Source organism: Pongo abelii, chromosome 3 (genome assembly GCF_028885655.2).
Source record: "Pongo abelii isolate AG06213 chromosome 3, NHGRI_mPonAbe1-v2.0_pri, whole genome shotgun sequence".
Taxonomy (NCBI): Eukaryota; Metazoa; Chordata; class Mammalia; order Primates; family Hominidae; genus Pongo; species Pongo abelii.
In genome coordinates, this window is record NC_071988.2 from 166,296,331 (window position 1) to 166,368,419 (window position 72,089).

A 72,089-nucleotide genomic window follows, 5' to 3' on the forward strand; every position below is an offset into this window, starting at 1 on the left:
ATGGTGAGAGAGGGGATTCCTGTCTCATGACAGTTTTCAAAGGGAATGCTTCCAGTTTTTGTCCATTCAGTATGATATTGGCTGTGGGTTTCTCATAGACAGCTCTTATTATTTTGAGATATGTCCCATCAATACCTAATTCATTGAGAGTTTTTAGCATGAAGCATTGCTGAATTTTGTCAAAGGCCTTTTCTGCATCTATTGAGATAATCATGTGGTTTTTGTCTTTGGTTCTGTTTATATTCTGGATTACGTTTATTGATTTGCATATGTTGAACCAGCCTTGCATCCAGGGATGAAGCCCACTTGATCATGGTGGATAAGCTTTTTGATGTGCTGCTGGATTAGGTTTGCCAGTATTTTGTTGAGGATATTTGCATTGAGGTTCTTCAGGGATATTGGTCTAAAATTCTCTTTTTCTGTTGTGTCTCTGCCAGGCTTTGGTATCAGGATGATGCTGGCCTCATAAAATGAGTTAGGGAGGATTCCCTCTTTTTCTATTGATTGGAATAGTTTCAGAAGGAATAGTACCAGCTCCTCCTTGTACCTCTTACAGAATTCGGCTGTGAATCCATCTGTTCCTGGACTTTTTTTGGTTGGTAAGGTATTAATTATTGCCTCAATTTCAGAGTCTGTTATTGGTCTATTCAGAGATTCAACTTCTTCCTGGTTTAGTCTTGGGAGAGTGTATGTGTCGAGGAATTTATCCATTTCTTCTAGATTTTCTTGTTTATTTGCATAGAGGTGTTTGTAGTATTCTCTGATGGGAGTTTGTATTTCTGTGGGATCATTGGTGACATCTCCTTTATCATTTTTTATTGCTTCTGTTTGATTCTTCTCTCTTTTCTTCTTTATTAGTCTTGCTAGCAGTCTATCAATTTTGTTGATCTTCTCAAAAAACCAGCTCCTGAATTCATTGATTTTTTTGAAGGGTTTTTTTGTGTCTCTATTTCCTTCAGTTCTGCTCTGATCTTAGTTATTTCTTGCCTTCTGCTAGCTTTTGAATGTGTTTGTTCTTGCTTCTCTAGTTCTTTGAATTGTGATGTTAGGGTGTCAATTTTAGATCTTTTCTGCTTTCTCTTGTGGGCATTTAGTGCCATAAATTTCCTTCTACACACTGCTTCGAATGTGTCCCAGAGATTCTGATATGTTGTGTCTTTGTTCTCGTTGGTTTCAGAGAACATCTTTATTTCTGCCTTCATTTCGTTATGTATCCAGTAGTCATGCAGGAGCAGATTGTTCAGTTTCCATGTAATTGAGTGGTTTTGAGTGAGTTTCTTAATCCTGAGTTCTAGTTTGATTGCACTGTGGTCTGAGAGACAGTTTGTTATAATTTCTGTTCTTTTACATTTGCTGAGGAGTGCTTTACTTCCAACTATGTGGTCAATTTTGGAATAAGAGTGGTGTGGTGCTGAAAAGAATGTATATTCTATTGATTTGGGGTGGAGAGTTCTGTAGGCGTCTATTAGGTCTGCTTGATGCAGAGCTGAGTTCAATTCCTGGATATCCTTGTTAACTTTCTGTCTCGTTGATCTGTCTAATGTTGACAGTGGGGTGTTAAAGTCTCCCATTATTATTGTGCGGGATTCTAAGTCTCTTTGTAGGTCTCTAAGGACTTACTTTATGAATCTGGGTGCTCCTGTATTGGGTGCATATATATTTAAGATAGTTAGCTCTTCTTGTTGAATTGATCCCTTTTCCATTATGTAATGGCCTTCTTTGTCTCTTTTGATCTTTGTTGGTTTAAAGTCTGTTTTATCCAAGACTGCGATTGCAACCCTTGCCTTTTTCTGTTTTCCATTTGCTTGGTAGATCTTCCTCCATTCCTTTATTTTGAGCCTATGTGTTTCTCTGCACATGAGATGGGTTTCCTGAATACAGCACACTGATGGGTCATGACTCTTTATCCAATTTGCCAGTCTGTGTCTTTTAATTGGAGCATTTAGTCCATTTACATTTAAAGTTAATATTGTTATGTGTGAATTTGATCCTGTCATTTTGATGTTAGCTGGTTATTTTGCTTGTTAGTTGATGTAGTCTCTTCCTAGTCTCGATGGTCTTTACATTTTGGCATGATTTTGCAGTGGCTGGTACCAGTTGTGCCTTTCCGTGTTTAGTGCTTCCTTCAGGAGCTCTTTTAGGGCAGGCCTGGTGGTGACAAAGTCTCTCAGCATTTGCTTCTCTGTAAAGGATTTTATTTCTCTTTCACTTATGAAGCTTGGTTTGGCTGGATATGAAATTCTGGGTTGAAAATTCTTTTCTTTAGGAATGTTGAATATTGGCCCTCACTCTCCTCTGGCTTGTAGAGCTTCTGCCGAGAGATCAGCTGTTAGTCTGATGGGCTTCCCTTTGTGGGTATCCCGACCTTTCTCTCTGGCTGCCCTTAAGATTTTTAACTTCATTTCAATTTTGGTGAATCTGACAGTTATGTGTCTTGGAGTTGCTCTTCTCGAGGAGTATCTTTGTGGCATTCTCTGTATTTCCTGAAATTGAATGTTGGCCTGCCTTGCTAGATTGCGGAAGTTCTCCTGGATAATACCCTGCAGAGTGTTTTCCAACTTGGTTCCATTCTCCCCGTCACTTTCAGGTACATCAATCAGATGTAGATTTGGTCTTTTCACATAGTCCCATATTTCTTGGAGGCTTTGTTTGTTTCTTTTTATTCTTTCTTCTCTAAACTTCTCTTCTCACTTCATTTCATTCATTTGATCTTCCATCACTGATACCCTTTCTTCCACTTGATTGAATCAGCTACTGAGGCTTGTGCATTCATCACATAGTTCTCATGCCTTGGTTTTCAGCTCCATCAGGTCCTTTAAGGACTTCGCTGCATTTTTATTCTAGTTAGCCATTCATCTAATTTTTTTTCAAGGTTTTTAACTTCTTTGCCATGGGTTCGAACTCCCTCCTTTAGCTCGGAGTAGTTTGATTATCTGAAGCCTTCTTCTCTCAACTCATCAAAGTCATTCTCCGTCCAGCTTTGTTCTGTTGCTGGTGAGGAGCTGCATTCCTTTGGAGGAGGAGAGGCGCTCTGATCTTTAGAGTTTCCAGCAGCTGAAACTGGATCCCTTCCTTACATCTTATACAGAAATTAATTCAAGATGGATTAAAGACTTAAATGTTAGACCTGAAACCATAAAAACCCTAGAAGAAAACCTAGGCAATACCATTCAGGACATAGGCATGGGCAAGTACTTCATGTCTGTAACACCAAAAGCAATGGCAACAAAAGCCAAAATTGACAAATGGGATCTAATTAAACTAAAGAGCTTCTGCACAGCAAAAGAAACTACCATCAGAGTGAACAGGTGACCTACAGAATGGGAAAAAATTTTGGCAATCTACTCATCTGACAAAGGGCTAATATCCAGAATCTACAATGAACTCCAACAAATTTACAAGAAGAAAACACACAACCCCATCAACAAGTGGGCGAAGGATATGAACAGGCACTTCTCAAAAGAAGACATTTATGCAGCCAAAAGACACATGAAAAAATGCTCATCATCACTGGCCATCAGAGAAATGCAAATCAAAACCACAATGAGATACCATCTCACACCAGTTAGAATGGTGATCATTAAAAAGTCAGGAAACAGCAGGTGCTGGAGAGGATGTGGAGAAATAGGAACACTTTTACACTGTTGGTGGGACCGTAAACTAGTTCAACCATTGTGGAAGTCAGTGTGGCGATTCCTCAGGGATCTAGAACTAGAAATGCCATTTGACCCAGCAATCCCATTACTGGGTATATACCCAAAGGACTATAAATCATGCTGCTATAAAGACACATGCACACGTATGTTTATTGCGGCACTATTCACAATAGCAAAGACTTGGAACCAAGCCAAATGTCCAACAATGATAGACTGGATTAAGAAAATGTGGCACATATACACCATGGAATACTATGCAGCCATAAAAAATGATGAGTTCATGTCCTTTGTAGGGACATGGATGAAGCTGGAAGCCATCATTCTCAGCAAACTATCACAAGGACAAAAAACCAAACACCACATGTTCTCACTCATAGGTGGGAATTGAACAATGAGAACACATGGACACCGGAAGGGGAACATCACACACCAGGGCCTGTTTTGGGGTTGGGGGAGGGGGGAGGGATAGCATTAGGATATATACCTAATATTAAATGACGAGTTAACGGGTGCAGCACACCAACATGGCACATGTATACATATGTAACTAACCTGCACATTGTGCACATGTACCCTAAAACTTAAAGTATAATAAAAAAAAAAGTATAGTTTATGAGCATTGAAAAAAAAAAGACTGAGAAGGGAAGAGATTATAAAGGGGAAGCAAATATAATACAAAGCTTAAGAGCACAAGGCTTTGCAGATAATCACACATAAGAATTAAGCTAGCTATGTGTCCCTGAATAATTACTTTCCTAATCAGTTTCCTAATCAGTAATAAGGAGAAATTATACCAATGCCACTGTACTGTTCATGGATTCTATAAAAAAATTGTGAAATGTGAAAAAAAAGAAAGATAACACATTCTAGTGGAAGAAACATAAATTTTAATAATAATAATTGAAATGCAATGTAAGGCTATGGGATCATAAATGTAGAAATGAATAGAGAGAAACCACAGGTGTCAAGGTTGAGTTTATAAATATTATGGGAATGTGTACAGGGGAGAGCTGAATAGTAATTTCTCTGCTGTTTGGAACCCATATTAGATATATATGACTAAATGAAATGCCTTCTTCATCAATCTAAATTACAGATGTATAAACCGAAGAATTCTAATCTCCCAAACTGAGTGTTTCATAGAGTACTTAATATCTAATTTTAGGAGACTAAGGTACCAACTTAATTTCTTACTTTTGTAAGAATCACTTTGTAATCCTGAGGGAAAAATATTGCAGCATTAAATTTGATGGAATCAAACTCTACATTGAAACAGCATATTTATCTTTAACCCTAATATATGAGGGCCTGAAAGACTGACCCATTGACCTTTGAAACTCTGCCCTTCCTTCTTTAGAAATCCTGCCAATACATGGAATTTTCACTTTCCTCTAATTACTCTAAACACACACTCATTTTGCATAAATGTTGATGTGTCATTGGCAAAATGCACTTGTTGTGCTATTTCTATTTATTATCCTTATATCCAACCTTGTCCCAAAATAGGCATGCATAAGATGCCACATATATCCTCTAGCACTTCAGGAATTAAGAGCATATGCTCAATAAAAATGGAATTCCCATGACTTCAGACTGTTATCCAGGAAAGATGTCCATTGTAATGTGGCTATGAGTTCTTTCTCAGTGTCAGCTTTTGTTCGAAGCCTGATTAAATATATCAATATAAAACTCAGTTGTACAACTCAGAGCTTTTAAAGGCTCAGTATATTAACCCATTCCAAAATCTCTAGAGAACAATGACCCTGCAAAAAGTCAAGTCACAGAGACAGGTGAAAGAATAAGCATTTCTATTGAAGTTAAAAAAAAAAACAATGAGTTTTCATTATAGGCCCGGTACTGGGAACACAGAGATGAATATGGCATAGGCCCTGCCCACATTTGTCACAAAACCAAAGTTTGGAGGAGGTCAATTGGCCTGCTTTATGTTAATCAGTTTTTAGCATATATTTTTTAAGTACCTCCTTAATTCAAAAGTAACTAAGGCAATCCATGCTTGTAATCCCAGGGTCTCAGGAGGCTGAGGCAGGAGGATCACTTAAGACCCACCTGAACAACCTAGTGAGACCCTGTCTCTACAGAAAAAAATTTAAAAATAAATAAGATAAAAAATATTTTTTTAAAAAAAGAAGGAAAATCTTTGTCAAATAAAGACATCAACAGCATCTGACTCAAGACCAAGGGCCAGATTCCTTCCCGCAGAATCCCCAGGGAGCTTTTTCATACTATTAGATGAAACATATTTAGCCAATATGTGGGTTTCAGCCAAGGTTTCATAAAAAGACGAGTCCATTAAATGTAACATCAAATTAGTCACTTATAGGGTAATAGAATGATCATCCGCAAAACAATGACACTTTTAGGGAACAACCATCTGCTAAAAAAAAAAAGAAGAAGAAGAAGAAGAAAGAAAGAAAATTTAAAGGGTCATTTTATTTCGACTGAAAAGCTGAATTGTAAAAATTATGGTTGGCAAAGTGATATCTACTCAATCAAAATAAAACATAAAATGATCCTTACTAGGCCAACAGCAGCTGTCCAATCATAATAAACAAAATTCCTCAGCTGATGTCTTTTTCTGGACCCACGTTTTCTTCACCTTTTATTTTTTCCTCAAAAAATTAAATGGAAAGACCCAGGGATAGGGGTGAAGAAAGAATGACATTTGGGCCCGGTTCTTATGCATGTGTTGGATTATCTGAGACACACAGATAAAACTGGGTGTAAGCCTTAAAATATAGCAGAGTGTCAATTTCAAAGTAAATAACGATAATGGTATTTTCAAGATCAGGTCTTTATTCATGCTCTGTGCCAAAGCATTTAAATACCCTGTGCTACTCATAACATAATGTGGGTGGTAAAAGAAAAAAAAGCCAGCCCTACTTCGACATGTTATTCCTAAAGAGTCTATTCATGTCAGTGCTGCTAAGATACAATTAATTTATATAACCCCAATATCCCAATGCTTAAATACAAGTACATGAAGCAAAACATTCCCTTATTTTGAAAAGAGAAGAATGAATATAAACTCTGCTTCATACAATTGCCCACAGCTATTTTAGATAAATAATGCAATAATTTTAATTAACAAATTATTCTAGTAAACCTTTTTATCAGACACTTAGCTCTTTTTTAAGTCTGAGTTTGAGCCCACACATGCTTTTTTCCCATGGGACTTAACAATTGCAGTGCTGGCAGTTTTGTAGAATTTGAGATGATCCAGGCCTGGCCCTCCTTAATTCAGTCTAGATGGTGACGCTTATCATATAGCTAAATGATTAGTTTCAGGTATATTTGTTAGGCCACACATGTCATCTGTGTTGCTCTACTCTGCTTTGGAGATAATTTTTTATTTAAAATTAACCTTTGGGTCATTAAAATCTAGTTAGCTGAAAACATCAAAAACTTGCACTTTTTATCTAATGTAGTTGATATATAAGGCTCATCTATTTCTTTTGAAGAACCCTAAATAACAATGAATCAAGTTATTTATTTTCAATAGCTCTTTTCCAAGTGAAAAATAAACTCCGTTAGAATAAAATTTTCAAAACAATTCAATATCTAACCCTTCAGACAAATGGCACATTTGACGTTCGGTTTGGAACATTTTTCAAACCAAAGTATAGTTTAGTTACACCTGTAAATAACAGGAAAGAACTCTAGTCTTGGCTTAGAACTGGATTGCATTTTAAATTTTAGAGTTGCCTCAATAATTTGAGTTTATTGATTAAAAACTGAACCCTCTCAACAATGTATAAGAGACTCTTTAAGAAAAAAGCTTTTCTCAGAAAACAGATATTCTTTGTTATTTGTTTCTGAAAGAAGGCTTATGAATTTAAAAAGCACACATGACTGTGTGTGTGTGTCTATACTTGACAGTGAGAGAGAGAGAACACCCATGAGTGTCCAAAACCTATATTTAAATATCACCAATTACAGAGGCATTCCCTACACTTAACATTCATGCATAACCTTTGTGTACACATTCAGGTGGGGCCAACAGAGTATTTGTGGAAAACAAAGCAGTACTGCTGGGAACTGCTTCGCCGTGTGATAGTGTGGTCATGCTACTTGGGTGGACCACATCCAAGAGAAATCAGATAGGGACAGTATGTGAGATGGTATCATAAAGAAGTCAGAACTGTAATTTCCTTAAGGCTCCAACCTGTGGGGGTGAGAGAGGAGAAAGATAGCTCTAATTTTACAAGTTACTACCAAGAGTAAAAGGTTTTATTTCTTGTAAATGTTTGTTTTATTCTGAAATCCATCCTTCTTTCTTGTTTCTGATAAAGTGCATCTTGCCACTGACACCAACTTAAGCAGAAGCACTTAGGTAGCACAGTATATACAAAGGAGAAGTCAGTGTTCACAGCAGTGTGAGGGGTTGCCACATGTCTTGATTAGTTGCCATGTGTCTTGATTAAAACAGAAAGAATGGAAAAGCTACTAGTGAAGGCTCCAAGCAGCAGGATTATGTTCTTTCTTATATCCCACCCACTAACCTGGTGTGTGTGTGGAGGTGTAAGAGTGGCGATAGTGCATGCACTGAGCTGTCCGGTGGAAGAATGCTAAACACTCCTTCTCCATGAAATCTCAGGGGAATGCTATGGTTTGGATCCAGTTTTGATATTTGTCCTTTCCAAATCGCACATTGAAATTTGTTCTCTAGTGTTGGAGGTGGGGCCTGGTGGGAGGTGTTTGGATCATGGGGTGGATCCCTCTTCAGTGGCTTGGTGCCCTCCTGGAGGGAATGAGTGAGTTCTTGCTCTGTGAGTTCCCTTGAGAACTGATTGTTGAAAAGACTCTAGAACCTCCCTCCTCTGTTTCTACTGATTGTTGAAAAGACTCTAGAACCTCCCTCCTCTGTTTCTCTTGCTTCTCTCTTGCCATGTGATCTCCACACTCTTGTTCCCTTTCCTCTTCTGCCATGAGTAGAAGGAGACTGCAGCCTTCATCAGAAGCAGATGCTGATACCATACTTCTTGTACAGCTTGCAGGACCATGAGCCAAGTAAACCTCTTTTCTTCATAAATTACCCAGCCTCAAGTATCTCTTGTAGCAATGCAAATGGAGTAAGACAGGGAATAAATCCTAAAGGCCAAGAGTTGGGCAAATGAAATGCCGTGGTATGGTAGGCGTACTCACGGAGAAGGCAGGAGTACTCAGGTTTTAGTTTTTACCAGTTAATAGCTGTATTAACATACACAAGGGAATTTGTGGCATTTAGCCACTATTTCCTCTTCCCTACCATAGAGATGATGGTGCCTACTTCATGGGGGTCATTGTAGGAACTGAGTGGCATAGTGGCACTTAGTAGGCATTCAGTGGATGTTGCCTCCACTCTCCTGCTTACTAAAAGAAAATTATTAAGAAATCTAAAAATGGGGACAGGTGTAGGGGCTCGTGCCTATAATCCCAGAACTTTGGGAGGCCCAGGTGGGCAGATTGCTTGAGCTCAGGAGTTCGAGACCAGCCTGGACAACATAGCGAAACCCCATCTCTACAAAAACTACACAACTTAGCCAGGTGTGGTGACACACGCCTGTAGTCCCAGTCACTCAGGTGGCTGAGGCAGGATTGCTTGAGCCAGGGAGATTGAGGCTACAGTGAGTTGAGATTGCGCCACTGTGCTCCAGCCTCAGTGACAGAGTCAGATCCTGTCTCAAAAACAAATAAATAAAAGAAATAAATAAAAGAAATCTAAAAATGATCACCTCCTAGCATAATACAACTTTACTAAAGAACTTCTCAGGTACTTTTCATAGAAAATGTATCGCTTCCATAAACTATTGTTTTAACATCATAAGAATTTAGTTCATTCTCACTTTACAAAGTTTAGTGGCTTCATGTGGATATGTTTGTTCATCCCCACATTTGTTCTATAAAGACAGGAGCAATGTCCCTGCTGTCCTATTTGCAACCCAGCTCCAAGCTTGGCACATAACACAGGCTTTTGTGAAGTGTTACAGTGAATAAAATAAATGAAATGAATGTATAACCTACATCCACTCCCAACAAGGGGAAAGGCCAAAAGCAAGGCCTCTAAATTCTGTGTACCCCTATTCCCTACTCTTCTTATTTCGAAACAAAAGACTGAGACAAATGTAAGCCAACATGAAGAAAGGAAAGCTCATCTCTGCCACATTTCTGGAAAGCGCTGTTCCCGGTGCTCACCTATTGTCTCGCAGGCAGGTAACTGTGTAGCCATGAATCCTCCACTTTTCCACTTTATCTTAAAAATAAAGGTATATGCTGGGCATAGTGGCTCATGCCTGTAATCTTAGCACTATGAGAGGCCAAGGGAGACAGATTACTTGAGGTCAGGAGTTCAAGACCTGCCTGGCCAACATGGTGAAACCCCATCTCTACTTAAAAAAAAATGCAAAAATTAGCGGGGCGTGGTGGCACATGGCTGTAGTCCCAGCTCCTCAAGAGGCTGAGACATGAGAGTTGCCTGAACCCAAGAGGCAGAAGTTGCAGTGAGCTGAGATTGCACCACTGTACACCAGCATGTCTGACAGAGCAAGACTCTGTCTCCAAAAAAATAAACAAATAAATAAAGGTATAGTGGAAAGAGTACCAGAGCTAGAAATTTGAAGATCCAGATATTTGTTCCAGTTTTATCCACCACATGAACACTTGGATAAATCATGTTAACGCTGTCAGTCTTATTTTATCTCATTTGTGAAATAGGAATAATTATTTCCTGCATTAAATGCATACCTTATGAGTTCACTGTGAGAGAGGATGAGAAAAGATATGCAAAAAAACCTGAAACATTGCACAGTTCTGTACAAAGGTAGCAAAACTGTCATAATTAACATGTGCTTAGAAGTGAGGACAATGGGGGCTGCTGCTGCAAGGGCAGACATGAGCATGCCTAGTCTAGTTTATAATCCCAGTAGAGCTGTTCTAAGAAGAAAGGTCATTTTGATACAGGAGGTAGAAAGACATTATTTAGACAGACAGAGGGCAAAAGAGTCCTCAGCAGAGCTTCTTTTCTAACAAAAAGCAGCCCCCAAATCATCTCTTTTCAAGTAAAGAGCAGCCTGAAAATTTGAGCTGCAAATGTAAATAAGGAAGTTAGAAGCTTGCACGGGGGAATGCTGGCAGCTGAGCCAATAGGAAACGGCTACCTGGGGGCCAGGTGTGACCAACATGGAGGCTCCATCCTCCCTTTTTTTTGTTACCACAGGGGTGTACAATAAGAAAGAAATGGGCAACATGGCGCAGCTCAGACAGAGAACCCGCCTGCATAATAAAAGATTAGGGTAGGGGATACCACAGATCGCACCCTATGCAAATAGCACACCTGGCCTAACCAGTCTTTCGTGCCCTATGTAGAAAAGACACCATCTCCTCACCAGCTCATCTATAAAACCCCCTGCATTTCACCATGGATTTGGCAACCCATCTTTACATGACCCTTCTGTGCAGCAGAGAGCTATTCTCTTTCTTTCGCCTATTAAATGTCCACTGTCAACCTCACTCTTTGTGTGTTTGTGTCCTTGTTCTCCACAGCTGTGAGACAACAAATGTCAGGTGTCACTCCAGAAAATGAGGTCATTTCAATGTGATGAGGAAAAGCTATGTGTGTGTGTGTGTGTGTGTGTGTGCATGTGTGCATGTGCATGTTCATGCATGTGTGTGTGTGTGTGTGTGTGTGTGTACTGGGGGAATGGGAAAGGGAGGCACCATGGTTAATTGGGCACTTACTATATGCTAGAACCTACCAATGTGAACATGCTCTTTAACAGTGAGCCCCATTTATTTGCTGACTCTGTTCCCCACCTGCAACTCCTCTTCAGTAGAATCTCAGGCTCAAATCATCAGAAGAAACCAGTCAGAATTAAGAAAAAGTTCTAAGCCAGATTAGCACATTATAGCTGGATATGAAAAATAATAGTTATAATTTGCTTGACAATTCTTGATGTTACTTTAAAAACAGATTGTTTTTTAAGGTATTTTAAAATATCTGCCCCCGACTATCTTGTTTGGATTGTTGTTTTATACTTTCTATGAAGAAAAGGTGTGCTAAGGGAAATTTTAAGCCCAACACCTGTCTAAAGAGACAAGAAATTCTAACCCCTTTGTGCAAAACTAGCAGTCTCATTCTATTGATTTATTCTTCAATAGCACAACTTAGAGGCATGTTGAGCCAGTTAACATGGATTCACAAGTGCTAATTTTGTGCTTATCTTGACAATTCCTCTTTCATCAACACTGGTAGTGTGAGAATTTACACCATAGAAACTGGCAAGTTAACAAATCAGGGGGATTTTTCCTCCTAAAAGCCAGTTGTTAAATATTTACCAGCACACCAACTTTCATGATTCTCTTGTCAAGTTGCTTAATTTCTCTATGTCTGACATTTCTTCTTTCACAATCACATTTCCAAGTCTCCTTTTCCTAATTACTTTAAGATTTCTATTTTCTAAATTGGCTGATTCAAAATATTGGTCTAGAAAACAGATTGAATCATTTTTGCTTTCCATAAATCTTCTTTGGTCTTTCTTCTTACTTCTCCTCCTGTATTTGAAATTTTTCCTCAACTATAATAGCTAGCCTCCTCTTCTTACACACTATCTCCATCCAGCCTCTCCTTCCTGAGCCTTTCCCTTAAAACTGGCACAGTAAAACTAAACACCCAAAACAGAATCACATTTTAAATCCTTTTGGTTTTCATACATATAACCAGTGCTTAAAAATTATTTGGGAATTACAAGTAAATGAAAGGATGTGCTTTTATCTGCTTTATATTTTACATGCATCCACATTTTGTCATCTTTCTCATCTAGGAATTCTGAGGGAAGAGACTGTCTTGTGGATTGGCTAAAACACAGTAATAAACCTTATTAGTCATTCCCATTTAAGCCCTCCTCCTTAGCAATGGTAGACCTATTTGGGAAATTGATGTCAGTTGAAATCTCCTCATTATAAGTGTGATTGGACATTTTCACCAATTGGCAAACTTGATTCAGCTTCATAACTCCCTAGCTGTTACTTAGATTAGTTACATAGACTCCATGAGCCTCAGTTGTCTATAAAATTGGAAGAATAAAAGTAATGTCCATTTCACAGAACTATTGGGAAGGTTAGTGATAATAGTCATACAGCCGCTGGTACAGTGCTATAATCATTATTATTGTTCATCTGGAAAATGTTGTTACACGGAAGCTATGTTATTTTGCAGCCTACTGAAGAATATCATCACTTTCTTGATAAATTTTTCTTTTTCTTTATCATTAAAATGTACTTTGAAATGATCAAAAATTGATTTGATTTTATTACACAATTATACATGTGAATTTTTAAAAACATTTTTGAAAATGTGATTTTAAAAAGGCAAGACAAAGCTTATTCCCCAAATAGTGTTAAATATGCCTTCGGGCTTTTAAAAATGCAGATAGTTATAAAAATGAAATCATATTATACATACTCTTTTGTAACCCACTTTTTCCACTCATCATACCATGAACCTCCATTTCATCAACAAATGCAATTGTGCAGCAAGATGTTAACATCCACAATGTGTTCTGATTTATGGCTGTCACATCATCCATCAGAGAGAAAGTCCAAACATGCAGCTTTTAGGAAAATGTCTGGGATCCCTTCCCCAGGTGGCTGATGGAGAAAGTCATTGGCCAGACAGTGCTACCACTTCTGAAAAGCTAAGTGGAAAGTGATTAGTGTTGGATACTTGTCAGATCTTAATAAGGCAGGGGGCAAGGGGCACAGGGCAGAAGAGAGTGAGATGAACTAATAGGATATAGCCCGTTGGCTCTAACACAGAGTCGAAATTTCCTTAAGAGGCTCTTAGAGAAAAGAATCAAATGTGGGGATTTGGTTCCACCTTCCCCACCCCCTGCACTCCCATAATGGGGAGGAACACATTTCATAGCTCCGCCCTAAGTGTAATGGCCATCTCCAGCAGATTAACAGCACAAGGGCTATTTTTGTTGCCATTTGGTCTGTTCATCATCTTTTTTTTCTTCTGGGTTTCTGAAAGGATGGAGGAAATCTGCAGGTGATTACATTTTTAGGGTAGGCCTCTGGGCTGGTGCTAATTTAGGGCAGAAACTAAACACCACAAAGCTGCAAGAAATGTAGCTCAGCTCTATTCATCCAATTCTCTAAACCATTTTTCCTTACAGTTTGTTTCAAGACATAAAAGAAACAATTTGAAATGTTCAATGTGGTTGAGAAGAAGTAGGTAAAAGTTTTCCTAATTTGAAAATTAATGTTAGAATGATCAGATGTTTCAAAACTGCTGTGTTTGAGTCTGTGTGTGGGAGTTTTAATGAATTTGGTCTTTTATGCAGCAGCAAAACATGAGTTATAAGAAGGAATTTATTTTTTAATCAGCACATCAAAAGATAGAAAGCTATTATTACTCAGAAAAGGAAAGGAAATGGGGCAACTGGCTTATTTTGTAGTTGTTTTTCACATCCTTTTGGATGCAAGCACAAAATTGCCAATGGTGTCTCTTAGCAAAATTGAGTTGAGGCACTTAGTTGGAAAAACCAGCCATAATATTACCCTTTCTTAAATTCCCCCAAATCACTCATTGGCACCATCTTGGACAACTGCCTTGACTTCCAACCCATGTCTTTGCTCGCTCGTTCCCTTTTGCTATTTGGCTCGAGAGCACTCACGAAAGCAAGCAGAGAAAATACTTGTTACTCTGAGCATGATTCACTTCCATTGCAGAGTCCTGTTTTTGAATTGCTGGTCCTCCTTCTGTGTGGTCATCCCTCCCTGCTTTGCAGCAGAATAACTGCTTTAGGACCAAAGGGGTTTCTATTCTTTCTCAAGAGTTACGATTTCCTCCCATCAAGAGTGGTTAATGAAAAAACCTCGGATTGGTTGTATTTGTTGTGCTTCAACATTAAGCTGCTATTTAAAGGGTTTAAAATTAGGTTGGTTTCTGTTGCAACCTTTCCTGTAGCCAGTTAATCACAGGATTCTTTGCCACACTGAGGCCAGAATGGGGATGGCACATGCAACAAGTAAGGAAACCACTGATTACAGGCCAGGGAGCTAATGTGCTTACACAACATGAATTGTTTAAAACACTTTGAACATTGTTTTATTTGTTGTTAACCATCCTTTACTCAAGAATTGTTTCTCTAGGACACAGCACTGGGCCTCGCATATTTCTTAATGAGTAAATGGATTCCTAGTTTTCCCTGGAAAGGCTGACCAAAGTAATAACAGGCTTTTGCTTGGACAAATCAAAACTGAAGTTTGGGTTGGGGAAGCTCTATACTCATTGCTGTACTTAAAATGTAGGGCTTTCTGTTGTTCTTCCTGGCTGGGCTACTGTGACCCACTGATGATATTACAGTTCAGAAGAAACTCAATAAGCATTTTAAAAATTAACAAAACCTGTAAAAATGATATTTTACCGAAAAATTTGCCAATTGCGTTTGCATAAAGTACAGTCAGATTTAAATTCCAACTATAAATATGCAACTTGACTTTTATTAACTCCAAATGTAGAGAGAATAGAAAAAATTGATTTTTACCTCAACTTCAGGTCTGCTAATCTCTACCCCTTACACATACTCCACCACCATCACCATCAGCACCATTATCACCATCACCTGCCTCCACTCAGATCTAGCTTACTTTCCTGATTATCTTCCCTACCTGCCATCTCCTCTCAACTCACATTGCCCTGTGATTGTATCAGTAAGAAATTCTTTTTGTTTTAGAACCTTAAAATGCACATAAAATATTCAGTGTCATTCATAGGACAGAGCATCAAGAACTCAAGAGTTCTGACTTGCTTCTCTATTCTGGCTTGCTGTATACCTTTAGGCATGTCACTAAATCTCTGTGTCTCAGTTTGCATCCCTATAAAGTAGGGGTAATTTACCTGACCTATTTCATAGTGGTGTTGTGTTGAATAGCTAATTAGTGATTATAAAGTACATTGAAAACACAGTGTACTAGATAAATACTCATAAATAATAATGACGTTATAGAATTGGAAGGCTGCATTAAACCACTTTTATGTATAAAGAAATTAAAACGCAGTAAGGTTTTTCAAATCATATCCAATGTTAAAGATGATAGAAAGCAAATTCTTGCTTACCTCCGTAACATTTTCATCATCATACCTCATTGACAACCAAAGGGGTAAGAAGCCTAATGTGCCTAAAGTGTAGCAACAAGACCAAGTGAGAGCAGTAGTGATATTAATCATTGATCTTCTGTTTTATTTTTATGTTTTATGGTTGAAGAAAAAAGGTTAATAAAGATATCAAGCCAATCAAGAACTTTCTATGGCTGTGGCAAAGCTGTCACAAAACCTAAAGCTAATTCACATATTTAGTACACCAAGAATATTTTAATACTGCGTGAACACTGACATTAAGTTCTGTTCCGTTGAATTGTAGGTTTCACCATGTCCCATAAAATGAGTTTAAGGCTTGGCATGGTGACTCATACCCATAATCCCAGCACTTTGGGAGGCCGAAGTAGGCAGATCACTTGAGGTCAGGAGTTCGAGACCAGCCTGGCCAACATGGTGAGACCCCATCTCTACAAAATATACAAAGGTTAGCCGGGAGCGGTGGCATGTGCCCATAATCTCAGCTAATCTTTGAGGCAGGAGAACTGCTTGAACCTGGGAGGCAGAAGTTGCAGTGAGCCAAGATAGTGCCACTACACTCCAGCCTGAGAGACAGAGAGAGACTCCGTGTCAAAAAATAAAAAACAAAAATAAGAGCTTAACCCCACTTCTGTTCCCTCAAGCAGTATCCAGTGCTATAGTCATTTCAATGTTTTTGAAGGAGGTTTACCCTCGAAAAATGAATAGAGCCAGACATACCTAATCCGTTCATTCACCAACTTTGCTGATGATTGCCAGAAAATGTTGTCATAACCACTCTGATGCATGACCCACTGTCTGGTGTGAGGACTATATTAATGACAGATATGATCTTAATTCTATGGCAAGATGCAAAGAGAAAAAGAAAAAAATTTTAAAAGAGCAAGACATTTCCAAATTATGCAAAGTTTAAGCAAAGATACAAAATTACTCTGATTCATAAAAACGTGAGATTTAAGCAGAATTAGATGTTCTTATAAGGCAAAAAATGTGGATACATTTAAAACAGAAATTAGGACCAATGGACTGGAAAATTAAAGACTATAAGCCAATTGTAATACTATTAGGTTGGCTCAAAAGTAATTGTGGTTTTTGCCATTGCTTTTAATGGCAAAACTGCAAGTACATTTGCACCAACTTAAGAACATAAATATATTAATAAATGTTATGCTATATAATTTAAATATGTTATAGAATTTCATTCTCACAACTTTTTGAGAAATTTATCCATCCATTTAAACATATTTATTTAATCTTCTGGTTTCCAGTGGAAGACAGCAGATGACAAGAATCATTATTTCTGCTATAGCAACTTTAAAACACCAGGTACACTGTGAAAAGATGTATTTTAAAAGACCTTGGAAAATCAATGAATCAAAAAGAATTTAACAAGCCATAAAGGGAAGAACCTTTCTGAGAGGAGCAGTCTGTGACTGACCATTTTCTTCTGAATTGGAAAGATTTGCCAATTCTAGACATGGGCTGATGACTGGGCTTGGCCCTCACAGAGGGGCTTCACTGGGAAAATAAGAAATCAGCAAAGCTTTTCCTGATTATATGTAAACTTACACAGTTAATTTTCTCCACAGTATGCTTGCTGAGTTTTGAAACTAGGAAACTTCTGTAATGCAAACTAAAATATCCTCTAGTACCATCGTACTTAAGAGACAAAGTCCCATTTGAGGATGGGATTTGCTTCAAACACAGGGCTGGACTCTTCCTCAAGACATTTGCCAAAGTTGGAAGCAGTGGAAGCAGGAGGCCAAAGACCAAAGTCCCAAACCTCTGAAGGGCAGACTGAATCTCAGTCTCTTAAGGCTAAGATGATGGAAACTTTGGATAAAAAGACCTGGAAGAACATGCCTAAGAAACAGAGGTGAACTGATTCAAAGTAAGTAGTATATATCCAGTTCTGACTCACCTTAATGAATTTGGAAATGAAAAGACCAGCCCCTAACACTATCTTTCTAACATGGAACCCTCCTGGAAGACGATATTATCTGGAACCTCTAAAGATTCTTGTGTATAATATTTGACATACAATTTAAAATTTCTAGATTTGTGAAGAGACTGGAAAATGTGGCTGATAATCAAGGAAATAAAATATAATGGTAGGAGATCTTAGATGATTCAGATTAAAATTAGGATATAAGGGCTTTGAAATAATCAGTTCTAATATATCAAAGAAATTAAAGGAAAATAGATGAAAAGATGGAGAATTTCAACAGAACATTGGAATTTATTATAAAGAACAAAATTGACAATCTATAACTACAAATTTAATATCTGAAAATAAGAACTTGAATAATGGCAGACTGACCTACAAAAGATGCATAATTGAACTAAAAGACAGATAAATAGAAAATATACAAATTGAAACACAAAGAAAAAAAATTTTTTAATAGAGCTGAGTATAAGAAGAAATGTTGTATCCAGTGTAAATGTTGAATTTACATGTAATTGGAATCCTAGAAGGAGATAAAAATGGAAAAGGAGAAAATGAGACAGAAGCAATACCTGAAAAGATAATACCCAAGATGTAAAGCTGATTAAAAAGAAAAAAAATCAACCTGCAGATTCAAGAGGCCTAAGAAGTCCCAAGCAGGAGAAATACAAAGAAAACTATACCTAGGCACATCATGGTCTAACAGCTGAAAACCAACAATAAGAAAATATTAAAAAATAGCCAGGGCCAACCACAGTGGCTCATGCCTCTAATCCCAACACTTCAGGAGGCTGAGGTGGGTGGATCACTTGAGGTCAGGAGTTCGAGACCAGCCTGATCAACATGGTGAAACTCCATCTCTACTAAAAATACAAAATTAGCCAGGTGTGGTGGCAGGCACCTGTAATCCCAGCTACTTGGGAGGCTGAGGCAGGAAAATTGCTTGAACCCATGAAGCGGAGGTTGCAGTGAGCCAAGATTGTGCCATTGCACTCCAGCCCGGGCAACAACAGCGAAACTCCATCTCAAAAAAAAAAAAAAAAAAAAACAGCCAGAAGAAAAACAGCAACAACACACACAACCTTTAAGGGAACAACAATGACATTGGCAACTGACTTTGCAACACAAACTAGAGAATCCAGAAGAAAAAAGAGTAACATCTTGTGTAGGGAGACCCCCTGAAACTATTGCTATGGAATAAAAGATGAAATGCTCCTGATTATTGTAAATACAAAATTGCATTCAGGATTGTGTAAAGACAATGCCAGGTTGGACTGCCAGAATGAGCCAACAGCGCATGATGTACTTCCCCCTGCAGAGAGCCTATGAACGGACACGCAGTCAGGGAGGTTTCACATCACCAAGATTCCTATCCCAGTAAAGCAGATGTTCATAGCTCTGGGAATGGAATGTGACCCTTGTGGACAGCCTATAAACAGACGCATGGGGGGTGGGCACCTGTCCATATGGCCATAAGATAGGGCTATAAACTCCCTCATCTTGGCACGGCTCTTCTAGGCCTCTTTAGGGTTAAGGCATACTCCCTTCTGATAATTTCTGGTCTAACTGATTGTCTAGCTTCACGTCCTGTTTCTATGGATTGTTTGTAACCAGTTTTGCTGCAACTGTTACTGCTGATTAATATCTTGCTAATCATAGGTTATGGAAAGACTGTTTCTGTTTTAAGGCTCTGTTAGAAATTACTGATGCACACACTATATTGCAAATTCTTACCTCTGTATACTGTACTTCTGCATACAGATGTTATGTTAAAGAATTACTTCATCCCCATATGACCATCTCACCTCATAATCAAATGACCCTAAATCCCTCACTAACTTACCCCCACCCTCACTAAACTTAATAATAAAAGCTGGTATATCCAGTGTATTGTTGGCACCACGGGACCAGAAGGCGGTGACCCCCCTGGACCCAGCTTTCACTATCTCTTGTGTGTCTGTTATTTCTCAACCTACCGATCTGCCTGGGAACAAAGAGAGAGCCCCATTGCATTGCGGGCTGCCGGCCAGATCCTGCAATAATGTTGAAGCTACTGGAAAAAAAATTTCAGCTATCCCAAGGCATTGACATACAATTTAAAAGGCAATGCAGGGCATCATTTGGTGAGGCAGCTCACAAGAGACAGCCAAACTGGCTTTTATGCAGATTCACACTCATAATAATTAGCCCACTCCTTCAATAACTCATTAATCCATGAATGGATTCATCCATTCATGAATCAGAGCCCTCTTGACCCAATCACCTTCTAAAGATCCCACCTCTCAACACCAATGCACTGGGACCAAGTTTCCAACACACTTTGGGGATGCATTCAAAACACAGTACATATGATAGAAGTAAAATATGTGACAACAATTACACAAAGGACAAGAGGGAAATAAATGGAGTTCAAGTATGGTAGTGGTCTTGCATTATTTAGGAAGTGATAAAGTTACTAATTTTAGATAGACTATTAAATCAAAAATGCATAGTTTAATATTTATGATAGCCACTGAAAAATTAATAAAAGAATCTATAACAAATAGGCCAATAAAGAAATAAAAATGGGGTAAGGAAAAATTTTTATTAATCTAAAAGTAGAGAAGAAAGGAGGAATGAAGGAATAAAGAAAAGATGGGGCAAACAAAAAAGTACTTAAATAGATATCTGAATTCCACTGTGTTATTTATCACATTAACTGAACAACAAACTGAAAAATCTAGGAAGAATACAAAAACTACTAGTCTGTGTAAAAGGAATAGGTCTCAATTATATGCTATTAACAGAAGGGACAATTTTACTCTAAGGATACAAAAAGAAAAGATTGCAGATAAAAGAATGAAAGCATATTCTTTTATTTTTTTGAGATGGAGTCTCATTCTGTCACCCAGGCTGGAGTGCAGTGGTGCGATCTCAGCTCACTGCAACCTCCACCTCCCAGGTTGAAACAATTCCCCTGCCTCAGCCTCTGAGTAGCTGGGATGTAATACCTGTAGGTACCTGTCACCACACCTAGCTAATTTTTGTATTTTTAGTAGAGACGGAGTTTTGCCATCTTGGCCAGGCTGGTCTTGAACTCCTGACCTCAGGTGATCTGCCTGCCTCTCCCTCCCAAAGTGCTAGGATTACAGGTGTGAGCCACCATGCCTGGCCAAATGAAAACATATTCTATTAAAAAATTAGCACAAAGAAAGTTAGTGTAGCTGTGTTACTATATGACATAGTAGACATTAAGGCAAGATGTATTATGACAGAAAAAGTCAAGCATTTCATATTGATTAAATGTTCAACTGAACAGAAAATTGTAGTGACCCTAAACTTGTATATACAAAAGAACGTAACTTCAAAATATATAAAGCAAAAGTTGACAGTGTTGAAGAGGTATCAAACATATATATGTATTTAGCAACTGATGAAGTGCTGAGAATAGAATGTTGGACAGGGAAACAAGGCCTAGCACTGAAGGAGTCTACTGTGTAACATAATAATGTATTAACAGGTAAACATTTCCTATCACATTTGAATAAAAGTACTGTTCTAAACACTATCATCATTCTAATTTTAAACAGAAGTTGAAGAAGTCTAATTGAGACATAATGTCACTTGACTAACAATTGGCAAAGTCAGGATAAGAAGTAAGATCTTTCTGACTTAAGATGAGTTTTAATCATATCAACATTCATATTCCAGAGACAATTCTCTTTTCAATTGGGAACGTATATAGAATGGTCAGCATTTGATTTATTTAAATAAGGGCTTTAAAAAAGTAACTACTATCTGTTGTCACCATGATTTTGGTACAAAAATATGAAGGATATAATTTCAGGTGAAAATATAGCAATCCTTCCCCCAAAAATGATATTTGTCCACATTTTACTGACATGTATAAATAAATAAATAATTTCTCCCCTTACTTTATCACAGACCAGTGAAAAGTTTATCACAGATCAACACTAATTCATTTTCTGGCTTTAGGGAACTGACCTAATGAACTATTAAAGGGTAAAATGCAATCAAAATTACATCATAATACCTCGGCTAATGATAATGTAGCCAGATACAACATAAGGCAACTTAAAAACACAAAGAAATACAGATTGAGGCCTGCTACCTAATGGAAAGAAAGACAAACAATTTCCAAGCATTTATTCATTATTCAACATATCGAGTTCCTACTTGGTTAGGAGAACAACGTTTAATAAGACTGACCTTGTCTCTGCCTTCATGGAGCTTATTAGGTTTCGTAGTCTACAATCTTCAGGGTCTACTATCTAGTGGAAATCAGGTAAACTATTGGAACAGAACTTTGCCGTTTATATTACTCTGGCCACTTGAGCAACTTCTTGCACTCTCAAAAGAACTGAGCCATGAATATCACCAAAATAATCATGCTAGTTGAGCCATGGATTCCAACACCATGCAAAGCAAAAGTCTCTATATATTTGATATATTTTCTATGTGTATATGTGTGCATGTGTGTGTATGTCATTTGCTCCTGTTTCAACTGTCATCTCCCTTCTCTAACTTGCCATTCCAGCCTTTCTGATTGATTCAAATGTCACCTTCATCAAATAGTAAATTCCTATATAGACTTGAGTTTACTCTTAAACTCCCTTATTTGAGTTGTGTCAACACCAAATTGCACTAATTCCCATAACCATATAATATATTTAAAAATTACTCAGTGTAAGTTCTCTCTTAGTGATATTCTTTTCCAAATTTCCTTTGAAATACACATGTATTCATTATTCTGTTGGGTTTCTTGCTGGAGTTGCCATTAGTTTTAAAAAGTAATTCATAAAGTCTTAGCAATGTTCTTCCTGAAAATTTTTGTTACAGGTACAGAGGGTTATTTTTTATTAACTTTTTGCAGACATTTTATTATTTTTTAAAGATACTAATATAATATTAAGCTGAAATTCCATTAAGATAATTCTTCCTTGGACCAGGCTGAAGCAGTTCAAATACAGGCGCCCAGTGACTAAGGGCTTTTGTTTTCTTTGAGAGAAAGGTCCAAACTGGGGAGGGCTTCATGTCTTTTCTCACACTCATGACTGATCCCCTCCACCAAATCTGCACACAAAAGAGGCTCTCTCTGGTACCCTGTCCCGACCCTAATCCTTCTCATGACCATCCATAAAAGATCTAAGGAAAATAACCTGTCAATGAATATGAACCCCCACACCCGACCTTTAGAAATGCATTAATATTTTAGCTGATTTCTTCCTTTTCATTTGCATTTTCCTTCTGTGCTCTGCCAAGCATAGGTAAGTCAATCATGGCATCCTTTCTTTGCAGGGGGTGGGTGGTTGCTAAGGTGCCCCTGTTTAGATTTCGGACTGCCTAATTGTTCCACAACCTCAATTCTCTGATGGCCTCAAGAGAAGTTGCAATTTTGTGGTTTATCTGGCTTTTTCTCATTGTCAGGATAGAGGTAGTGTTCCTTCCAGCTTTCTACATTCCAGGCAACAAAAGACCTCTGCCTCACTGTTTTAATGGATATAATCTGTCATTGCCTCATAAGTAACACAGAGATATTTACATTTAGGCTATATTTGCTGATACAGTTGTCCCTTGGTATCTGTGGGGGATTGGTTCCAGGACCTCTGCAGTTATCAAAATCTGTGGATGTCCAAATTCCTCAGTAGTACAGTTGGTCTTCTATATGCATAGGTTCTGCATCTGTGGATTCAACCAACAGAGGATCGAAAATATTTGGAAAAAAGAAAATTACACAAAGTTTCTAAAAGCAAAACTTGAATTTGCCACACATTGTGTACTACATTGAATCCACATGAATGAAGTGATATCTAGGGATTGTATTAGGTATAGGTACTCTAGAGATGATTATGGGAGGATGTGTGTAGGTTATATGCAAATATTATATCATTTTATATACAGATTTGAGCATACTCAGGTTTTGAAATCCACATCATTTCTGAAACCTATCACCCACGGACACTGACAGATGACTCTATTTGCATATAAATAACATACACACATCCTCCCCTATACTTTAAATCATCTCATTACGATACTTAATACATTGTAAGTGTTACGTAAATAATTGTTATATTGTGTTGTTTTTTATTTGTATTATTTTTTATTGCTGTATTATTTTTATTATACTAATATTATTTTAAAATATTTTTATCCATATTTGGTTGAATCGTGGTGGCAGAACCCGTGGATACAGAGAACTGCTTGCCATTTAGCACACTACTCTGTTCGATGTACTAAGGTAACCTTATTTTTAAATCAATGTCACTTATCTATTAAAATAAATCTTATGTAGAGCCACAGTATACAAAAGAAACCGAAGAGAAGCTGTCTAACTGAACAAAGTTGAGTGATCAGACCCACCCTCTCTACTCTTGTGATGACCCCAGTGCTCCTTACATCTCAAAGAACACGGTGTGAAACATTCTGTATCACTGAAATGTACCTTAGAAACTTGTCAAGAGGAACTGAGAACTGAGCTTGAGCATAGTCATTTCCAAATTTTTCTTGACTCCTCACATCTATGTATGTATATGTAAAAACAAGAAATATTTTTAAACATAGGATATTTTTTAAAATATAGTAGAAGTTCTTATTCTGTCTTCCCACCTCTCATTGGATTATCTCCCACATTCTCTGGAGGACAATCACCACCAACTTTTAACAAGTGTTTGTCAGATTTACTCTCTGCGGTAGAACTAGGCTACTTCCTCTTTCCACATGCCTCTGTTCCTCTCAGTCTTGCAATACGGGGCCTACTGATTTCTCCCAAATGTAGTCCAGTCCAATCTAAAGAGCTGGGCCAAGAGGGTCTTGGATGCAAGGGAAGAAAAGCAGCCTGGATTCCCTCATTGGTGGAATGTAGAACTGAACTGACTTCCTTGGGGTGGGCTTATGTATTGTGCCCTGGGATGTTCCTGCTTTCTCATTGATTGATGCTGACCACTCCTCCCATGCCTCTGAAATTTTATTCCATTTCTCATTGATAGCCACTTCTGGTAAGATGGAACTCAAGTGGGAATTTCTGAACACAATTCAAGGAAGAAAGAAGGAAAAAGCAGGTGAGAGGGACAATAGATGAGAATGAGAATTCCTTTTAACATCCAGCTAATTCTGCAGATTTTGTAGAAGAGACATCTGTAAGCATGCTATGTAAGTCTGAAACCACTTGTCTTAGAATTTTACATCTACTCAGTTTATCATTGCCTATTTTACAATGGAAAAAGCTATAGTTAAAATAAGCTGGAGACTTCCTGCTATAATTTGAGATGCATTACAGGTCCATCAGTCAGCTCTCACAGAAAGGATGTACCCAAAGTGTGAGCCATAGGACAGACTACAGTGCAAAATGATCATTAAGTAAAGCCTAAATAATAGCTGCCATGATTTGGTAAAAGAGTAAATTATAAAGTTGCCACAGGTAAAAACAATATTTGTCAGTAATAAATAGGTAATATTTTGGAGTTTAAAGCCTTTTAGGAAATGGAAAGGACTTTTCAGATTAGTCTTATCCTGAAAGTTCTTCATTTCCTCCAGAAGATAAAGAAAGTTATCATTGTTTTCATCATGGCAGCACTGGGAAAATCAAAGGCAGTATGTACTAGTAGTCAGAGAGTCAGAGCTGGCATGTACAGTTGTGCACTCGTTCACTGAACAACTCTAAGGGGACTAATTTCCATCAGAATTGTATGCATACTATATGACTACGTCATGGTTCGTATGTGTGCTATTGACTCAAACAGAATATTTTGGAATCCTGGCCTGCCCTCTACTAATCCTATAATCTTGGAGGAGTTATTTAACCTCTCTGTGCTTCTATTTTATTATCTATCAAATAATAAGAAAAATTTCCCTTATAGGCTAGTTCTTAATATTAAATGGGATAATGGTAAAAAAAGGTTTCATTTCTATTTATTTTTATTTTTATTTATTATTATTATTATTAATTTTTTTGAGATGCGGTCTCGCTCTGTCACCCAGGCTGGACTGCAGTGGCACAACCTTGGCTCACTGCAACCTCTGCTTCCCAAGTTCAATGATTCTCCTTCTGCAGCCTCCTGAATAGCTGGGATTACAGGCATAAGCTACCACACCTGGCTATTTTTCTATTTTTAGTAGAGATGGAGTTTCACCATGTTGGCCAGGCTGGTCTCGAACTCCTGGCTTCAAGTGATCTGCCCACCTCGACCTCCCAAAGTGCTGGGATTACAGGCATGAGCCACCACACCAGGCCATAAAAAGTTTTTAATCCAGTGCAGTGGGCAGAATAATAATTCCCCCAAAGATATCCATGTCCTAATCCCCAGAACCTGTGATACGTTACATTACAAAAGCAAATTAAAGTTGAAGATGAAATTAAGGTAGCTAGTCAGCAAGTCTTAAAATAAGAATATTATCCAGGATTATCTGGATGGGCCCAGTATAATCATGTGGGTGTTTAAAAGCAAACAAGAAAGCAGAAGAGTGGGTCAGAGAGAGAGGCAACAAGAGAAAGAGGGTGAGAGATTTGAAGCATGAGAAGGACTCAACCTACCATTGCTGGCTGAAGACAAAAGAAGGGGCCATGAGCCAAAAAATGTGGGTAGCCTCTAGAAGAAGGGTGTCCAGTCTTTTGGCTTTCTTGGGCCACATTGGAAGAATTGTCTTGGGTCACACATAAAATACATGAACACTAACAATAGCTGATGAGCTTAAATTTTAAAAAAAAGCAAAAAAAATCTCATAATGTTTTAAGAAAGTTTACAAATTTGCATTGGGCTACATTCAAAGCCGTCGTGGGCCACATGCAGCCCACAGGCCGTGGGTTGGACAAGCTTGCTCTAGAAGCTAAGAATCTTCCTCAGCTAAAAAGCCAGCAAGAAAACAGGGGCTTTAATCCTACAATTGCAAGGAGCAGAATTCTGCCAAAAATCTAATTGAGCAATGAAAGGGATTGTTCCCCAGATCCTCCAGAAAGGAATGCAGTCTGCTGACACCTTGGCTTTAGCCCAGTGGGATCTATTTTGGACTTCTGATCCAAAGAACTTTAAATGTATATTGTTTTAAGCCATCAAGTTTGTGACAATTTACAGCAGCAATAGAAGCTAAAACTATACCCATTTATGTGATTGCTACTATTGTTGTTGTTTATTCATTTACTCAATCATTAAAAATATCTACTGAGAGTCTACTATGTGCTAGGCATGGTTCTAAGTACTGGGATACCACAAGAAACAAACTGGTGAGAGTCTCACCATTCTAAAACTTGCCTCTCAGTAGAATATAACCATATAACTAGAGCAAGGGGCAGGGAAGCACAGGAACTAGCTGTAGGCAGTTTGCTGAGTATGCAGTTGGGCCTCCACATCTGCAGGATTCGCATCTATAGATTCAACCAACCACGAATTGAAAATATTTTTGTAAATGGATAGTTGCATCTGTATTGAATATGTACAGACTTTCGTTTTGTCATTATTCCCTAAATACTATAATAAACACCTAGTTACATAGCATTTACACTGTACTAGGTAGAAATAATTTAGAGATAAAGTACACAGGAGGCTATGCATAGGTTGTATCCAAATACTATGCCATTTTATATAAGACACTTGAGCATCTGCAGGTTTTGTTATCTCAGCAGGGGTGGCGGATGGTCTTGAAACCAATCCTCCCATAGATACCAAGAGACAATTTATCAGGGGAAATTCAGCCAGATATCAGGCAAAATTTACCCCCGATATTTCACGTAGGTTCTTTTCTGTTTTCCGTAAGCGTCGGCCGGTTTGAGAAATAAAGGGACAGAGTACAAAAGAGAGAAATTTTAAAGCTGGGCATCCGGGGGAGACATCACATGTCGGTAGGTTCCATGATGCCCCCTGAGCCATAAAACCAGCAAGTTTTTATTAGTGATTTTCAAAAGGGGAGGGAGTGTACAAATAGGGTGTGGGTCACAGAGATCATGTGCTTCTCAAGGTAATAAGATATCACAAGGCAAATGGAGGCAGGGTGAGATCACAGGACCACAGGACCGGGGCGAAATTAAAATTGCTAATGAAGTTTCGGGCACACATTGTCATTGATAACATCTTATCAGGAGACAGGGTCTGAGAGCAGACAACCAGTCTGACCAAATTTATTAGGCGGGAATTTCCTCGTCCTAGTAAGCCTGGGAGTGCTATGGGAGACTGGGGCTTATTTCATCCCTACAGCTCGACCATAAAAGATGGCCCCACCCAAGGGGGCCATTTTAGAGGCCTACCCTCAGGGATGCATTCTCTTTCTCAGGGATGTTCCTTGCTGAGAAAAAGAATTCAGTGATATTTCTCTCATTTGCTTTTGAAAGAAGAGAAATATGGCTCTGTTCCGCCCAGCTCACCGGCGACCAGAGTTTAAGGTTATCTCTCTTGTTCCCTGAACATTGCTGTTATCCTGTTCTTTTTTCAAGGTGCCCAGATTTCATATTATTCAAACACACATGCTCTACAAACAATTTGTGCAGTTAACGCAATTATCACAGGGTCCTGAGGTGACATGCATCCTCCTCAGCTTATGAAAATGATGGGATTAAGAGATTAAAGTAAAGACAGGCATAGGAAATCACAAGGGTATTTATTGATTGGGGAAGTGATAAGTGTCCATGAAATCTTCACAATTTATGTTCAGAGATTGCAGTAAAGACAGGCATAAGAAATTATAAAAGTATTAATTTGGAGAACTAATAAATGTTCATGAAATCTTCACAATTTATGTTCTTCTGCCATGGCTTCAGCCGGTCTCTCCATTCGGGGTCCCTGACTTCCCACAACAACAATTGTATTATCTAAGAAAGTAAACCTTTAGAAATAAAGGTAATGAATGCTGAGCAATTGTGGACAAAGAAGTTGAGAATTCTCTAAATTAAGTTTTTTAAAGGCACTAATATAAGTAAGTGAAAATATTATAACAAAAAAGTATAGGAAGAGGATTATTTCACAGTTTGATAAATGAAGAATGTAGTCTGGTCAATGCAGAGACATTTCATTAAGCTTTTACCTGGATAAAAGTGACAGTAAGGTGGAGCCAAGAGTATTTGTAGTTTATTGGATATTCAATTAACCTTAAGTTAATTGCTTCATAAAGTGTAAATAATTCTCATTTCATTTTATGAATTTTTTCATTCCAGATCATTTTGCTTTAATTAAGTACACATTTTTAAAACTCCTCAGAACCATTATAGATTTCAATTCACTGAGTCAACTCACAGAATTGTATTTTGTCTTGTCTAAGCATTTGCTTAGTTATGTGTTATGTCCTTGTATTTTCACAAACATTCTGTGAAATATCTTACCTCCATTTTACTGATCAGAAACCAGGCACAGTTAGAAAGTGATGAATGATTCAAACAGATACTGACGGACATTTCACAGTTTACATCAAAATTTTAAACTTTGTAAAGACAGGAAAAGGAGCTTCATGGTGACCAAAGATATCAGCTCCCTTCCTCTGGAGCTAACTCCCAAGGTAAAAAGCAAGAAAATGCAGCACAGGTGATCACTTTCATCTCTACTAAAAGCTATGGAGATGCCTGCTAAAATAAAGAAACCCACCCCATTCAGTGCTGCAAATCTTTCAGTTTAAACTTCTGGTGGCAAAGGAAACAGCACCAATTTGCAACATTCCAGTGCTCTGAGTTGGTTTCTGGAGTCTATGTCGGCTCTGCAAGGAGAATGAATTGATGCCATGGTCCTTTGTTACTTTCAATAAACTCTGGAATTAATAAAGGACCTTGAGAAATGAACTAATGGTGAAGGTTTGGTAGGAGGAAGTCGTCAACCTAGAAGTTAAGTAATCACAGGCTTACTATTGTCTTACGTTGATGGAATATCTATGTATTAACACTGTAAGGCAACACAAGAAGAATGTTTTCACCAGATATGTATACTTTTCTCTCTTTTAAATAAGAAATTGTTTTCTTTGGACAACTTGGCAAAAACCAATCATCTGTCAGTAATGCTGTAATGGGTGGTTTTGGGACATGTTTTTAAGGTTAGGTTTCTTGCAAAAAGTGACACTTGAAGAAACTTTTAAGCAAACGAGAGAATTACTTGATGGACACAGCATGATAGATTTATCTTAGGTCTACAAAAAGCACAGGGCTCAGAAAAGAAGAAACCAAAAGGAGACCATTTTGAGCAAGTGAACTGTATAGTATTGTGAGTGGAGATTGAGGAAATTGATGCAAGTATTTTGAAAGCCTGTGAGATCACCTAAATATTTGATGGTAGGAAATACTTCAATGAAAGCACATCCATTTTGTGCAATATTATATACCATTAAAATCATGTTTTTGAGGATTATTTAATGGTACTAGAAATTATTTATGATATAATGTTACTTGAAAGAGAAAGCAGGATATAAATTTCATATTCAGGATAATAGCAGTTTTGTTATACATATACCCACCCACCAACATGCACACATGCATAACTTATCAGAAGGTGTTACAAATATACAAATGAAACATTAGAGTAATCTGTCTTGAGCATGATAGGGAATGTATTGATAATATAACTGAACAATTCAAGGATAAAATTGGCTTCAAAAGTTGATCCAAGTCCAAATATGGTGCCAGGACCCCATTTCTCAGACTATATTTTTCTGCTCTAGTTTTGTGCCATTGCTCTCATTTGCAGGTAAGTCCTGCCCTAGATCATAGAGAGGCTGCATGTACTCTCATTCAAGTTAGGTGGGAAAGAGGGTTTGAACAGGGTCCTGGTTTCTTTGTCTTGTTTCTTGTTCCCAACTCTGAACCCATCCCTGTAGCTAAGAAGGTGTAACACCTCTCACCACCCTCCCCAACAAGAGGTGAGGTAAGTTCCAGCCAAATCACATGGCTAGGAGATTCAGGTGACCTTTAAGAAAGGGGAATGGAAGGGTGGGTGGCAAAGAAACAAACAAATGTCTGCTACTCATACTCTCACACAGGGAATAATTGGAAGAAAGGATATCCCAATTTTAATTGGTTGCCATGGATTATACATATACACATATACACAGACACACACACACATATACATATTTAATATGGATTATAGATTATTTCATATGACTTTACAAGCTTATTTTATTTTCATTTTTATTTTATTTTATTTTTTTGAGATGGAGTCTCGCACTCTCGCCCAGGCTGGAGTGCAGTGGCACCATCTCAGCTCACTGCAAGCTCCACCTCCTGGGGTCACACCATTCTCCTGCCTCAGCCTCCCAAGTAGCTGGGACTACAGGTGCCCGCCACCACGCCCAGCTAATTTTTTGTATTTTTAGTAGAGACGGGGTTTCACCGTGTTAGCCAGGATGGTCTCAATCTCCTGACCTTGTGATCTGCCCGCCTCGGCCTCTCAAACTGCTGGGATTACAGGCATGAGCCACCGTGCTTGGCCAAGCTTATTTTTTAAGAATATTCCAATAATTACATATAATCAAAGAAATAAATTACAACACTCCCTAAAACCAAAGATGCACATTTCTAGCTTATCAATAAAGCCAGGTCATTTATAGGTTGATAGTTTTAAATACTTCTATATGGCTGTATATTGTTTTATGCATATAGCTTTATAACTCTACATATAGTTTTATAGTTATATGTAGACAGATAGATATACATTATTTATAAAATAATATACATTTAAAATTCAGGACCAAGTGGTAAAAGGTTCTGAAAAGTGTTTGAGACCATGGGAGAGGTAGTGAAGAGAGTAATTTCATCAAGCAATAGTTGAGAAATGTTATTTTTGCAATATATTTTTGATTAATGTTAATAGGTATCACTAATTATAATTAATATTTTGTAGCAAATGTTTAAATAATTATAGTCAGGAACTTCAAAAACTTTATTTAAAAAAAAATTACTCAGAGAATGTCATGTACTGGCCTGTGCCTGGGCTTTCCCAAGCTATTTCTCCTCTAGTCCCACCTGTCTCTATGTCAGTGTTAGCCCATTGCCAATGGTCTCCCCACAAAAGAAAGCAACATGCACTCACCCTAGTAAGATAGTTTTATTGGCATTCTTGTGGACAGATGGAGAATGGGGGTCTATCACATAGCACAGCTTTATAGACATCCGCACTTACCCTTCTCCATACATTCCCAAAACGCTCTCTCCCTTGGCAGCTGTCTCATCCCTCCTAGCTCACTCAGCACCTCAGTCTGCATCTATTTTTTCTCTTTTCCACCTCCTCCATCTCTTCCGCAGCCACATGGCTTCAGTCCCTACCACCCTGGGATACTTCCTCTAGGTTAAGAGTCAAAATGCAAATACCCGCAGGGGCCAGGTGGGCAACATAAAGAAAAGAGCAGAAATTCCAGGTACCAAAGACTGGCAGGGACTATGGCAAACTAGACAATGAATGCCTCATAAAGCACTTGGTGCCTGTAGGGATGAGGATCCTGTATTCACTGGCTCCTGATTGTCAAAGAGACACTGGAAATAGGATCTTTAACATCTTTAAAAAATACCACATGGTCAAGGAAAATGTATTTGCCAGCCAGATGAAACCCATGAGCTACCAGTTTGCAACCTCTCCCTAGATCTCTCCATTTCTTTTCCTAAGTGGGCAAAGTTAGTCCTCTCTTGGTGTTCTTCATTTGTAAAACCAAACATTAACCACTGCTCAGGGTAAATGTCAATGACTCATCACTTAGTGCGCGAGCGTGTGTGTGTGTGTGTGTGTGTGTGTGTGTGTGTGTAGGTGGCATGGCAGGTATAAGGTTATAGACACCAAAACTCTCCAACACAGCAGTGCATCTTGCAGCAAGGATAATCTAAGTGTCGGGAAAGCTGGTTCTACTTCCTATTTAGCCACTTCCTAGTTTTGCTCTTCTATCCCATGCCTATAATACCATGATAAATGCTGAAATGCCTTGAACTCTAAAATTAAATGTACTATGTTGTACATATTTCCTTTTATGCCCTTTGTTTCCTTTGGGGTGAAAATATACTAATGAGCCAAACATCATTCTATCATCAATGATTGGTGGGATTTAGGAGGTATCAGTGTGTCCAAGCTGCTCTGAGGGACATTGTATGAGTGAGGTAAGACTCTGAAGAGTCAATGCCCAGAAGCAATGGCTTAAAAAAATTTTTTTGACCACATATCAGTCAGGATTTAGTCAAGAAAATAAAAATCACATTAGCTCTTCAAACAGAGGAATTGATTACTTAAGTGTGGAAAGGCTGAAAGAACAGAAGGGGAACACTACAAGAATATCTAGAGATAATAACTGCAGGAATTAGCCCATGCCTTGAGAAAGAGGGACATAAAGTAGAAGGTGGGGTTACTGTAACCAGAAGATTGAAGGAGGGGCTCCAAAGAGCTGATGTTGTAGCTTTGAAGAGGCGGTGGCATCTGACTTCTGTTGGTATCTCTTCTGCTAGAGGTCTGACAGAAGCTGAAAGAAGTTGAAAGAAGCTGGAGGCTGCAGCCAGTGCAGCTGCTGGATCCATGCTGAGGGAAACAGAGACACAGAAGGGAAGCCTCTTCTCTTTCCTCTGAACTTCTCCTCCACTTGCAGAAGGAACCAGCTGGCAAAGGAGGGTCCCAATGCCAATATCACAGAGCAGTGTAGAGAGGGGTGGATTTGGAGTTGAAAGACAATAGGGAGATAACTGGCACAGATACAGCCACAATAAAAAATACAGATCACATCAGGACTCAGCACAGAGATTTTGCACATATGTCCAACTGAAACAAGCTTCAGGAACCAGTGGGATGCACTATATCTTATTTTCTATTCTATTCTATGTCATTTTAATTATTACAATTCTGGTTACACTCTCCTATGTGATTTCATAATCCACTAATGCCTTAGAGGAGTCTCAAATCTAAAAAAGAAGTGAATGACTCTGAGACCCCATGAGAGCAAAGTGTATGTGGTTGAGATGAAGAAGGATGTACATCAAATTCAAACAAAAGTCTGAGCAACTTGGAAAATGCAGGCAAAGTATGGGAAGATTTGTTTTTCTAATTTCAGAATAGTCTTTGCAAGAAAACAGAGAATTTCATCATGGTAAAGTCAGCAAGATCACATTTTAATTTTGACCCTGCCTTCCTCATCAACATTACAGATGTCAGTTTACAAGTAACATGTGACATCGATGTTTACATACAGGGTGGCACTGAAATACTTAATGTCCTTTTTAGAGTCAACATTTATCAGCATGGTGGCACAAGGAAATTAGGTTTGTTTTCTTTAGTTGGTCTTAGGAAAATCACAGTGCTGTCCACCGGATGGCATAAAAGTCACTAAAAACAGATTCTTCTTTTTATTTCTGGGGTAATTAGTCTAGAAGAGTAGAGTTGTATGGCCCAAAAACACAATAGGATTGCATTATTTCCTTTTGGTTTTTAGCTATTATCTAGTATTAAGTCAATCTTTCATATATATATATTTAAGTTCATTAGTAATTCAAATACTGAATTTGATCTTTATGAAGAGATTTGGATATCGATACTATTACAAACACAGTCTCTACCATCCCCCCAAAAGTAGACCAGAAATTTGGAGAGAAACCCAGTTAAAATATGCTATAGCAAAAGCAAGTTAAAAGCAACATAGATGGTTTGACTCACAGAGTTAATAGAGTCGTTCATGTTTAAAACCTGGAAGACTGGGCAAGGTGGTTCACACCTGTAATCCCAACACTTTGGGAGGCTGAGGTAAAAGTTTTTTTAAAACATCAACAGAAAAGTTTCCAATCATCCAATTAAACAGATAATTTGTTTACACTGGGGAGGAGAAGTATGCCATAACTCTGACGTGTGTGTGTTTATACATGCATGTGTAAGGAGAGTGTGTGTGTACATGCGTGTGTAAAATAACATGGGTATTCAAAGGAACAGGTCCAAGTTTAGGAAGAACAGGCCATGTTGACTTGGTGGTATGTACCCAGAACCTGTTTGTTGATGTCAATAAACTTAGTACTTTTTTCCTCGGGCCAGAGAAGATGTCATCAGACTATGAATCTGAATTGCTTTCTCTTTTTCTTATTGATATTTAAGAATATGAAAGAAAAAGATCTTTCTATCCAAAATAGATGAAGCTTAGCTGCAAATTTCAAATGCTGATATTTCTCAGCTGTTATGTTTTAACAAAATGTCTAAAAGCCAACCTACTGCTCACAGTAATCAGCCATATCTCTTATATAAATAGTTCCTGAAGCAAAGAAAAAATTTAAAATATGCAATCTCTTTAGTGGTTTCACATCTTACTGTATTTCATTGGGTTTGTGACATCATTTTGTGACCTGTTTTAAGATCACATTAGAAAAACCAAAAAAGGAAAAAGATTGTATTAGATATGTATATATATATAAGTACATGATAATTAAATTTGACTTTCCCCAAATGCCTTTAGGTAAGGGATGACAAAATGAAGTGTAACAAAAGCAGAGTTCAGAGTCATGTCCCTTAGAAAGTTACGTGATGTTTTGGGCTTCATTCGCCTTATCTATATGAATTGCAATACCACTTTTGTAAGTTTGTTGTAAGGATTAAATCATATAACATATGAAAAAAAACAAAAAAACCTGGAAGAATTTTGGCTTGGATTATATAGAATTTTACCCTTTGCAATTTTTTTACCATGTATTTAAATTCTTTTCTGTGCATTAGATTCCAAACTTCATCAGGAAATCTGAGTCTGAATCTAGGCTCAAATCCTACTTCTGCCGTTAACACACCATTTGACCCTGGCAATTTATTAAACTTATTATTTAATCTTATTAAATTCCTCATGTTACATGCACCACAGTGTCTAACAATACATATTCAGTAAAAACCCTGTAACTGTTGGAGCTTTTATCTTGTTAGATGAGGATATCTATCAAGAAACTATAATTCTTCTCATTTATTTCTGCTGAAAAATATAAATACACACTAAAGAGAAAGGGGGCAAGCTTCCAGCTCTACTGGAATAGATAACTGTAATGATTGAGAGGTTGAGTTTGGAGTCTGTTCACCTAGGTTCAAATCCAGGCTCCTTGACTTCCTGGGTAACCTGGATGAGTTGCTTACCCTCTCTGTGCCTCATTCTTCCCATGTGTAAAATGGGGGGGATAAAATAACACCATTTAACTCATGAAATTGTCACGTGGTTTAAAGCTATGTACCTGTAAAGTGCTTTGGAACAGTCCCTGGCAAATAGTCCTTGGCCCACAATAACTAATAGCTATTACTACATTTTTATTCTTATGTCCAGAGTTTGGGTAATCCAGTGGAGAAGTAAAAGCAGGATGGAATGGAAGAGACTATGAAAAAGGCATGAATTTGGGGGATACTTCAAAGTTCTGAGAGTACATTGTAGCAACGCTATAGTACTCAAAGTCCCATGGAATAACAGACTAAATCACAGGATCTCTTCATTTCCAAAATGTCCCAGCTCTCTGTTCACAAGAGTTGTCCATGGAAACACGAAACACCCCTTCGGCTTTATAATTAAGAAACTCCCAGGTTTCATAAATAAAACTTCAAGGAGAGACTACTACATATTTAAAAGGATTGCTAAAATAAAGAAGACAGACAATGCCAAGTGTTGGAGAAAGTGTGAGGCAAATGGAACTCACATACACAGACGGGGGTCACATAAACTGCTAAAAATCACTTCAGAAAACTGGCTGGCCATATCTGAGAGAGTTGAGCATATGCATTCTTCATAATCTATATGCATTCTTTATAATCTATCAATTTCACTCTTAGGTGTATAAGCAATAGAGATGAAGGCATATGTTCATCAAAAGACAAGTATATGAATGTTTATAGAGACAACATTTATAATGGCCCTAACAGAAAACAACCCAAATTGTATCACTGAGAATGGGTAAATTGCGATATCTTCATGTAACAGAATGTCATAGGTCATAGAGAATGAACAAACCATTGTTAAGCAACATGGATGAATCTCACAAACATAATATTGAGAAAGTTAGCCAGATACAAAAAAGTGCATATTGTTGACCCTTGAACAACATGAGGGTGTCAACCTGCTGTGTAGTCAAAAAATCCACATATAATCTTTGACTACCCCAAAACTTAACTATATAGCCTAATGTTGACCAGAAACCTTACTGATAACATAAACACCCAAATAATACATATTTTGTATGTTATATACTATATACTGTAGTCTTACAATAAAGTAAGCTACAGAAAATAAAATGATATTAAGAAAATCATAAGGAAGGGAAAATATATTTACTGTTCATTAAGTAGAAGCAGATCATCACAAAGATCTTCATCCTCATCTTCTTCACATTGAGTAGGCTGAGAAGGAGAAGGAGGAGGGGTTGTTCTTGCTGCCTCAGGGGTGGTAGAGGCAGAAGAGATAGAGGAGGTAAAAGGGGAGGCAAGAGAGGCAGGCACACTCTGGATAACTTTTATGGAAAAAAAAATTCACATATAAGTGGACTTGTGCAGTTTAAACCCATATTGTTCAAGGGTCAACTGTGCTTTATGATTTCATTTATATAAAGTTTGAAAGAAGGCAAAACTAAACTAAATTTAGTTAGTTTAGTTTTGAAATCCTTTCAGTTAGTTTAGCATTGAAATCCTTTGTTTCTATGTCTGTCTCCCCTACTCAATCATAACCTGATTAAGACTAGGGACAGTGTCTCATTATATCTTCAGTGTTCAACACAGAGGCTGGCACATAGTAGGCTTCTAGTAAATGTTAATAAAAAGTAAAATTATGGAGATATATTTTACTTTGTATTTTATAAAAATATACCTTGATGCCAAGTTTGCTGATCAGTTTTGTCAAGTAGACTATCCAGTAGTTTATGTCAACTATCTTCTTAATTCTTCCCCCAAATTTCACTCAAACATTTCATTTTTCTCTGCCTTCAAATATTGTTAGCAAAACTCTGCTAATCAGAGAAGTGGAAGATGTCATCAACTGTACTTTCTTTTTTTGTTTTGGTTTTGTTTTGTTTTTGAGACAGAGTCTTACTCTGTCACACAGACGGAGGTATCGTGGAATAATCATGGCTCACTGAAGTCTCAAACTCCTTTGATCAAGCAATTCTCTCATCTCAGCCCCCAAGTAACTAGGACTACAGGCACGTGGCACCACACCTGGCTAATACTTTTATTTTTTTATAGAGATAGTATCTTACTATATTGCCCAACCTGGTCTCAAACTCCTGGGCTCAAGTGATCCTCTCTCTTAAGCCTCCCAAAGTGCTGGTATTACGAGTGTGACCACCACACCCAGCCTTGTACTTTGTTTATTAAGTTTTCCTAATACATTCTGTAATTGAAATGTAAAAAAAAATTTATATCTAGCCTAAGCTGACTCTATTATTTATCAGAGAAATATTACAACCTGACAAATATGTTGGTTATATAATTACGTGGCCTGCTAAATTTGCAGAGACAGAGTAAGTAAAGGTGGAGAAAGGTTTCTGGCTTTGTTATACCTTAAACAATTTTCTGAGATTCACATTTATTGCTTTAATAGGCTATCAAGAAAAATGAAGTAATTATCTGAGATGCAGAATTCTGTTGATCTGAGCATGGACTTTTGTTCCTCCTCCCCTGAGAGGCCAGTTCTTATTTTTCTCATGAATCAAATCTATTTAATTCCCATGACCTCTCTCTGACTGGAAGAGTGTACTTACATACAACAGCAGAGAATTATGGCATCTCGGCTATTATCACATTCTAATCACAGCTTCTTGCATTTGAGGCTTACAATACAAAGCAGAATTCGCAATGTCAGTTTCTTGAAGTTCAAAAATCAGTTTCATATATGCTGTCTTGGCAGCAGCCAAAAAGGACAAATTAATAAAACATTATGTACAGTACTAAAAAAACTGGGGGGTGAGCAGAGAATGGAGATTTACGTCATCCATTAATCAGTGACCTAACCAGAAAAACATTAGTGAATGATTAAAGAAAGATGACCCTAAGGGACTTCAGGGGGATTCAGACAGGCTTTTGTCAAAGCCCCCAAATCTAATGTAATTTCAGGCTGGCCTCAAAATTCAATTTGTGTGGAACCTCTAAGTCATCTATTCCACAACGACATACAGCATAATTGCATTTGAACAGCTTCCAGCACAGCACTGAGAAAATGTCTTGTTCCGGGCCCTCAGTGCCCACAAGGAAGGCAGTCCAGATGACCACACAGGAGGACGGGCTCACTAACAGAGTCTGCTGATCCCACCTGCTGACCGTTGCCCTCCACAGGAAGCACATGTTTCTGCTTAATTCCTGCCAGCTTTTGGCTGTCAGGTAGGGCATCTGCAACAGGCAGTTCCCGAGGGCTGCCACCTGGTGCTGTCAGTCGGCTTCAGACCAACAAGGAAAAGGGGAGGCATTCATCGATGTGCTTATTTTTCTGTGTTTAGAGTATTTCTTGGGACTTAGAGTTTTCACTTGGCAAGTTAACTGGTCTTTTTAGTTAGGAGAGAAAAAAAAAGGAATTTTGCTTGCTTTCCCTTAACTCAGTGTTCCCTTCTTTGGAAAAGCTATTTTGTAATACCTGGTTCACCCTCATTAAGTGTCTGCAGCTTCTCCACACTACAGAATGGTTGCTTGAAAATATACTTAAAAGTTATATTCTAAACATCATAATTTGAGAAATAGTCATTAAATCCCATTATTTTTTAATGTGTAGTTACAATCACAAATAGGCAATTACAAAGTTAGTGTTTCAATCCCACTAGAAAGATTAGACAAAAATAAAACAAAAATAAATGTCTCAGGAGGAAGATGGAGCATTCCTTAGAAAATACCCTTTTTGGCTCCTGTCTCAGTAGTTTATAGCATGAAAAGAAATAGAAGATGTTCAGCGAATGTCAACAGTTAGATGGTATTTCAACCTCAAAAAGACTGCTTGTTCTGATCCAAAATCAACTTATATTCAATTTTCACTCATACCTTTCATTTTGCATCTACAAATGCAGTACAACTTTCCATAAAGCCAATTTGATGTAATGAAATTGATTGAAGAAGAAGCATGATTTGATTTTACCAGATTGCTTTAAGTAGTAGCCTAATTGTGAATAGGAATTAGCACTTAGGTAAGAAGGAAACTATTACCCTGAGGTCTTAGTCCGTTTTGGCTGCTATAACAAAATGCCATAGACTGGGTCATACAGAAAAAACAGAAACGTGTTGCTTACGGTCTGGAGGTGGAGAGGTTCAAGATCAAGGTGCCAGCAGATATGGTGTCTAGTGAGGGCTCACTCTCTGCTTCAATGATGATGCCCACTACTTGTGTCCTCACATGGCAGAAGGACAAAAGGGCTCCCTCAAGTTTCTTTTATAAGGGTAAGAATCCCATTCATGAGGGTTCTGCCCTCATGACCGAAACACCTCCCAAAGACTCCCATCTCTTACTACCATGGCCTTAGGGGTTAGGTTTCAACATATGAATCGTAGAGGGCACAAACATTCAGACCACAGCACCTGGTGACACAGATATTTTCATTAGTGGGTTTTTGTTTGGCTTATCCCACTGATGATTGACAAAAGTGATAATGATAATAAAATGTATAAAGATGTTGGGTTAATAATAGTATCAGTAGTAATAGGAAAAGTTAGAAGTACTCAAATACTGGACTTAGTTTTTATATCTAAGCACCTACAGGGTTTTTTTTTTTCTTTTCAAAAAAGTATGTGCCCAAGCACATATTTACATTAGTGCTAGAAAAATTAGCTTTATCTCTTTAGCTTCATATATTTCCCATTGGAGCAAATCATTCCTTCATGTGATTTTTTTTTTTTTTGAGAACAGGGAATATATGAGGAGCATAGCCATCACACTATGGCAGAACAGACTGTTCTGAACTTCAAAAATATATTACTATGGAAATTGGTGTCCAGAAAGTCAAATGGAAATTGCCATGAGTGTATGTCTTGTTTAATGGCATTTTTAACACTGGAAAGAATCACAGAATTCTTTGTGACAGAATTAGAGAATCCTATATCAGCATATTTGTGGACATTTTCTAGTAAACATAAGCGCTCCACTGCCTTTATTTTCATGGCCATATTTTTATTCTACCTGTGTATTTTTAGGAAGTTCAATAAAATATTTGCTCAGAAAGTATTCCGGACATGTAAAGGTATCAGGTGCCAAGTCATACAAAGAACTGGATGCAAGAGAGGAACAGGAAGTTGAATGGGTGAAAAGTGGTTGGGCAGAGAAGCACAAAAGGAATTAAAAAAACGTAGAATGACCCTTAACTTAAGAATCAGAGGAATCAGACTATAAAGTTAAAAGCCGAAACTGTTTTCATAACTTCTTGTTCCCACAAATGGTGTCTTGATTATCTTAAACCTCTGGCAAGCTGCCTGTGCTCACTCACATTTAGAGAGGGGCTTGACAATGAATGAAGGCGATTTTAGCCCATTAGTCCATTAGAAGGTTTCAGAAACATCCTCTCTGCACTTTTTAACTTCCCATCGGTGTGCTTACCATCGACTCCCATGCAAAAACTGGGAGTTCCTTTAGGTGTGTGTTTGACGCGGGCAACCTCATCTCCCTTGGGGATACTGAGGGGGAGAGAGAGAGTGGTGGCACAAGAGGATGCAGCTACCATGTACCTAAGCACTGGGCTCTAACTCAACAACCATTGGAATACTCAAGGAACTCCTTCAAGGGAAATTCTGTAGCTACACATGTTTATTAAACCGAAGTGATTTTTCTGAGCAACGAGGGCATCTGCCAGGCTTACAAATTAGGAAAAAGTTTAACCTGCCCCTTGATACCTCCTTCTCAGTTTTCAGGTTGAGCTGCTGAAAACTCCCCTTGAACATGCAGGACAGCTTGCTGTGTGTGTACAGTTTTTTCAAAGAAGGATGTGACTACAAAGATTTCCTAAGTATCTAGGCATATCCTATATTCGTGTTCACAGAAACAATATTCCACATTGATTGTCTATCATTCAGCTGGTTCCAAAGTGCAAACACTCATTTTCCTGTGTGCACTGTGAGAAATTCCTAGATTTTGTTTCAAGAATTTTTCATGGAAAGTAAAACAGTTTTTTTGTTTTTCTTTTTTTTAACAGAAGACATGTTGAAATGCCTTGAACTTACTTTGGGTGTTTTATAGGATCAGTTTTCTATAATGTTGCTTCCCACCCTCCTGTTCTTCTCTCACCCAAACCCCAAATTCTTCAGCCACTAGCCTGTTCAGGGCCCTGGTTTGATAACCCTGCAATTGGAGAGTGGAGTGGGAGGAGAAGCCTCATACCTTTGTTTTTCTGGTTCTTCCTAACACCCTGGTGGCCTACTTGGGTGTCCCACAAGCTCTCTGTGGAAATAGTGCATCTCATTTAGCAACAACTCCACCTAGCACAAGTTCTGAGCTATACTTAAACCAGTGGGGAGAGAGTGTTGGAATGATTAAGGCCTGCATTCAACTGTGCAAGAAGAACCATTTTCTCTTCATGGTGGTGGGCCACAAAGTAATTTCTGCTTCTACTTTCACAGCTCACAGAGTAGAGGAAGTGAATTCATGCTTTTTTCCAGTGTGACAAAAATGCAAAAATGCAATAGGTGTTCAAAGGTATGTTTTCAGGAGAAAGTTTCAACAAAGTTATAAGGGCTTTTGTGGAGTTTTTTATATGATAAAAAGAATCCACAAGAACATTTTTCTGTTTTCCAGGCTCTCTCATAATGTTGGAATTTCTCTTTACGTGGAAGATAATGATGTAGCTCAGAGTATACATATCTTCATAGCTGTACCAAATGACCACACTGTTTACTATTTCTTTTTCAAAATAGCCACTGTGTTTTATGTTTTGTAATATTTATGGAAAAATAGGAACAACTTGATAGCCCAGCCTTTTAAGAATCTTGGCTATTTAGAGTGTGCTAAGAGAGGTAGCATGAATTGGCCAACATTTGCACCTAGAGTACTGTCTTGCACCTAGTATACTGTCTTCTTCAGTAATCAGTATGTGAAGTAATCAGTATTTAAAGTGTTCAGACAATTTTTTCTAAGTAGGGGATCACTGAAATATAACATTCACAGCCTTCCAAAAGAGTTCTGTAAAGTGAAAGACTATTCATGGGTTCAGGCTTCCTTCTAACATTTCAAAACCATTTCTGCCTTCACTCTAGTGTTACCGACCATCTTACCTTTGTGTCCCATGGTATTCAATACCTATGTCTATCATTTAATTATATTTTATATTTCTTATAATATTTTATTGTATAAACTACTGCCCTGATTTGTTACATGTTTGTCCTGAATTTAAAAACATAAAGTGCTGAAGTTCCATAATAGTATCTCAATCATCTTAAAACTTCCAGACCAAGGACATACCCAGAGCTTAGTGATAAATGCTTGTTTAAGGAAAGATTGAATGAACAATGGGAAGTTGGAGCTGATGTAAAACTATCTACTTGAAAGGACCCAAAAGAATAAATGAAGGCACATTTTGCATAGAATTACCAGAAGAGAAAAATAATTTCTTGGCCTTATATGTATAGTTTCTAAATAAACTTTTTGGAGCATCAGCAATATCCATATCTTTTACTAACATGAAGACTTGAAGTATGGCAGTGTTAGGGGAAGACAGGCAAGTCTGGTGAAGTTAGAGCCTGTGCTTGGCATAAGAAAGGAACTTCTCTGTGTGTCATCCTTCATTTTAGGCTTTCTGCTCTGGGCTGCAGTTTTCTCCTTTCAGTTTTCAACCTGTTGCTAAAGGAAAACTTTGATTTTTTTTTTTTTTGTAAAGGGCTAAAAACTTGAGTGTACCAAATTTGCCTAGTTTGAATGTGATACTGGTTGAAAGAAAAGAAAATCTTCCCTCCTTTTCATAAACTCAGAGGATGGGGCACAGAAATAAACCACACAATTGGTAAGTGCTGTGGTCTGAATGTTTGTGTCCCCTCCCAAAATCATAGTTAAAACTTAATCACTAATGCACTAGTCTTAAGAGGTGGGCCTTTTAGGACATGATTAGGTCATGAAGGCAGAAGCCTTATAGATGGGATAAGTGCCCTTATAACAGAGGCCTGAGGGGAGTTTGTTCACCCCTTCTGTCATGTGAGGATCTAACAAGGAGGTGCAATATATAAAGCGGAGACCCCTCACCAGATGCTGAGTCTGCTGGCATCTTGATCTTGAACTTCCTAGCCTCTGAAACTGTGAGAAATAAAATTCCTGTTGTTTATAAATTACTTAGTGATATGGTTTGGCTGTGTCCCCACCCAAATCTCATCTTGAATTGTAGCTCCCATAATTCCCATGTGTCGTGGGAGGGACCTGGTGGGAGTAATTGGAATCATGGGGGCAGGTCTTTCCCATGCTGTTCTCATGATAGTGAATAAGTCTCATGAGATCTGATGGTTTATAAAGGGCAGTTGCCCTGCACACTCTCTCTTGCCTGCGACCATGTAAGACGTGACTTTGCTCCTCCTTCGCCTTCTATCATGATTGTGAGGCCTCCTCAGCCATGTGGAACTGTGGATCAACTAAACCTCTTTCCTTTATAAGTTACCTGGTCTTGGGTATTTCTCTATTAGCAGCATGAGAACAGACTAATGCACCTAGGGTAAGGTATTTTGTTGTAGCAGCCCTAATGGACTCACAGACATTCCAGTGAAAGCCTAAAATCATAGAAGACTTTTCAGACATCAAGTTTCTAAAGACATAGGAGAGCAAATTTCTTCTAAACACAGCGAAAATAAAACTTAAAATTTGTGTTTAATATGTATACACTGTACATCACTGCAAATTGGTATTCCTTTAGGATAGCACTCATGTTTGTAATTAAGAATTTCCAAAATTAGGCATCCAAAACTAGAAAAGGTCTACAAATGGCAAAAAGCACTCTGTTATCCAAAAGAGCGATTTTATAAATAGAAGATTTTGTATATAAGCCTATTTATCTACAGCCTAGTAAAGAGTTGAACACTGTCTAGAGAATGTGATCTAAGTAGCCAAACAATTCAGATAATGTAAATTGCAGTTTGAGGCCTAAAAAATACAGAAAACATGTTTAGTCTAAAAAAATATGAAGACCTAAAATGGCATGCAAATTCTGACAAAAACTTTTCTAGGACACGACAATATGGAAACACTAAAGTATGAATTAAAATCAGAGAGATTTTTTTAGTTTAAAATGGTGAGTCAAGAAAGCAGCTCCAAACATAACTCGCTCCAAGCACCCATTCATTACCTACAGAGAAATGCCAAACAAAAATAATAATCTACTAATACAGTTAGGAAAAAATTTTCTTAAATGGGGCTAATCTGAAAAAAAAATTTTTTTTCAAAGTTTACCCATGTTTAGAGCAGCCCTATTTACCCTGAAGGAAGAACACTGTTCTGAAATGTATTTCAGTGACCCAGGGCCTTGTACCGACAAATAAAAGGGAACATTTTCCTTCTCCATAATAGTGGTGTTTTTTGAGGAATTATATTCTTCCCACCGTAACAGCTTCTGTAACTTTCTAATTGATCTTCCTTACTTCTATCTTAGCCCTCTTTAATCTACTCTTCCCCCAGCAGGCATAAAACATGGCACAGTCCTTAAAATTCTCCAATAACTTCCCATTGCTCTTAGAAAACAGACACCTTCACTTGTCCTAAGAAGCCCTGAGTGTTCTGCCCAGCTTACTGCCTCCACCTTATCCTGAATTTAGCATACCCCTCTCTGCCTTTGACATCTTAAGTTTTCAAAAACTATATTTCACGGAATTTTGGAATAATATAATTAATTCATGTGAATTAATGTGCATACCTCTCAGTCTTTAATTCACTAAACTCTAGCCACACTGCTGGATAGTAGTGAATAAATGTTGAGTCATTGGAAATAAAATTGTAAGATAATTAAAATATTATTAAAACAAGAGCAAAATTTATCAACTGTCATCAAAGCTCAATATGGAGATAAGGTCACTGTTATAAATGCTTTTATTAAAAAAATAAAGACCAAGAGTAAATTGAAAATATTGCCCACACAATAGAAATAATAGAAAAAAATACAATGATATTTTGAGTCAATTAACAGATCTATAAATTTATTGTTTTCCATTTCTGATTACTTAAAAAAATTTTAACACTTATAAAACTTAAGGAAAAAAAAAGTAAAGCAAACAGCAAATTTAATATGGGAAAGGAGATATAGGAATAACTAGGAATCGATTTTTTAATTTTAAAAAATTTTAAATTACAGAGAGTACTGTGTACTGAAAATATAAATCACAATAATCTGTGCTGATTTGACAGAATCTAGAACACTACCTGGAACATGGAGGTGTTCAGTAAGTATTTGGTGAATACATAGATTTTATAGGAAAATATTTGTTATCCCAAGAATTAGAAAACCTGAAGAGAGCAACAACCCTGGGAAGGGGGAAATCCTTTCTATTATCAAAGAATTATCTCAAATAAATTCCCCAACCTTGTCACTCAGTAAATATTTATTGAGCACATTCTATTATGCCAAGCATTATTCTAGTGTAAAGGATGATAAAAATAAATATCTGGACCCCCAAGCTTCTTATGCAAAAGGGAAACTTAAGCCCTGGAGGCTGAGTCATGCAACTCCCTCTTCCAGATGAATATCTGTTCCTAGCATGATGCCTCAGCCAGATCCCCATGGAAAGGTAAAAGACCTCAGGCACCTGCTGAAGAACTGCTTCCACAGATCTTTCATAAGTAAATTCTTTGCTGGCCTCCCATAAACAAGGACTTGCCATTTGTAACTTTAGATCTATGATCTGCAATCTAAGTCTAGCTCCTAAAACTAAAGTCTGTTCAATTCCACACTGATAATATCTGTTATAATCTTATCTTTGCAGGTGCAGAGTGAAGACAAGACTCATTTCCTCCACCTACCCAGAGAGGTCTACAGAAATGGCTCTTCTGTTGTTAATACTTTCTTTTTCTCTTCAAACATTCACCTTATCTTGTGTAAAATATAGATTCACTGGGCACAATCTAATGTCTCACGGGAATACAACCATTTGCCTTATAGTCCCTTTAAGGAAACATATAAATCCTGAACCTCCTGAAAACCTCTTTGGAGAAACAGCCACAGATTTGTCTACAGATTGCTCAAACGCACCCCAAAGTTGGCTTAACACACCTCAAAAGTTGAGACTTTTATGTCAGTCATTCATTTTTGTTGTCACTAGACTCTGGGAATAACCATTAACCTTCCCCCACCCCAACCCAAACCTGTCCTCTTAAAGTTTCATTCTTCTGCTAATATCAAACAGGTGGTGCTATGTACAATTAAGAAAACTAAAACAGAGTGAGGAGAATGGGGCCTGGGGAAGGGGTGCATGGATGGTTATTCCTCTGGGTTGGGGAGAGACTCTTTGGTAATATCATGAGCAGCTAAGGAGCAAACCATGCAGATCATGAGAAAAGATGATTCCAAACAGAAAAAAAAAAAAAAAGAATGTGAAAGGGCCCTGAGTAAAAGCAGTGCTTGGAGCTGAGTGAGGCAGGCAAGAGTGGTGAGAAGCAGGTCTTGTGGAGCCTCAGGGGCACTGCACTCTGGGACAAAGGGAAGCCACTGCATTGATCTGATATGATAATTGAGGTATACACTGTGATTGTGGTCTGGACAATAGGCTTTGGGGTACAAGATAAAAGCTAGAGGAGCAATGAGACCATTGCTATAATCCTAGCAAGAGATGATGGTGGCTGAAACAAAGCTAGTCACAGTGCAAGTGGCAAAGCAGTAGGACTCTGGATATATTAGTGGCCAGATTCTGAATTCATGTTGAAGATGGAGCTGACAGGATTTCCTGGTGAATGGGAGGAACTTATAATTTAATTTAATTTAAGATACTTAAAACATCTTATATGCTAATAATAACAATGCAAGAAAGCCTTGGTTAAGCTCTGAAATCAGCAACTAGACCTATATAAAAAAGTAAACCAAAAATAAAATTCTAAACCCCATAACAGACTGAATGACTGAATGACCAAACCCACCCCCTCCCCCGACTTCAACTTTTTTGAAGAGATTCAAAAAAACCTGGAAACTAATTCAGGTCACGATGGGAAAGAGGTGTCATGCCTCATCATACTTTCCTCCCTTTGGAGTTCAGGCACAACTGACCAGCACTAACATTAAAACAGAGATCTTAAGACCGACAAAACAGACTGTAGCAATAAGATACCAAATTCCAATTTGGCTCTAGTATGGTATCATGACAAGTAGCAGGCCCTGAAGGAAATCAAAGGATTTTACCCCAAAATATATTTATTTGGCATGTTTTGACATAGCCCTGCTGCAAAGCCATTTTGTGGGGGAAAATTTACATCTGTAATTTTTGTAAGGAAAAATTTGCATCTACAAAGAATCTCTGCTGACACAACTAGATCTTTCCCCTTCCAGACCTTCCCAACCCTGAAGAAATTAACTGAGAGTCTAGCACCTTTTAGGGGTCTAACTAGGAATATTTGCCATCCGTTTTCTCTAAGGGTGGCTACCTATGAGACCTCATCTACATAATAAGAATCTTGGTCTCCACAACCCCTCATCTTAACCCAGGCACCCCATTCTTTTGGATAATAACTTAACTGTTTGAACCAATTGCCAATCAGAAAAATCTTTGAATCCACCTGTGACCTATAAGGCCACACTTAGAGTTGTCCCACCTTTCTGAACCAAACCAATGTATACCTCACATGTATTGATTAATGTCTTATGTCCCCCTAAAAATATATAAATCAAGCTGTAAACTAACCATCTTAGGTACATATTGTTAGAACCTCTTGAGACTATGCCTCAGGTCATGATCACTCATATTTGGCTCAGAATAACCCTCTTGAAATATTTTACAGAGTTTGGCTGTTTTCATCAACAAAGAAATTACCTATTAACAGATGCTGACATATATTTTTTATTTTATTTTATTTTATTTTTGACTTCTGAACTTTTTATTGGCCTCCTGCTCCCCAAAGGGTACCCTGCTTCTGCTGGCTTAATGTCTCATCCATGGGCTCTGCAAGATCATTGACGACATCAATGTCACTCAGCTGCAGCTGGAGACAGAGATTGAGGCTCTCAAGGAGGAGCCGCTCTTCATGAAGTAGAACCACGAAGAGGAAGTAAAAGGCCTACAAGCCCAGACTGCCAGCTCTGGGTTGACCCTGGAAGTAGGTGCCCCCAAATCTCAGAACCTAGCCAAGATCATGGCAGGCATCCTGGCCCAGTATGAAGAGATGGCTCAGAAGATCTGAAAGGAGCTGGACAAGTACTGGTCTCAGCAGATTGAGGAGAGCATCACAGTGGTCACCACGCAGTCTGCCAAGGTTGGAGCTGCTGAGATGATGCTCACAGAGCTGAGACATACAGTCCAGTCTTTGGAGATCAACCTGGACTCCTTGAGAAATCTGAAGGCCAGCTTGGAGAACAGCCTGAGGGAGGTGGAGGCCCGCTATGCCCTGCAGATGGAGCAGCTCAACAGGATCCTGCTACACCTGGAGTCAGAGCTGGCACAGACCCAGAGGGACAGTGCCAGGCCCAGGAGTACGAGGCCCTGCTGAACATCAAGGTCAAGCTGGAGGCTGAGATCACCACCTACTGCCGCCTGCTGGAAGATGACGAGGACTTCAACCTTGGTGATGCCCTGGACAACAGCACCTCCAAGAAACCATCAAAAAGACCACCACCCGCTGGATAATGGATGGCAAAGTGGTGTCTGAGACCAATGACACCAAAGTTCTGAGACATTAAGCCGACATATATTTTTTAAACTGACTATATAAGCTTGGCTTTATAAATCAAATCAGTGGAGAAAGAAATAACTCTTCAATAAATGGTGCTAAGATCATTGGATACCTATTTTTAAGTCATTATCTTAGGTATTACATACACAAAAAAATGGTAGATGGAGTGATAAATTTAATGCGACGAATTTTTTGAAATGACAATTATTGATACCTAGATGAAAATGTCTGCGAATTTTTAATCGGACTCAGTACTAATAGAACTTCTAAGTTCAACAGCAACAAAAGAAATCACAAAGAGGGAAAAAACACTAAAAAGTTTAATGAGATGAAAACATAGAACTTCTACATGTCAAAAATATATTAACAAAATTAAAACCAAGCAAACTAAAAAATTTTGTGAGAAATATGATGACAGTCAATGTTATTATCATATACAAATTTACTATAAAAACAAAAACATAAACCAACCTCAACAACCATTATGGGAAAAAGGTTTAAAAGCCAAATACAAAAAGTAGAGCTCATTGGAGCTCTGCTAACAATAGTTCTTCATGAAACTATTGCCAGTGCTGATCATAATTAATATTTTCATAAAATTCTCAGCATTGAAAATACCATTCAATTTTTCCAGATAGAAGGATAGAAGGAAGATTTGAAATATAAAACTGAAACAGTTAATTAAATAATAATACATTCAAGTGGTCAGGTGAGCTGTGTCTTGGACATATGGGAAGAATTGCATTTTAGAAGAAATATCCAAATAATACTTATAATATGAAGGTCTTTGAGACATTACTTAGAACTAAGAAAGACTTCTAGAAACTGCTGCTTGCTGCTCCCTGAATAAAAGATCCCAATATATTGCCCTAGACAAAAAGAGCACTAAGATAGCAGATATTAATGCTGTATATGTCATTCAAAACAACAGTAGACAGTCCCTGGAATATTATATGCAGTACTCATGGTCACTGCCCCTCCAGAGAGAAAGGGAAATAGGACAGGCTCAGGGGCTGGGAGGCTTATGAAAATAAACTTTAGAAAGCAGAATTCTTTCTCACAGGTGCAAAATTAAAATAATAATAAATGTACTATATGTTTCCTGTGAGCTAGACTGTATGTTAAATTCTTTAAATATGTTATCTCATTCAGTGCTCCCAGTCAGCCTAGCAGAGAGGTGCCCTCACACACTTGTTACAAAAGAGGAAATGGTCTCAGTGCTTGATTTCACACAGCTGGTGAGAGAGAGCAGAGCAGGGACTCCAAGGTAGGCCTGGCTGACTCCAAAGCACACCCCCTTTGTAGTCAGGATCATTAGGCTGAGCAACATGGACTTTTCTGCCACATATTAGACTTAGGGAACACTCCTTGAAATGAAATTGCAGAGGAAAACCCAAGGCCAACTAGTCTAATCCATGTCAGCACCAGTGGAATTCCCTTTCTTGGAGGCAGAACACGATAAAGCAGGACAAATTCCAAAAGAGAGTCATTCATTTATTTATTCATCTCGCCACCAAATATTTATGAAGGTCCTACTTTCTCTGTGCCAAACATTGGGCTAATAGCACTGAATGTCAAATTCAGAATGGATTTCTAAGGGCAGAAAGGAATGCTTGGGGTATGCGTTCTCCACTTTTTTAGATTGAATTCGTGAGGGACAAGGATGCTTTAAAAAGAGAAGCTTTTTCATGCATTGGCATTGTGAGCATGATAAACCACAAATCTTACCCACGTCCTTCTGTCTAAATATAAGCTCTGTACAGTTTGAGAGGTGGGAAACTTGGACTATAGGTATGGCTTTCTGCACACTTGAAGAAAATAGCACTAGGTCATAATTTCAAAATGGTGCAATGCAGCCTACTTTTAAAATGTGAAATCTGCTGAGATTCTTTGTACAATTATTCCTATATTCCTAATGATTAACGAAATAATTTTAGAGCTAATTTATCTTCTACCATGGCCCACGCTTGCAGTGCTTCCCAATTTTTATCTTCAAGTTTCTCCATCGGCTCTCTCATACCAACTTTGAGAGTTTTGTGGTATGCCCCTTACAATGCCTGGGAAGGGAGGATGGTTTTTCTTTAAGAACATATGAGAGAGGATTATGTGGGGTAGAGGTGTTCTTAAAAGCATTATATTCCATGTGACCAAATAAAAGCATCAGGATATATTTCATGATTAAGTATTACCTTATAAATTATTGAGAAGCTAATTCCATCAATTGAAATTTGATCCTGGCTTAACAAAATTTTCCAACTTGGAAATTTTGTGTCTGTATCATAACCAGCTTACTTGGAAAATAATGGTTTTGGGTTTACCAGCTGCCAAAAGCCTAAGTGTAGAACAACAAATTCCCCCAAGGGACGGCTTTCCCTCCCAGTCATTATGAAAGTGAGGCTGGAGCCCAGGAGGGAGGAACAGATTGCATTGCCCATGAGCATGACCTAGTGGCTGGTTCACTGAGTGGCATTTATGGTAGTAATAGAAAAGGCTGCTTGTCTGTTTTCCAAGTGTCAGGGTAAGTGATGTGTGTGCAGCTGTTGTTCATGGAGATGTGAAGAGCAGGAAAGAACAGCATCTTAGAAAGCGTAAGTTAAAAAAGACATTCTTAACCTTCCAATAATAAGCATTTGGTACTCGTTACTGACTTCAGGGACCTGGACCCATCAAAAGCACTTGTTTGCAGAGGCAAACAGAATGTTCTTACTGATTCTTCACAAGGAACCAAAAATGATAAACTTTGCCTCATACTGGCTCCCAAATCATTGCAGGGAGTTTATTTAGACTGTGAGACACTTAACAGAGCTTACCATGGTAAGCATGACTTGCCATACACGCTTCATCAGGGGATCACTGGCCAGCATGCAGTTATATTTACTAAAAAATTTATTGTAAGGGGGATACATCAACCCTAGAGAGAATTTGAGAATGCTATGCTATATTTTGCAGCCAAACATGTATCATATATGCCTGAACATTTCTATATTACTTTGATAACACAGCTCTGCATGCCTATCAAACGTTTGATTGAAGCTGACTACAGTGCAAATTACCTAATGCTCTTTTTGTGAACTCTCAATAGTGTTTCATCTTAACCATATGGATATTGATGTGGCAGTTAATGTATGGTTTCCATCAGGTTTTACAGAACTAGATATTCTGTACCTGGAATTAGGAACGTACTACATTTTCCTATAATCTGCTCTCAACAATTTTCAAGGGAAAAGAAATAATAAGGGTCGTTCATGCTAAAGTTACAGCCCTGCTTAAACAAGCAAATAAACAAATAGATCTCAAATGCCCAATTCAAATACTGTGCCATATACATTTGTATATTATCTTTACAAGTCTCATCTACATAAATTTAAATAATTGTTGGGCCATATTGCAATATACATTCAAATTCAATGTCAAGTAGTAAATCCATGAAATGCTAAGATGTTTAAAACATTTTTTGTAAATGATCACATCTCTGCTTAGAAGTAGAACAGCAACACTGAAAATGCTGGTGATAAGGTTTGATTTAACAAAGGGATCTGGACCAGGAGTGAAGAGACCTGGGTTCTACTTTCCTCTTTGTCACAAATTTGCTTCTTGATCCAGGGCTTTGGGTTCCTGTTCTCAGATAATTATGGGAGGGGAGAGACATGTAATGTTTTGTATTCATTAGAACTACTTATGTTGCAAGGACAGAAACTACTTAAGCTCAAAAAATATTTAAAGGACAGGGATTTTCTGACATGCAGATTGTGAGAGTCCAAAGTAAGGCAGGCTTTGGGGTGGCCTCTGCCTCCATCTAGGTGACCCCGTTAGAGACCAGATTCTCTCCTTCTCTCCACACTGGAGGTTGGCACCAACCTCAGCCGTCCACATTCATAGTCACCAGATGCTGCTGACATCTGAGGATGCACATTCAGAGATAATGTGTCTGCCCTACAGTTTAAGCAAAGTACTTGCATGTGTACTCTGATAAGACTGACAGGGACTGCTACCCCGGAAGCATCTCAGCTGTGTGAGAGAGGCATCTACCCCTAAAAATCTGCCATTTGTTAGCAAGAAATACAAAGAAATTGATTCTAAGTAGACAATCAACAAATGTCTAGTTTGTAACAAGCGGGAGGTTTTGTTTTTTTTTTTTGGGTTTGTTCCCCTAGTTTTGATTTTCTACTGTTCTAAATTCTATGGGCCCCATAAGTTTTTACATTTAAACAACAAGCATTTATTTAGAATCTAAATCATGGTTTCTGCCCCACCTCTAGGCAGATTTTAGACTGGTTAAAGAAACAGTTATTTCAATAACAAAAGGAGAGTGCTATGATTTGAATGTTTGTCCCCTCCAAAACTTACCTTGAAACTTAATCCTCAATGTGACGTATTGAGAGGTGGGGCCTTTAAGAGATGGGACCTTTAAGAGGCAGAGCCCTAATGAATGTATTAATCCATCCATAGATTAATGGCATAATGACTTAATGGGCTATCTGGAGGTGGTACTAGTAGCTACAAGAAAAGTAAGAGAGGCCTGAGCTAGCACACTCAGTCCCTCCCCATGTGATGCTTTGTGGCTCCTTGGGACTCTGTGGAGAGTCCTCACCAATAACAAGGCCCTCACCAGCCACCCAGTAACTTGAGAGGCTGAGATGGAAGGAGACCACCTCAGAAAAGAAAAAAAAAAAGCCCTCACCTCACAAGATTCTCCCTCCCAACCTTGCAGTTTCCAGCCTCCAGAACTGTAGGAATTAAATTTTGTTTCTTTATAAATTACCCAGCTTCAGGTATTCTGCTTTGAGCAACCAAAACTAGATTAAGACAGAAAGACTCGATGAAAATAAATAAATCAGAAACAAATAGGTGTGGGGAAGATATTGTTGATGAAATGGGGGGAGAGGTATAAGGCAGTGACCTGAAAAACAGGGAGAAAGAAGACAGACAACAGGCTCAGTGGGGAAAGGGGGCAGAAGACGATGTACAAAAGGGGTTGGGGTCAGATTGTGAAGCACCTTGTGTACAAGTGTGGAGAGTTTGAAATTGATCAATGGAAATCAGGTATAAATATGTTCAGATTTGTTTGGAGAAGCGAACTCCATGGTTGTGGTTTTCAAAAGCCTGAAAGTATAACTTATGGACATTAATATAGGTGGCCTAATTACAGTAACTCTGAGCCCTCCATTACTGCAGAATGTCAGTCCTCTCTGTCTCCGGTGTATGTGCATCCTTCCAAGCCTCTCCAGTGTTTTTCTGAGGTTTCAACATTGAACCTGTTGCATTGCAGATTGTCAACCACAGTTACCAGGAGCACTGGTCATATTCTCCTTCCCAGCTCTTGCTTTTGTATGTCCTTATTCACTGTCCAAGAAGCTACTTCAGGAAACTTCATTATCAATGATGCTAGCTCACCTATCAAGAAAGGGAACTGCTGGTCTGCAGGGCTCTGGAGTGGTGCTGGGTTCCATGCAAGGGACTTAGAAGGGTTGTTGCCTTAATTCTTGTCACCAGGGCTCTAAAACCATTGTTTGTGCCCCAAAATGGACAAAGTGAAACTCATAAAAATGCTTTCTTCAATCTCTGTCTGTTTAATCATGGATGTTCAATTTTTTTTCAAGGGACATGGTAGGATCCAAACATTGTAACTTCATCTCCCTCATCTTCCTCAAAAGTCTACGCACACACAAAATTTGCTCCTTCTGCTCCAGCAACAAAGCCATATTGAGATACAAGCAGAGATAAAGGGAGAAGGAGATTGGCCCTTTACACTGCCAGGCTGGGGTCTCTGACATTTTCACATAATGATTTACCATTTATGTTCAATCGGTGCCTGACACATCAAAGGATTTGAGTGTTGTTCATAAAGAATACACTGGTGACAGAAGAGAATAGTGATTCAGAGGCTAATCATTGTTGTCTTAGGAGCACTAAACTAAGATACCAGCAGATGAGGGTAACTTTGAGAAACATTTCTGAGATGGAATCATCGGATATTTGCAAATGGATTATCCTCTTACACTTTTCAAAAAGAATAAGGGAGAAAAACATAGGTGCAGGCCAGGCGTGGTGGCTCATGCCTGTAATCCCAGCACTTTGGGAGGCTGAGGCAGGCAGATCAGCTGAGGTCAGGAGTTCGAGACCAGCCTGACCAACATGGAGAAACCCCATCCCTACTAAAAATACAAAATTAGCTGGGCATGGAGGTGCATGCCTGTAATCCCAGCTACTCGGGAGGCTGAGGCAGGAGGATCGCTTGAACCTGGGAGGCAGAGGTTGCGGTGAGCCAAGATTGCACCATTGCACTCCAGCCTGGGCAACAAGAGTGAGACTCCATCTCAAGAAAAAAAAAAAAGAAACCAACAAATGTCCAGTACAGGTTTTCTTTTACTAACTCTGACCTTCTATTATACAACCTTAAGTTCCTTGGTTCTCACTAAATATATGCCAAACACAGAGCTATTATTATTGATACCCTCCATCAGGACAGCTGGAGACTCAGAAGATTCTAGAAATCCTAGAAAATCTTCAGAAAAAGCAAAGGTCCAAGTACATGAAACAGAGCCAATAAGAAGGATCAAGATTTCCTGTGTGGAGGCATCACTCATGGGAAATTTAGGGGGCTAGGTTATATAGAACGAAGAGTTCAGGACACAGGAAGTGAGCATGTATGAGAAGAAATACCAAGAAAAATACTAATAGCTAAGGAGGGATGCTTGGCTAGATGATCTAGCTAGGTTTAAATAATAATGACAATAAAAATAGTAAAAATAAAACAATTACTACCTCTTATTGAATTCAAATATGTGCCAGACAATATATCATCTGCTTTATATATGATACTATATTTATTTCTCATAACTAGAATGTGAGTCAGGCATTTTTATGTGTCTTAGTGATAAGAACAGAGACTGAGAAAGATGAAGAATTTTGTCCAAAGATGATTTCAAAACAGGGCTTTTGACTTCAAAATATGATCCTCTCTGTGAAATTTTTATCTTCATGCTTCAGATGCCAAGAAAATTTAAATTGCTATTAGTATAGAAAAACAAAACATCACTAAATGCCACTATCCCTTGTCAATCAACTCAAAGTAATTTACAGGGCATAATCTTATCTGATCCTGATATACATATATATCAGGATATATATATATATATATATATAATATATACTTTTCTTATTTACCATATGCTCTTCTGTCATAAAATTCTTTAAAAAAAAGAAAAAAGATTACTTGAAATATCATAAGTGCTTTCATTATACTTGTTCCCAATTAAGAAAGATAAGCCTTGCCTGCCTGTTGACCCTGAGTTTTCAAATTCAGTGGCAAAGGAGTTGATACATGAATTTAATTATGAATTATTTCCTTTTTGACAACCAAATCTTATGCAGTTTAAAAAATCCTCTATACTATTCAAATATTCCTTGGAAATATAAGAGGCTACTTAATACAGAAATTTGAAACTAAATGTTAGAGAAATGTACTAGTAGCAGTAATAGTCTTGGCAGTCAATGAGAATGAAAGAATCAAGAGTTTCTCACTTCAGACATCAGATCTCACTTCAGATGTCAGATCTATGTCATGACTCTGAATTAAAGAACTTGTAGATTACAATCAACAAGGTAAATGTAAGCAATGTAAACAGACACACATGATTTGACGGACTGCAACACTGAGATCACTAATTCCTTATTAATTATATGTTGAAACTGATACGGGAGAGAGGCAGGGAAACGCTGGGTAGAGAAAGGCGGGGTTCCTGCTGAGGGTTCCACCCTGGGGCTTGTGCCCACAGACCTAGGTGAGGACAGGCACTCCTGTTTTTGTGCCCAAATGTTGCATTTTCCAAGATTACCCTGGCCTACCATGCCCCCCCATCCTGTGCCTATAAAAACCCCGATACCATAGCAGGCACACACATAAGTGGCTGGACGTGGAGAGGAACACATCCACAGAAGAATACACAGACACCAGCAGTCCATCTACAGCGCAACAACACAGACTCCGAGGGAAATTTGCCAAGGGTAGTCAGAGGAGAGCCCTGCCCCTGAGCAGCCCAACTCCAGGGGAAGACCACCTTCCCACTCCATCCCCCTTTTGGTTCCCCATCCATCTGCTGAGAGCTACTTCCACCACTCAATAAAAAACCTTGCACCCATCCTCCAAGCCTACATGTGATCCGATTTTTCCGGTACAGTAAGGCAAGAATCCGGGATACAGAAACCCCACTGTCCTTGTGATAAGACAGAAGGTCTAATTGAGCTGATTAACACAACCCGCCTGAGGATGGCCAAACTAAAAGAGCACACTATAATACACGCCCACTGGGGCTTCAGGAGCTGTAAACACTCAACCCTAGATGCTGCCGTGTTGTCAGAGCACAAGCTCCCCACGACCTGCCCGTCTGCATGCTCCCCCTAGGGGTTTGAGCTGCGGGGCACTGAAGAAGTGATTTACACCCCATTGTATGCCCTGTGAAGGGGATAAGCGAACTTTTCCCATTTCAAAACTAACAATCTACTTCTGGGAGAGTAAAAAATGAACAGTTTATTCATTTTGGGAAAAGGTACTTCATTGATCCATCTCTTTTTTTTTCTCAAGCATAAATCACCTTCAGTTTTCTGAATCACCGTTGCCTCCAAATTAAGATTCAAAAGCAGGTGAAGAGGCTGGAAGGTACCTAGAACCCTTGAATGTGGGCCAAAAGCCAGACACAGAGGGGTGTGAACCCAGTACATACTCAACTTCTTTACACCCAGGCGAGCTGAGACTCTGGAAATGTGGTGGAACACTGGAGCATGTGACTTTGGATCAAATAAGTTCTCAGAAATTTATTTGGATTTGCAATCATTACAGAAAGAGGAATTTCTAAGGACTTGGGGACCCATTTGAACAGGGTGAGCCCTTACAGAATTGTGTAAAACTAAATTTTCATCAGTGTTCTCTGGGAGACTCTCAGAAAGACTGCAATCCTCTGGATGCCTGCATTTTCTTCCATGCATTTCAAGACACCTGGAATAGATATTCTTTAAAAAGGAAAAAAAAGGTCAAGGTTGAAACAAAGCCCTTAAAGCATCTGTGCACCCCTGGAATTCCCAAGGATTCAGAATGATCCTGTTGTGATCTGGAGAGTCCATGAGTGTCGTTAAGCTGAGCAATTTGGACCCACTACAAAGAAAACTCAGTGGTCCAGTCCTCAGACTCTCAGACTTTGGGGTGGGCCCACTGATTACCTCCCAACCAAAATGTCCATTCTGTATTCCTGGATGCCATTTTCATGCCTCACCTTAATGTACAATGAAAGGCATTTAGTTATGGCTCCATTCCAAGGAAGAGGCCTTATTAATTTGCTGCTCAAGTCCAAGTTAGAAATGCACATATATATTCCCAAATGGGAATACCTGTGTAACCTTGAATCAAAGAACAAATTTCATGGTAGCAAAGCTGAGGGCCGACTTTTAGCTTCATCTTCTAGAAAACTATCCAGCCATGTACATCAGCTAGAGTTTTAAAGCCAAACAAATACTGAAGGAAAAACAAATAATTTTAAAGGAGAATGAAACAACCACAACAGGACAAATAATCCTGAATCACAAATGAGAACGCTCCCATTGGCAGAGACACAAAGGTAATATTTTCACTAGAATGAATAGTCCTAGAAAAATTTATTCTCCAATATCGGACACAACCAGGCCTTTTCCTTCCATATGAGACATGAATGTCTCCTTTTTCCACTTCATCGTTTTCAGTTATCCAAACAAAATTTTAGCAGCAGAAAAAATAATGAATTTAGTCTGTTTAGGTCCAGTATTTCCTCGTTAATGTATTAACTCCCTGGCAGTAGTCAAACCACGCACTCTTCCTCCAGAATATTTCTTTCTCTTTTATCACCTTTAGAATTTCAGTACCACTGAATAACTTCTATTTAATTTTGTCCCAGTACAAGAAGCAGACACCTTAAGAGCACGTTAATTTCATCGTGACTGAAACTTTGGGAGACCTTGTATACCACAGAGGCAGACTGCTGTTTAAAACTTTCTTTTTTTTTAATGTGTGTCAGAGCACTTTAACTTCAACCACTCTGCTAAGAGGCTGTTGTTTTAGTTCAAAGTGTACACAAAGGAGAGGATCACCACGTATGAACTAATATTTGCTTAACTGTCTTCATTTCCTCATTGCTCTGCAATTCAAGTGCTCTGTATTCCTTTTTTCAGCAGTTATAGCATTAAGTGAAGAAAAATTGTGTTGCTCGTAAGCCCAGCATATGCCAAAGAGTCTGGTATTTGCTCTAGCGTTTCTCACAACCATGTGTTAAATGATACTTTACTTTCATAGCTAAGTGAGGCAATGTGGGGTGAGATTAAGGAGCAAGTGGCAAAGGATAGAGTGTGGCCTGGAAGGTTAGCTCAGGTAAGGTCTCTCCCACCAAGTCACTACTCCATATTCCAGAAGCTAGAGTGTCCATTTCTCCTCCCTTATGTAATTATTTTGAAAATTAATGACTGCCACCCTGGGTGGTAAGATTAAAGTAACTTAAATAGAAAACCAATACCAACAAAAGAAAGAGACAGAGATAGAGACAGAGAGGGTGGAAAAGAGAGAAGTGGGGAGAAGAGTAAGAGGAGGGAAAGGGAGGGGAGGGGAAAGAAAAGACAGAAAAATTGTCCCTTTCAGAAGAAGATATGGAAATCCACCAAGGGCAGTCATCGCAGCAGCTCACTGCTCTCTGCTGTGGGCAATAGTTGGGTTTGATCCAACATTGTCAATTATTCACTCTCAAAGCTTTCATAAGACTTGAAGTTGCAACACAGAGCAGCAGTATCAAAGCTTGAAGTGGAATAAAGGGAGGAAGAATAACATCCCAACTCCTTGAATGTTACTACATCTCTGCATTTGAAAAGGTTTCAAAGTGCCTTCCTTATTGCTCATTATCCTTCCTCCACCTGACTTTCATTTTTCTCTTTCCTTGTCTCTCCTTCCATAGACCCCACCACACAGCATGTCTAGTGGATACTGTCTAAATTGTGGAGGGTAATGGAAGGAAAGAAAGAAGTTCTGCTTCTTCACACCTCCCCACCAGCTCCTTCTTCCATCCTTCTCACCAGACGTCCCAGCCATGTGGGCTTGCAGCCAGTGGCTTCTCCAACACTAGCTCTGATGGTAGCTCCCATAGTTTCAAAATCAAGATTCCCAGTGTCACTTTGCCCTTTTGCCCATTTCAGAAATGATGTTTAGGCTTCCTAGAGCTCCTAAAGATCCAAATGCTATATCTTCTTTATCCACCCCTTCATTGACACTGCAGCTTTGATCCATCTAATGAACTGCACGGAGAGCAAAGCTGCTGACCCTCTCAGTGCTTGGTAACAGCATTACTTACTGGCCTATCAAAACAATGTCTGTGTATACGTGATCCCCAGAGACTCCCAACCTTCCCTCAGTGTTATTATACAATAAAGCTCTCTTTATAAGATTGGTTTTCAGTTGAGTATTTGAAATCGAGAGGGGTAAGGCAAGTTGTATTTGCCGTCACAGTTTCACACTATTCATCTCTAGAGGGAGCATATGTCTCTTTTGGACCACTGAGCATTGTAGAGCGGAGCCAGGAAGTACAAAACTGTGTTCTTCCTCTGCCCATCCATAAACCATGCTCCATGCCCAGAGCCAAGCCAGGGAGCAGAGAGCCCTGCTCTCCACAGCAGCTAAGCCTGTGGTCTCTCCTCCAGGCCAGATTTTGGGAGGCACCAGGCCTCCCCAGGGAACAGAGCCTAGAACTATAGTGAGCTACCTCTGAACATAAGTGTTTTACTGTCCTCCTAAGGCCAACACCTCTCCAGCCCCCTCCAAAGTCCTTTTGGATTTCTTCCCTTTGCAGGCCCCACCGAGATGTCTCCCCACTCAGTCAACATAGCAGTTGTCTCTGGCTGGGCTCTAAGAGCAGTAAATAAGTCGATTGTGACAAAAAGGTTTCAGTCGTTGCAATTGCTTCTTGCTGCAGGTGGGAAAGAGGTTCTCGTGTGAGGTTCACATCAGGTTCTGTGTATTACTACAGCAGATCTTACCTGTTGATTTGTTTTTTCTTCTTCTTCTTCTTTTCCTCTGGCCCCTGGCCCATTTTTGCAAACGTAAGAGTGTCATTTCTTCAACAAACAAAGGATTTCCTCCACACTCTCATAGGTTTGGTAAAACTCCATGGTTTTAATATTTCTTTTCTCCACTTAGGAGTTCTTTCCAAAAAAGCACTACACTACAAGTGCTATTGGATGTCATGCAATGTCAGGCTATTTTTTTTTCCATTTCATTTTATTTTAAATTCAAACACTAGCAAAACCTGAAACCCATAAGCCCCATTCCGTGTCTATGCCTGGGCTTTCACAAAGTTGTATCCTAGTTATGTAGAGATTGCACATTTAAGTTCTTTTCTTGGGTCTGCTCTTTTATTAAGAAAGAAATGGACAAGGAGTCAAAATAATGACATTAGATTTTGCTACTGGCTGGTTAATTCTTTTCTTTGGGGAATAAATGTTGCAGAAATAGATTGAAAAATAGTTTTTTAAAGTTTTGAAATGATCTACAGATATAATAACCATTTATTGAGTGCTTACTTCAGGCATTGGGTTATGTGTGTACTGCTTTATTAATCAATTCGATAATTAAATTGAAGGTATTAATACTACCCCCATTTTACAGATGTGTAAATAAGCTCAGACTAAGTAGACTGGCTAATGTCTCAGACAAGAAAATATCAAAGCAGAAATGAGAGTATAATCCAAAATCTGTGCTGGTAGCTTCCCTGCAAAAGAGTTACCCTTAATGACAAATTTACATTATCTGAGTTGTCCAAACTTTCCTAAAGTTTTTTGTTTGTTTGTTTGTTTTGAGATGCAGTCTCGCTGTCTCACCCAGGCGGGAGTGCAGTGGCATGATCTCAGCTCACTGCAACCTCTGCCTCCCTTCTCAGGTTCAAGAGATTCTCCTGCCTCCCTCAAACTCCAGAGTAGCTGGGATTACAGGTGCCTGCCACCACGCCCAGCTAATTTTTGTGTTTTATATTATATTATATTATTTTATTTTATTTTATTTTACATTCCAGGATACATGTGCAGAACATGCAGGTTTGTTACATAGATATACATGTGCCATAATGGTTTGCTCCACCTATCAACCCATCATCTAGATTTTAAGCCCTGCATGCATTAGGTATTTGTCCTAATGCTCTCCCTCCCCTTATCCCCCAATCCCCAGTGGGCCCCGGTGTGTATTATTTCCCTCCCTGTGTCCGTGTGTTCTCATGGTTTTATCCCTGCTTATGAATGAGAACATGTGGTGTTTGGTTTTCTGTTTCTGTGTTAGTTTGCTGAGGATGATGGCTTCCAGCTTCATTCATGTCCCTGCAAAGAACATGATCTCATTCTTTTTTATGGCTGCAAAATTTTTGTATTTTTTAGTAGAGGCTGGGTTTCACCATGTTGGCCAGGCTAGTCTCGAATTCCTGATCCCAAGTGATCCACCCGCCTTGGCCTCCCAAAGTGCTGGGATTACAGGCATAAGCCACTGCACCCAGCTGCCTAACAATATTTAAGGCAACATAGCTACCAACATTATCTTTTCTTGCTAGCACCTCTCTCTACATTTTTTAAAAACCTGGACTGATATTTTTTCACAGAGTAAAACAAAGCCTCAGGATAATTCAACAGGCTTCTAGCCCTCATGCTGAATACACGTGAGTCATATGTTGACTCCTGTGGCCTGCCATATATCAGTGTCACAGCCTCTCCCACGACATCAGACCAACAGAATGACAGTTGCAAAACTTTCTTAAAAAGTCACTAAAATATTTCAAACACATTACCTGGCATGCTAAATGTTAAACATAGTATTGCTCTAAGGGTTTTTTCCACTTTAGCATTTGCTCAAATTCCTCATTCATTCAACTGTACTTTTTATGACACAACTTTCATAAAACTGTACAAATAAGAGAGAAATTATTTCAGATGGCCCACTTAATCAATTTCCACTCTTAAACCATCCAAAGAAATCTGAATTTATATTTAAAAGATTTTTAGTTTTTCTCTTCTTGTCAGTATCAATTATTAATATTAATAGTAGACATTTGCATAGTTCTTTCAATCGCCTATCATATGTATAATCTCATTTAATCTTCATAGCTTCCCTATGAGATAGTTATTATTATCTTATTTTGCAGGTGAAAAAACTCAGGCTCAGAAAGATTAGATAACTTTCTAGTAGCAATCAAGCTTAAGTCTTCTGACTCCAAAACCAATGCCACTATTGTTACACCACACTGTTGGTGCCAAATTGGCAAGTACCTCCTTTCTAAATCTTTATAAGGACTTCTATCTGAAGTCAATATATCCCCTTTCTATTTTTCCTCAAGGAAGGACTTCCAGAGTTAGCAAAGACAGACAAAGAACAACTCTTAGAGCCATGTGTTAAAGTGCCTTAGGGCACATTACAGAGATGAGCCATTATCTGTGTGTGTGTGTGTGTGTGTGTGTGTGTGTGTGTGTGTGTGTGTGTATTGGGGGAACCAGCCCCCAATATCTCAACATAGGTTCTTTCTATTTTCCCTAAGTGTCGACTGGTCTGAGACATAAAGAGAAAGAGTACAAAGAGAGGAATTTTATAGCTAGGCCGCCAGGGGTGACATCACATATCAGTAGGACTGTGATGTCCCCTGAGCCACAAAACCAGCAAGTTTTTATTAGGGATTTCTAAAGGGGAGGGGGTGTACGAACAGGGAGTGGGTCACAAGGATCACATACTTCAAAGGGCAAAAAAGGAGAACAAAGTTCATATGCTTCTGAGGCCAGTAAAGACCACAAGGCAAAGGGCAAAGCAAGATCACAAGGAAAGGGCAAAATTAGAATTACTGATGAGGGTCTATGTTTGGCTGTGCACGTATTGTCTTGATAAACATCTTAAACAACAGAAAACAGGGTTCAAGAGCAGAGAAACAGTCTGACCTCAAACTCACCAGGGTGGGATTTTTTTCCCCACCCTAATAAGCCTGAGGGTACTGCAGGAGACCAGGGCGTATTTCAGTCCTTATCTCAACCGCATAAGACAGACACTCCCAGAGAGGCTGTTTATAGACCTCCCCCCAGGAATGCAATTCTTTTCCTAGGGTCTTAATATTTAATATTCCTTGCTAGGAGAAGAATTCAGCAATATCTCTTCTACTTGCACATCCGTTTATAGGCTCTCTGCAAGGAGAAAAATATGGCTCTATTTTGCCTGACCCTGTAGGCAGTCAGACCTTATGGTTGTCTTCCCTTGTTCCCTAAGATCGCTGTTATTCTGTTTGTTTTCAAGGTGCACTGATTTCATAGTGTTCAAACACCCATGTTTTACAATCGATTTGTACAATAGTGGTCCTGACGTGACATACATTCTCAGCTTACGAAGATAACAGGATTAAGAGATTAAAGTAAAGACAAGCATAAGAAATTATAAGAGTATTTTAAGTAGAGACGGGTTTTCACCATGTTAGCCAGGATGGTCTCGATCTCCTGACCTTGTATCCACCCACCTCGTAAATGTTCATGAAATCTTCACAATTTATGTTCAGAGATTGCAGTAAAGACAGGCGTAACAAATTATAAAAGTATTAATTTGGGGAACTGATAAATGTCCATGAAATCTTCACAATTTATGTTCCTCTGCCACGACTCCAGCCAGTCCCTGCATTTGGGGTCCCTGACTTCCCACAACGTGTGTGTGTGTGTGTGTGTGGTTTCGTCTTGTTTTATTTTGTTTTAGATGAAGTTGATTCCACTGACCCAATCATTTATGAAGTTCAAGTCTAGACCTTTGCTGAAGCTGGCAGTCTGTGAAACATGCTGCTACTCATAGAAGCTGATCTGAGAAATTTAAGTTGCTATCAATAGTAGACATAATAAACTATGAGAAATATATACAATTTAGCCATTTTGTATTTTGGAATAAGGAATCTCCAAGCTCATGCAATGTAGGTTTAGACTAACATATGTTTATTTAGAATAGATCCTTAAATCTTAGAAGGCAGAATAAAAACCAGTGTGTTCTGATCAAGAAATGAAGAAATGTAGCGGTATGGATATAACTTTTAAACTCTCCTAACAGTCTTCACTTCTTATCTGCTTCCTTGTCCATCTCCAGGAGTGACCAACAAGTTCCCACACCTGTCATGATGCCTGAGGACCATGAATAGTGATGTGTATCCTCCACACATGTGAACAGTGCTGCTCACGCAAAACAGTCTAAGCCTCTGGAGCTGTTTTTCCTAATGCGATGACACTTGATCTCTGTTCATCTACACTGTCTCTCCCAGCCATCCCCTCTGCAGCTAAGGCATCTGTGGACATTAGTAAGACTGCTGGTAGAGGCAGAAGCACAGTCTCTGTTGGTAGAATGCATCAAACCTAGTTAGCACACTCAGCGAACAAATGATGCTGAAATCACCAGCTTAGTGTTTTCACCAGCCAAGACACTTATGAGATGTTACTTCACAGTGACAGTGGTGACTTATCATCAAAGTTTTTCTGCTTCCCATAAAAAGTTTTCACCATTCATCTAAAACGAAGCATGGAAGCCAGAGCCAGGCCCCCACAGCTCACCACCAGACTGTGGTTAGCTCTACCACAAATGAAATGTGCTATAGTAGGCAAGCCACTGAAATTGCCATGACTGAGATTTCTCAACTGTAAAATGGAATAATAGTACCTGCTTTACAGGTTGTTGGCAGGATTATATGAGTTGATACCATTAAAATATCATCACTCCCTTTGCCTAAGGAATAAAATCCAAATCCCTTAATGTGATTTTAAAACTTTTACTTCACTCTGCAGTTTCATCCCTTGCCATACCCACCCCTTAAATTCTCTGCTTGAGCGACTGAGTTTCTTTTCCTTCCTTAAAAATGCCACTATCCTTGGCACTTACTGATCCTCTTCCCCTCTGCATTTTTCACTTTGCTTAGGTAATTATTTAAGTTTTGGACTTGATATCAATTCTTCTAAGAAGCCTTTCTCTAACATTGCCTCTTCCCTTCCCCCAGCCAAATCTACACTAGAGTATAAGGTACTTTTTGTATGAAAGCATTTGTTTATTCACTTAACAAGTATTTCTTAAGTACTAGGTTACTGTTCTGGATTTTGCATAGAGTGAGCAAGAGAGACAAGGGCTGTGCTATCATTCTCAGTTGGGAAGCAAGAAACCAAGTAAGTCAGCTAAGGAGTAAGCAAGAGAAATTTAAGTAGAACAGGTTCACAATCCTTTCTCCAAAACCACTGGGACAAGAAGTGTTTCAAAATTCAGAATTTTTTAATTTTATAAAAGTAATGCAGTTTATACTATTTGTTAAATCAACAGGGTCTGATGGAGCATCTCATAATCAAACACATTAATATGTCTTCAGTAAAATATCAATATATAACATTCATGATAAATTGAATAAATAAAGATTATAGCATCATATTATTTGGTGCTCATTGGTTTGCACCAAAATTATGAGGGAAAAAACTTAGTTTTCCAGGGATATTTGGATTTCAGAATTGTGGATGAGGATGATGGGATAGAGACAGGTTTGTGAGGAAAGAAGAATCCTGAGTTTAGATCAACCAGGAAGGTGTCTCCTGAGAGGCAGCATTGGAGTTGAGATATGAAAGGTTCAAACAAGCCTGACATGTAAAAGCTGCTTAAGCAATAATTAATTCCCCAATATTCTGCCCCTTACTTTTGATCATAAACTTTAAAATTATGGAGATCATGTTTTCCTAATCCACTGTTTCATTGAGTCCACAGCGCAGACAAAAGTGCCTGGCTCAGAGTAGATGCTAAGACATTTGTTGAGGTAATGAAAATAATTGATTAACAAAATAAAACAAGGTTCGTGTTTTGTTGTTGTTGTTGTTGTTGTTTTGAGATGGAGTCTCAGTCTTTCACCAGGCTGCAGTGAGTGCAGTGGTGTGATCTTGGGGCTCCCTGCAACCTCTGCCTTTCAGGTTCAAGCGATTCCCCTGTCTCAGCCTCCCAAGTAGCTGGGACTACAGGCACATGCCACCACGCTGGCTAATTTTTTGTATTTTCATAGAGACCGGATTTCACCATGTTGGCCAGGATGATCTCACTCTCCTGACCTTGTGATCCACCCTCCTCAGCCTCCCGAAGTGCTGGGATTACAGGAGTGAGCCACTGTGCCCGGCCAAAACAAGGTAATTTTTAAAGTGTTAAGTCAGGGAAGACTAATATATTACCCATGAAGATCAAGATCTTCCTAAAGACCACAGAAGAAGCTAGTAAAATTAACACTCAGCAGTGTTCAACTTCACCGTTTTGCTTTGTCCACTAACTTATCACAGATTACCAGCAGTACCTCTCCAGCAGCAGACAATGAGGAAAGAAAGCCCTCACTCTGGGCTTCTTGCCAGAGTGGGGCACTAAGAAGTGTTTGCTAAGAAGCAAAGCAGCTGCTGACATGCAGTCATAACTAACAGTCATGCCGGTTTTAAATGTGCCTGCTCCCCAACTTGGGCTCACACCCTTCTCTCTCTCCCAGACTGATGGGCCCTCCCTTTGGGCCAAGGCACTGTAAACTACCCAGCCTGTCCTGAATGGGAAGACATTGCATGGCTCCTCAAAGCATAATTATATGTGCCAAACTTTACATAAGAGAAACAGTCTACATGAGTAAACCTGCCTCCCAAGAACCACCTCAGATCTTCTCATCACTTCCTCCTACATGTTCCATTTAGAGGTTTCCTAATACTGTAATTCCTTCAAGGCTCTTCTTGAAACCCTGCAATATGATAGATACATAAAATTGTAAAATCAGAGGACTAAAAGAGACATTGAGAGGCAATCTGAGTCAAATCTTCTCTGTTTCAGATATAGACACATTTAAACAAACTGCAGGTGATAAGAATCTACCACCTATATTATTTTAAGCCTTTAAGACAGAAATGTTATGAAATTTCATAAGAACCCAAGTTATTGACAGTAGTGAGGGATTTACTTCTCATGCCAATAAGGATCATGATGTAGCTTTTGATTAGAAATAACATTAAAGGTTTAAAAAATTATCAATGTCCTAAAGGAAGGAATTAATGATAAATGGCAATAAAATCAGTGTATTTAAATATTTTGTGCTCCTGAATGTGAGTGTCTTCAAGTGATCAGTGTTTAGGGTCTGATAACAAAATGATAAGGAGATGGCTCATGTTGAAGAAAGAATAAAGTTTATTGACTCTTTCAGTTTTAGAAAAATGCTACTGTGCAATTTCTACCCTTTTGCCCTGCAAATATATTAAGAAAAACAAAGGCTTTATCACAAATTAGGTCATCAGTACATCTGGAAAACATTAGTGCTTCCTCCATAGGCCTGTGCACTGATGCCCATTGACGTTGCTAATAGATTGTGTTAAGCAGAGCACCTAGATTTCATCCCTCTCCCTCCTCTATACTGTTAACCTCTTAAGTTCTCTTCTACCAGAGAACCACTAATTATAGCATAATTAGGGCTTCCCTCTAAAGAATTGATTGTTTTTATATGCTCACACAAGATGCTCATACATCTGTATATCAAGACCTTTGTCCTTTTTAAACAACCACTGAATTATATCCAAACTGTAAAAAATCAACATACAAAAGCCCAACAAATAACAAATGACCTACATCAGCAGGTGTATTGAATAAGACACTACAGCATATGCAAGGCACTATGGCACGCCCTGTGCAGTTGCATGGGAGATTAAGATGCAGTCAGGGCCTTCAGTGAAACACCTCTCCAGTGAGACAAAGACACCAATAGGCATGGCTCCCTCCATGGAAGCCTGTGATAGGTACAAGGGAGAGACCTGACAACATGCAATGAAGTACAGAGGAGAAAGAACAAGCTTACATCCGTGGGAGAAACTAGGGACAGTTTCATCAAGAAAGTGGCGTCTGAACTTAACCTTGAAAGAAAGTGAATATTTTCACATCCTTTGGATTACAAGAAGGAAGTCGTAACTCAAATAGGCTTCAATAAAGAAAAAATTTTATTTCACATGACAAGAAGACCAGAGACAGAGAAGACTCTTGGTTCAGCAGAATTCACTTCATGAGTCAAGTGCTCTCCATTTTCTCCCTCATTCTTGGTGACACTTTCCTCTTTAGTTTGGTAGTAGTAGCTCCGGTATCACATCCAGATATAGCCAAGTCCAAATAAAGAAAGGGGAGAGTCACTTTCATTGGGAAGATAAAGTCCTTAGCAGCAGATTTCCTTTGCATCTTATTGGCCTGGATTGGGCCATATAAAGTTTCTTTAACCAATCTGCAAAGGAAAGGCAGTTACCAAAATTGGACTAGACTGCCTCTCCTTTGCAGTGGAAGGGATTTAGGGGAGACATCACAATGGAGAGTATACAGTGAAATAAGCAGAAATGGAGTTTTGGACATTCCAGCGGAGAGAACATTACAAACAAAAGCAAGGAGACAGAAATTGCCAGGCACGATACTAAGATGACCACAAGTAAGAGCAGAAGACATGGAAAGAAGAGGAGGGAAAGGGAGAAGAGGAATAATAATAATAAAATGTATCATTTATTCACCATTTATGTGCCAGGCCTTCTGCCCAGAAATGAACATACACCATCATACTTAATTCTCACTATGGTTTTGTGAGACATACTATTACCCTCATTTTGCAGATGACAAAACTGAGGCTGACAGAGATTTAGGAGATTGTCCAAGTTCACATAGCTAGTAACTGATGGAATCAGGATCTAATTGCAATTGTATTTGATTCCAGAATTCATATTTTGAGAGACACAGGAATCTAAGTTTAACTCAGCTAAAGAATTGTATACATGGCTGGGCATAGTGGCTCATGCCTGTAATCCCAGCACTTTGGGAGGCTGAAGTGGGAGGACTGTTTGAGCCCAGGAGTTTAAGACAAGCCTGGGAAATATGGCAAAACACCATCTCTACCAAAAAAATTAATAAATAAACAAAATTAGCTGGTGTGGTGGTGTGTACCTGTAGTTCCAGCTACTTGGGAGGCTGAGGTGGGAGGATCACTTGAACCTGGGAGGCACAGGTTGTCCTGAGCTGAGATTGCACCACTACACTCCTGCCTGGGCGATGGAGCAAAGTGCTGCCTCAAAAAAAAAAAAAAAAGAAGAAGAAGAAGAAGAATAGGATACATGTACAGAAAGCACGGAAAAATAAGGCTAGGAAATACAGGAAAACAGGAAATAATGGGGTCAATATTGTGGAGAACTTAACACCTTAAGTAAGTGTTCATTCCGCAGGCCAAAGGAGATATCTGAAAATCTTTGAGTGGAAACGAGGTCAATATTAGAACCAGATTTTAACAGGAATATTCTGTCATTGATTTGTAAAATGGATTATGATGGGAAATCAGACAATTGAATGATGGGAAAAGCTGTGGCAACAATCTGGAAAATCATAGCAAGGACTTGAATTAGCAGCAGTGGGGCTAGGGAAAATAAATGAATTTTGTAGGCCTTTGGCAACTGATTGTAGGATCTGAGGGATTAAGGAGAGGAGGGATGGAGGATGACTCAGAGCTTTGAGGTCTTGGATGCTGAATGGATGGTGGCATTATTCAGATTAGAACGGACATCAAGGGGAGTTCTTAGTTGTTTGTTGAAGGAAAGGCAAGACTTTATTACTAACTTCTTATAACTGTCCTTGATGAGAACCTTGATATTTAGAACAAAATGAGACTGCAAAACAGGAAAGAAAGATCAGTGCCAGAGACTTCCCTGTCTCAAAGATGCTTCAGGGAAGGAAACACACTAATTAGTTATGTTTTTCTGCCTTTCCATATCTGTCTTTAATTTCCTTTCCTTGGCCCCATCATTGTTTGGCACTGCTCTGTTAGAAAACATAATAAAATGTAAGAGAAAATATAATTTAAATAAGTCCATTTTGCTACTTGTCAATAAAAGTTTTGACTACAAAAGGAGTTTGCTGGGGAGAAACCTAACTAAGAAAATTGAGATTCACAAAAATAAGTAGGTGAAGCTCATATAATATGCAAACATATCTCCTTCCTTTCAAAACAGTTGGCCTGGAAAGCCCTTTTTAATACTCCCCCAAGGCCAGGCATGATGGCTCAGGCATGTAGTCCCAGCACTTTGGGAGGCCAAGGTAGGTGGGTCACTTGAGGCCAGGAGTTCAAGACCAGCCTGTGCAACATGGCAAAACCCTGTCCGTATTAAAAATACAAAAAATTAGCCAAGTGTGGTGGCACAGGCCTGTAGTCCCAGCTTCCCTGGAAGCTGTGTTGGGAGGATCGGTTGAACCTGGAGAGGCTGAGGCTGCAGTGAACCATGTTCGCACCACTCTGCTCCAGCCTGGGTGACAGAGTGAGACCATGTCTCAAAAAAGAAAAAAAATACTTCCCCAAAACATGGCTTAATTTGCAAACACACACCTGGTTTATATATTTAAAGCTGCTCTAAGTAAGATCACAGTTGGGTTTTTGCTATGATTTCATTTTTCCTTGTTCTCCTTGGCTATCGTGGTCATTGTTAAGAAACCCACAATTTTACTACTGCAGTTCCTAAATATTAATGTAGCTCTAGGCCCAGAAGCTAATCAATGAAAGAGTATTTGCAGATTGAGCTATATTAGAATGTAGCTATTTCTATTTTGTATTACCATGCATGCTGTATTGGCTTTTCATTGCTGAGTAAC

At 38.7% G+C, this 72,089-nt stretch overlaps 1 long non-coding RNA gene and 1 pseudogene across 1 annotated transcript; both read left to right on the plus strand.

Moving 5' to 3' along the window:
* The first annotated feature begins 8,532 nt into the window (after positions 1-8,532).
* LOC129059092 (uncharacterized) lies at positions 8,533-46,741 on the plus strand. Its single transcript, XR_008524788.1, has 4 exons — positions 8,533-8,684; positions 23,919-23,978; positions 24,727-24,798; positions 46,513-46,741. It is a non-coding gene; the product is annotated as an uncharacterized LOC129059092 (long non-coding RNA).
* Positions 46,742-46,998: 257 nt separating this feature from the next.
* LOC112133007 (keratin, type I cytoskeletal 18-like) lies at positions 46,999-49,528 on the plus strand (annotated as a pseudogene).
* Positions 49,529-72,089: the final 22,561 nt, after the last annotated feature.